Consider the following 67,500-nt stretch of genomic DNA (forward strand, 5'->3'; position numbering starts at 1 on the left):
GGGAAAAAAAAAGCAGTTGCATCCCAGGTTTTTGCCCAAATGCAACAACAACAACAACATACACACACACACAAAAAAAAGTTTCACATTTCCGCTGATCTGACCACACACAAAAAAAATCCCCAGGTTTTTTTTTCTGGGGGGAGGGGGGTGGTGGGGGGGAGGGGGGTGGTGGGGGGGGAGGGGGGTGGTGGGGGGGGAGGGGGTGGTGGGGGGGGAAGAAGTACACACACGATTGCACACTTCGTAGCTGTTTTTTTCCCCCCCGCAGGACTTGTGCAAATTGGCTACCGGGTTCGACTGCTGTAAACGCAGTCACTACACTTTGCAGCGCGATCCGTGCAGACCCTTTTTTTTTTGAGACACCTCCACCTCACAACGTCGCTCTGTTTAAAGTGTGGGATTATTTTATTGCTCACCCACCTTCGCGTCTGTGGCTGTTAAATTTAAATGAAGTGTTTCATTCGGTGGGAAGATTACACAACTTAATAATAATAATATAATCATAATAATCCTCGCATTTGATAAGAGCGCTTTTCATCGTCGGGAGGACGTCCCAAAGCGCTTCACAGAACACACTGTAAAGTGAATTGACTGTATATTTGTGGGCGAACGCGGCGGCCGATTGCGCACAGCAATGTCCCACAGACAGTCGTGGATCGAAAATGACCAATTTATTATTGTTTTGGGGTTTTTGGAGGGATTATGGTTAGGGCTCTGTGTGGAGTAAGGAAACTTGCCCGAGGTTTGGCCCTCTGCCTGGGATTGAACTCAGGTCTCTCACTGCGCAAAGCGAGTGCTCTAACCACTGAGTTACAGGACTCCACTCCGTAACTTGCATTTATGCAGCACTCAGGATAACACCTCTAAGCGCTTTATACATTATAAATGTATGTTTTGTGGTCAGCCTCACCTATGGAGACACCTACATCTCAAGGCCACCCAAAAAGGCATCCGCCACGCTCAGCACATGCGTGAAACCATGTAAAACTTTTGATTTGTAAAAAAAAAAATACTTTTTATTAATTTTAACCGGAAAAGTTCTCTTAATAAGAGCTGCTGCTCTGTGTATTGGATGTGAACTCTTTGGCTTCAAATTGTACACCAGGCATTGTAAGGCAGAGGTTACACATGTGAGGTGGACAATTATAGCCACAGACAAAAAGGTTGGGGGTGGGTGGGGGGGTGTAGAGAGAGCAGAAAATGCAACTTTATTGCAGATGTGCAGTGAAGTAACACATAGTAAATTTCAGATGCGGTTCCCATTTTTTAGAAGGGTGGAAAGAGTGGGTCACTGCGCTTCACAGTAAACTCTGTGAAGCCTTTCGAGACATCTCCACGCGATAACGTCACAGAACGTCAATCCAATTACATTGCTCACCTTTGAATCAAGTCATTTGTCGGCCGAGATCGTTTGAGCTTGCAAAAAGCTTTGACGAGCGTTGGCTTGAGTGGTATAAAAACATTAAAAGCATGAGTACAGAAACCTTACTGAAACGCCCAAATATCCCGGGTGGGTCCCGTCAGATCAGGTATAGGGGGTTGGTTAGATGGTGAAGGTCCCATTGAGCAGTCTTGGATCGAGTGTAGCCCGTTAGCAGCAGAAAAAAAGGTTCCCTCGTTACTGCTTCTTAGGTTAGTTACAGATTAGATGCAGGGTTCGCCTCGGCTTTAACAATGTGCTTCATTTCCAGCATTAGACAAGCCCCCCCTACTGCATCATTTTGACATTTCTTGCACCTGCTTCTCTGGGAAATACAGCTACTTTAGTAATGTACAAACGAGTGCTCAATTATAGCCAATTCTGTGATGTGCCCGTGCGCTCTCTTGTAATTGGATTGAAGGATTGAGACTCGCTTAATCTCGGGACCCTTACAGCTGGATCCCACCGACCAGCTCTTCATCTGTGCCTTCCTTTTTGGGCTCTTTCACCTGTCTGGTGAAAGTTCAAGTCATTATTTTTTTTGACTGATTTAGGAAAGCAGAAAATGTATCCTTGGAACGGAGGTATTGAGAGCGCTCTCAAATGAACATAGCCTTTGCTCATCTGACAACTGCATTACACTCAGCAGTTACATTCATCTGAAAGCCATCAGATGTGATTCTCTAAAGCCAATGGTGATCACTATTGGAGTGTAAAGAAGCTGGGTCTGTTTTCCTGCTGATATTCTTGCCTGAATCTCTCAAATCCAGCTCCAAGGTATGGACTGGGAAAAGGCCATTCAGCCCCTGAAGATTCCACACATTCTCTATAGAAAGGATTACACAATTCCCTTTTCTCTGCAAAGGCAAAGCCTCTCGACAAGGTAGGTTTCTGGTTTCAGCAACTCACGAATTATGCTCCAGACCCCATTTCGTCATCTTTTTATTTATCTCGATACCATCACAATACTCTTCCTAAACAGGTAGGCCAAAAAATAAGCATTTTCTTAAAATAAAAATGAAGAGATACATTTTTCCTCACAAGATTTTATTTTAATGCATCAGTCTTCTTATCGTACATTAAATAATTAACAATCAGTTATGAGATTATCCTTCATTTCTCCAAAATAGCATTCTGTTCAGTCTTAATTTGTGGAACTGCTACTAGAAAATAAAGCTTCAGGCAGATTTCTACTCAAAACAATGGGGTGGGGAGATCACATGAAATTCATTCAATGTCATTACCCGTAGTGGCTAGTGTGAAATTGTTTGCAAGAACCATAGGGATCATCTTTTCGATGTGTTATATTGCTAACATTATTTTCATTAAAGAAACAGCAAATAGCTTTATGAAATTGTAAATTAGACTCAAACGGTTTTGTTCTCAAGTAGTGAATTATAATAATCTCTGCAGTTGATATAACAACAAATTACATTTGTATAGCGCCTTATCACGTCTTCGAGACATCTCAAAGCACTTCACAGAATATATTGTAAAGTGAATGGACTGTATATTTGTGGGCGAAACGCGGCAGCCAATTACACACAGCAGCGTCTTACAAACAGTCGTGGATTGAGTGTCCGAATTATTTTATTATTTTTTTTTGAAGGAATTATAATGAATGTGAACAGAATGATATTACAGAATCTTCCATGTGGCTCTAGATTCACTTAAAACTATGCAGATTACTGGCTACAACGGCAGTTTGATAGTTATGCAGAGAAATGGAAAGACAACATACATGATGGCCTTTGAGTTAACAATAGAACGTTAGGAACTCTTGAAGATACTGATGCCGGCTAAATCGTAAATGTTACAATCCGGAGAAATTTCACATACAGCTGTAACTGTCACAACATACAATGTATTACATTATTTGCAACAGTATTGGAAGATAATACAATTTTCTTAACCTTGAAATAAAACTAAATTATCCAAATAGAACTCCAGGTTCTCGCTAAAGTCAATTAGACTAGTTTACACAAATTATTCTAAAGTTTGCAAAAAAAATTAAAAAACAAATAATCACATCGACTATTAGTACTCATTATAGGGTTTAGTAATTTGCAAATTAAAGCTGATAAATAAGATTTGAGATCTTGATCATCACAGCAGCAATTAATGGGATACAACTGTAGAGCAACAATGGTACAATAAACCAAACCTACAAAATAAATCTTTGAAATTTGTTATCGTTCATTGTAATGCAACATTCTTATATAGGTAACACATCAGTTACAGTATTTCTACAGGTCACAAGTAGGCAGAGAGAAAGGCAAAGAACACAAATTGCACGAGGCAACATGTTACAATCTACAATGTTATTCACATTTTGTTTTAAATGGAAGATTTCCAAATCTTACATATGCATATTCAAGATGCTGTGAATACCAAGTACCGCACTAAGCATTAGAACGCGGTAAAGATGAACAATACATTCTGAAAACAAATGGGACATTTTTGGTTGTCTTACCTCACTGTACAAGAGCAATTTTTTTTTAAGCAAAGAGCACAATTTAACACAATTTCACTGATCACAAGCTGAGGTGTTAAATATTAACAGAGTATCAGAATGTTGTATAGGTCCTTAAGCAGTGTGCAATCGTTTCAGTATTCCCAGAAAGCACTTCAGTGGGTAAAAGGTTACAAAAAGATATTTTGAGCAGAACCGTGTCTAGCTTTTCATTGATACCATAATTGCAAACTTGCCTGTTCTTTTGTTTAAAAAAATCACTTTGTATACTATTCACTTGAGAATTAAGTTAATACGTCAGTCGGAGGACCAACTTGTATAACCACAGCAGCAAGAATGGACAATGGACACTGATGGTTATGTTTCAGTGGCATTCTCACATAATTTAAAATATTCAATCTGTTTGTTCCAAAACTGCTTTCAGTTTTATAAAACTAATTGTAGGAAATAAGCAGTCAACATAACAGCTCCTGGAGTGTGCAGTGCTTAAGTATTTTGCAATGACATCTTAAAATGTGATACATGGCAATACTTTTATAATTCTGTTCCCTTAACAAGAGACTTTCAATAATAGTACCATTTTGAATTTAATTACAAAACAATTATTTTTCTTTTCTCGATTTTCCTATCAACTCCTATTATTTTGTGAATATTTTGTATTAAGACCTCAGTGCTGGAGTCACCTGGAAAGGGAGACCCTGTTTAGAAGATGAGAGCTTGAGTGTGTATGAGCCCTAAAGTAACATGTACAGTACACTTGATCTCTGATGCACCCCTTTTGAGTGAATGATTATATTGTAACTACTGAAATGAATTCAAGCTACCTCACACAGCTGGGCTCAGCAACTCTTCAAAGCCAATGCTTCTAATCATACCACCAGTTATCACGGAAAAATATTCACAAAATTAATACAAGTATAACAATTACCTTAAAAGTAGTTTGTTTCAAACAGTTTTTATCTGAAAGTTAGGCGCTGATGTTGATTTCCGCCCCCACTTCATCCGCAGACTGAAATGTTAATTTTATTTTAGGTGTAGTTTTAATTGATGTCCAGCATTCCTCTTGCTGCTAAATGTAAACGTTGACAATGTATGCATATTGTAAAGTCACACCAGCATGGTCACTACACTTAGCAATGGGAAGAATTTCACCGCCCATCGGTTAAAACATCATGTTATTTCACACATCTCCCCAAGTTATTGAAATAACTGCAGAACTGTTTCAGTGTCAAATTATTAACCATTATTCAATATGACTCACTCATCAACCTTCTATTTGGAGTTACACAACTGGAGTTTGCAGGAGGCTGGCACTTTCTGGATGACCTCTGAAATAGAACCCTTGTCATTCGAATACAATCAAACTAGCTGGGACCTTACTGAAATAGCAAATCAGATTTGTTGGATAATCTATATCTGCGAATGTAAGTTTTGTAGTGCCAATCAAGCAAGTATTAATTCTAGCCTGTTTATGGGCCACATGAACTGATAGTGGGATCTAAATCTGTCTTGTAGATGAGCTCTCCAATTGACAGAACAAGGCATCTAAACCAACTCTCAAACGTACATAAGGTTTTCTACAATTATATTGTGCATGATCAAAATACAGTTAAGTAAATAAATAAAATAAATTAAGGAACTAAAAGCTTAAACTATAATGCAACCGAAGAAAATGAAATCCAAGGAATAATGAACTTTTGTGTGAAAAAATGAATCTTGTACACATGTATCAACTAAAGGACACCTTATGACGTGATATGCAAAACAATTTAGCAGAATCAGTGAGCAATGGGAACATTTTTCAAAATTTAACTCAAAAATGGTTTCATTTGGTAATCTTATAACAATTGTACATGCATATGGAACCAGTGGGCAAATAAGGTAAGAGTTGCTGACGCATTTCTGCAAATTATTGAAATATTCTTCATACGCTGTCATCTGCCAGTTATTCCCAAAATTGTAAAGGTAAGTGAACGTTGCAGACACTGCAATAACATTGGTTTCTACAGAGTTTGAAAATAACATTCGATTGCAGAAAAGGTAGTGGCAGTGGGTTCTGAGTAAGGCCTAAATATCAGTGTTTAAATAAGGGGATGGTGGTAGGTTCTGTGTAAGGCCTAAACTTCAGTTTGTAGGTAACGTACCTGTGTGTTCAAAGTAAGGCTAAAGCTTAGATTTCTACCTGTAACATCCAAAGTATATTAGCAGTCTATGAGACTTCCTGTAAAATGCAAGTCAAATTATAAAGGGACTCATTGAATATAATGTAGTCCATGACATGAACACATTTTCAATCCAACTTGCTTATCTGCCGAAGTTAAAAGCACACTTAATTCTTACAATGTAACACTATTTAAAAATGCTTATCATATTTATATTTGTTACACGTACATTTAAATACATTTCTGAATGTTATGCAGCATCATTAATATTGTTATTGATGAAATTCTAAAATATGGGGGTAGGAGAGTGAGTGGGGGGGTCCAATTACTCCAAATTTGTGTAGAACTTGGCAGAAAGAGCAAGGCATGATTGAAAAGGTGTAGATACTTCTATCCTATTCAGTTTATATTATATAATATAGATATTATATATAATATATATATATTTATATATGCGTTTCAACACTGTTGGTTGTTTACAACTATACATCTTTCAAATGGAACAGAAAAAAGGTCATTTCAAAACCTGTGCAAATATACCAAATACAAATAGCTGTAAAACAAGCTTCAAAACTAATGCAGCATAAAAGCTAACTCTACTCAATATTTTAAAGAGACATGTATGAGGTAGTTCTGTTGTTTCGGAGAAACATGAAAGTACAGCACTATAAACGCTATTCTAAATCACATCCGTCTTACTTTATAAAATTAAATAAGCCCTCCCAAAAATAAAGACACTGTTCCATCACAGAGGAGCATGCACCTAAAACATTAGGCACAGAAACCTGGTAACAGGGCTCAGGCTCAATATGTGACCCAGTAGCTGTAAAGGGATCTGTGGTAGTCGTAGTAACAGGCACTCGCAGAGTGTGTAATTGCAAGCTTCACCTCAGTATTTGAGAATCTAAGTGTGTTCACGTGGATCATGGACACAAGTCTTTCTCAGATGCTGAGGTAGTACTGACATCAGAAGCATTGAAATGCTGGGCAGGAACTTCATTGTCTATTAACAAAGGGTGGCACTTGGCAGAGAAAATACCTGCACTGTTTACATCTGATAATTGCAAGTTTCTGCTTTCTGAATCAAACCCACTATGTGAGCTTTGCTGATCATTGCTGCCTTGAAAGCCATTGGTAAGCCAATGGGCTTCAGGTGTCTTCATTTCATTACCCTTAGGTGACAGGGAGTTAGTCTGTGGGTCAGTAATTTCCTTGCATCTTTCTGTATCATTACAACTGGTCACTTCATTAGTAATAGAGGACAGTGAATTCTGAAATATATCAGCAGGGTGACTCTCTTCATCATGTAATGGTGGGAAACACTTGCTCTGAGGATCTTTCAAATCTTCCACTGGTAGAGCAGTAATGCACTCATTCGGGAGCTCCCCCTTACTCTCTGAATCCTCACCAGGTGAACTGAGGATATCCTCACTCTGAAGATCCTCCGTGGATAAAGTAGTAACACATTCACTCTGAAGATCATCTTTATCCTCACAAGTAGAGTTTTTTTCTGATGCTTCAGAATGAACAATAACTTCGGCTTCTACTTGATTTAAACCCAAAGTGTTTTCCTTCTTTGTCACAGTAATAAAAAATACTTTTTATTAATTTTAACCGGAAAAGTTCTCTTAATAAGAGCTGCTGCTCTGTGTATTGGATGTGAACTCTTTGGCTTCAAAATTGTACACCAGGCATTGTAAGGCAGAGGTTACACATGTGAGGTGGACAATTATAGCCACAGACAAAAAGGTTGGGGGGTGGGGGGGGGGGGGGGGTGTAGAGAGAGCAGAAAATGCAACTTTATTGCAGATGTGCAGTGAAGTAACACATAGTAAATTTCAGATGCGGTTCCCATTTTTTAGAAGGGTGGAAAGAGTGGGTCACTGCGCTTCACAGTAAACTCTGTGAAGCCTTTCGAGACATCTCCACGCGATAACGTCACAGAGCGTCAATCCAATTACATTGCTCACCTTTGAATCAAGTCATTTGTCGGCCGAGATGGTTTGAGCTTGCAAAAAGCTTTGACGAGCGTTGGCTTGAGTGGTATAAAAACATTAAAAGCATGAGTACAGAAACCTTACTGAAACGCCCAAATATCCCGGGTGGGTCCCGTCAGATCAGGTATAGGGGGTTGGTTAGATGGTGAAGGTCCCATTGAGCAGTCTTGGATCGAGTGTAGCCCGTTAGCAGCAGAAAAAAAGGTTCCCTCGATACTGCTTCTTAGGTTAGTTACAGATTAGATGCAGGGTTCGCCTCGGCTTTAACAATGTGCTTCATTTCCAGCATTAGACAAGCCCCCCCTACTGCATCATTTTGACATTTCTTGCACCTGCTTCTCTGGGAAATACAGCTACTTTAGTAATGTACAAACGAGTGCTAAATTATAGCCAATTCTGTGATGTGCCCGTGCGCTCTCTTGTAATTGGATTGAAGGATTGAGACTCGCTTAATCTCGGGACCCTTACAGCTGGATCCCACCGACCAGCTCTTCATCTGTGCCTTCCTTTTTGGGCTCTTTCACCTGTCTGGTGAAAGTTCAAGTCATTATTTTTTTTGACTGATTTAGGAAAGCAGAAAATGTATCCTTGGAACGGAGGTATTGAGAGCGCTCTCAAATGAACATAGCCTTTGCTCATCTGACAACTGCATTACACTCAGCAGTTACATTCATCTGAAAGCCATCAGATGTGATTCTCTAAAGCCAATGGTGATCACTATTGGAGTGTAAAGAAGCTGGGTCTGTTTTCCTGCTGATATTCTTGCCTGAATCTCTCAAATCCAGCTCCAAGGTATGGACTGGGAAAAGGCCATTCAGCCCCTGAAGATTCCACACATTCTCTATAGAAAGGATTACACAATTCCCTTTTCTCTGCAAAGGCAAAGCCTCTCGACAAGGTAGGTTTCTGGTTTCAGCAACTCACGAATTATGCTCCAGACCCCATTTCGTCATCTTTTTATTTATCTCGATACCATCACAATACTCTTCCTAAACAGGTAGGCCAAAAAATAAGCATTTTCTTAAAATAAAAATGAAGAGATACATTTTTCCTCACAAGATTTTATTTTAATGCATCAGTCTTCTTATCGTACATTAAATAATTAACAATCAGTTATGAGATTATCCTTCATTTCTCCAAAATAGCATTCTGTTCAGTCTTAATTTGTGGAACTGCTACTAGAAAATAAAGCTTCAGGCAGATTTCTACTCAAAACAATGGGGTGGGGAGATCACATGAAATTCATTCAATGTCATTACCCGTAGTGGCTAGTGTGAAATTGTTTGCAAGAACCATAGGGATCATCTTTTCGATGTGTTATATTGCTAACATTATTTCATTAAAGAAACAGCAAATAGCTTTATGAAATTGTAAATTAGACTCAAACGGTTTTGTTCTCAAGTAGTGAATTATAATAATCTCTGCAGTTGATATAACAACAAATTACATTTGTATAGCGCCTTATCACGTCTTCGAGACATCTCAAAGCACTTCACAGAATATATTGTAAAGTGAATGGACTGTATATTTTGTGGGCGAAACGCGGCAGCCAATTACACACAGCAGCGTCTTACAAACAGTCGTGGATTGAGTGTCCGAATTATTTTTATTATTTTTTTTTGAAGGAATTATAATGAATGTGAACAGAATGATATTACAGAATCTTCCATGTGGCTCTAGATTCACTTAAAACTATGCAGATTACTGGCTACAACGGCAGTTTGATAGTTATGCAGAGAAATGGAAAGACAACATACATGATGGCCTTTGAGTTAACAATAGAACGTTAGGAACTCTTGAAGATACTGATGCCGGCTAAATCGTAAATGTTACAATCCGGAGAAATTTCACATACAGCTGTAACTGTCACAACATACAATGTATTACATTATTTGCAACAGTATTGGAAGATAATACAATTTTCTTAACCTTGAAATAAAACTAAATTATCCAAATAGAACTCCAGGTTCTCGCTAAAGTCAATTAGACTAGTTTACACAAATTATTCTAAAGTTTGCAAAAAAAATTAAAAAACAAATAATCACATCGACTATTAGTACTCATTATAGGGTTTAGTAATTTGCAAATTAAAGCTGATAAATAAGATTTGAGATCTTGATCATCACAGCAGCAATTAATGGGATACAACTGTAGAGCAACAATGGTACAATAAACCAAACCTACAAAATAAATCTTTGAAATTTGTTATCGTTCATTGTAATGCAACATTCTTATATAGGTAACACATCAGTTACAGTATTTCTACAGGTCACAAGTAGGCAGAGAGAAAGGCAAAGAACACAAATTGCACGAGGCAACATGTTACAATCTACAATGTTATTCACATTTTGTTTTAAATGGAAGATTTCCAAATCTTACATATGCATATTCAAGATGCTGTGAATACCAAGTACCGCACTAAGCATTAGAACGCGGTAAAGATGAACAATACATTCTGAAAACAAATGGGACATTTTTGGTTGTCTTACCTCACTGTACAAGAGCAATTTTTTTTAAGCAAAGAGCACAATTTAACACAATTTCACTGATCACAAGCTGAGGTGTTAAATATTAACAGAGTATCAGAATGTTGTATAGGTCCTTAAGCAGTGTGCAATCGTTTCAGTATTCCCAGAAAGCACTTCAGTGGGTAAAAGGTTACAAAAAGATATTTTGAGCAGAACCGTGTCTAGCTTTTCATTGATACCATAATTGCAAACTTGCCTGTTCTTTTTGTTTAAAAAAATCACTTTGTATACTATTCACTTGAGAATTAAGTTAATACGTCAGTCGGAGGACCAACTTGTATAACCACAGCAGCAAGAATGGACAATGGACACTGATGGTTATGTTTCAGTGGCATTCTCACATAATTTAAAATATTCAATCTGTTTGTTCCAAAACTGCTTTCAGTTTTATAAAACTAATTGTAGGAAATAAGCAGTCAACATAACAGCTCCTGGAGTGTGCAGTGCTTAAGTATTTTGCAATGACATCTTAAAATGTGATACATGGCAATACTTTTATAATTCTGTTCCCTTAACAAGAGACTTTCAATAATAGTACCATTTTGAATTTAATTACAAAACAATTATTTTTCTTTTCTCGATTTTCCTATCAACTCCTATTATTTTGTGAATATTTTGTATTAAGACCTCAGTGCTGGAGTCACCTGGAAAGGGAGACCCTGTTTAGAAGATTGAGAGCTTGAGTGTGTATGAGCCCTAAAGTAACATGTACAGTACACTTGATCTCTGATGCACCCCTTTTGAGTGAATGATTATATTGTAACTACTGAAATGAATTCAAGCTACCTCACACAGCTGGGCTCAGCAACTCTTCAAAGCCAATGCTTCTAATCATACCACCAGTTATCACGGAAAAATATTCACAAAATTAATACAAGTATAACAATTACCTTAAAAGTAGTTTGTTTCAAACAGTTTTTATCTGAAAGTTAGGCGCTGATGTTGATTTCCGCCCCCACTTCATCCGCAGACTGAAATGTTAATTTTATTTTAGGTGTAGTTTTAATTGATGTCCAGCATTCCTCTTGCTGCTAAATGTAAACGTTGACAATGTATGCATATTGTAAAGTCACACCAGCATGGTCACTACACTTAGCAATGGGAAGAATTTCACCGCCCATCGGTTAAAACATCATGTTATTTCACACATCTCCCCAAGTTATTGAAATAACTGCAGAACTGTTTCAGTGTCAAATTATTAACCATTATTCAATATGACTCACTCATCAACCTTCTATTTGGAGTTACACAACTGGAGTTTGCAGGAGGCTGGCACTTTCTGGATGACCTCTGAAATAGAACCCTTGTCATTCGAATACAATCAAACTAGCTGGGACCTTACTGAAATAGCAAATCAGATTTGTTGGATAATCTATATCTGCGAATGTAAGTTTTGTAGTGCCAATCAAGCAAGTATTAATTCTAGCCTGTTTATGGGCCACATGAACTGATAGTGGGATCTAAATCTGTCTTGTAGATGAGCTCTCCAATTGACAGAACAAGGCATCTAAACCAACTCTCAAACGTACATAAGGTTTTCTACAATTATATTGTGCATGATCAAAATACAGTTAAGTAAATAAATAAAATAAATTAAGGAACTAAAAGCTTAAACTATAATGCAACCGAAGAAAATGAAATCCAAGGAATAATGAACTTTTGTGTGAAAAAATGAATCTTGTACACATGTATCAACTAAAGGACACCTTATGACGTGATATGCAAAACAATTTAGCAGAATCAGTGAGCAATGGGAACATTTTTCAAAATTTAACTCAAAAATGGTTTCATTTGGTAATCTTATAACAATTGTACATGCATATGGAACCAGTGGGCAAATAAGGTAAGAGTTGCTGACGCATTTCTGCAAATTATTGAAATATTCTTCATACGCTGTCATCTGCCAGTTATTCCCAAAATTGTAAAGGTAAGTGAACGTTGCAGACACTGCAATAACATTGGTTTCTACAGAGTTTGAAAATAACATTCGATTGCAGAAAAGGTAGTGGCAGTGGGTTCTGAGTAAGGCCTAAATATCAGTGTTTAAATAAGGGGATGGTGGTAGGTTCTGTGTAAGGCCTAAACTTCAGTTTGTAGGTAACGTACCTGTGTGTTCAAAGTAAGGCTAAAGCTTAGATTTCTACCTGTAACATCCAAAGTATATTAGCAGTCTATGAGACTTCCTGTAAAATGCAAGTCAAATTATAAAGGGACTCATTGAATATAATGTAGTCCATGACATGAACACATTTTCAATCCAACTTGCTTATCTGCCGAAGTTAAAAGCACACTTAATTCTTACAATGTAACACTATTTAAAAATGCTTATCATATTTATATTTGTTACACGTACATTTAAATACATTTCTGAATGTTATGCAGCATCATTAATATTGTTATTGATGAAATTCTAAAATATGGGGGTAGGAGAGTGAGTGGGGGGGGTCCAATTACTCCAAATTTGTGTAGAACTTGGCAGAAAGAGCAAGGCATGATTGAAAAGGTGTAGATACTTCTATCCTATTCAGTTTATATTATATAATATAGATATTATATATAATATATATATATTTATATATGCGTTTCAACACTGTTGGTTGTTTACAACTATACATCTTTCAAATGGAACAGAAAAAAGGTCATTTCAAAACCTGTGCAAATATACCAAATACAAATAGCTGTAAAACAAGCTTCAAAACTAATGCAGCATAAAAGCTAACTCTACTCAATATTTTAAAGAGACATGTATGAGGTAGTTCTGTTGTTTCGGAGAAACATGAAAGTACAGCACTATAAACGCTATTCTAAATCACATCCGTCTTACTTTATAAAATTAAATAAGCCCTCCCAAAAATAAAGACACTGTTCCATCACAGAGGAGCATGCACCTAAAACATTAGGCACAGAAACCTGGTAACAGGGCTCAGGCTCAATATGTGACCCAGTAGCTGTAAAGGGATCTGTGGTAGTCGTAGTAACAGGCACTCGCAGAGTGTGTAATTGCAAGCTTCACCTCAGTATTTGAGAATCTAAGTGTGTTCACGTGGATCATGGACACAAGTCTTTCTCAGATGCTGAGGTAGTACTGACATCAGAAGCATTGAAATGCTGGGCAGGAACTTCATTGTCTATTAACAAAGGGTGGCACTTGGCAGAGAAAATACCTGCACTGTTTACATCTGATAATTGCAAGTTTCTGCTTTCTGAATCAAACCCACTATGTGAGCTTTGCTGATCATTGCTGCCTTGAAAGCCATTGGTAAGCCAATGGGCTTCAGGTGTCTTCATTTCATTACCCTTAGGTGACAGGGAGTTAGTCTGTGGGTCAGTAATTTCCTTGCATCTTTCTGTATCATTACAACTGGTCACTTCATTAGTAATAGAGGACAGTGAATTCTGAAATATATCAGCAGGGTGACTCTCTTCATCATGTAATGGTGGGAAACACTTGCTCTGAGGATCTTTCAAATCTTCCACTGGTAGAGCAGTAATGCACTCATTCGGGAGCTCCCCCTTACTCTCTGAATCCTCACCAGGTGAACTGAGGATATCCTCACTCTGAAGATCCTCCGTGGATAAAGTAGTAACACATTCACTCTGAAGATCATCTTTATCCTCACAAGTAGAGTTTTTTTCTGATGCTTCAGAATGAACAATAACTTCGGCTTCTACTTGATTTAAACCCAAAGTGTTTTCCTTCTTTGTCACAGCCTGTTAGGGAATTAATACAAAGTTTATTATTCAGATTTTTGTGATGCCCACAATGAAAGCCTTAATGGGTAACATGGTTCACTTGTAAATTACTATCAATAAGATAAGGCTAATTTGATTTCTACGGGATATAGATCACTTGAATAATCATCCAGTTCGTTTAAAAGTAACATGTCAGTTTAAAGCACAGGAATTTTGCATTTCAAGGGCAACAAAAAAGGCAATTATTCCCATGTCCCCCCCCAAATTGAAAATTAGTCAGACGATATCACCAATGAAATGTTTTATACATTAAAATACTCAGTTTTTCCTACTTAAAGAGTGGTCACAAGTAGCTGAAGAAGTGGAGTCTATGGTGACTTAAAGGAAGGTTGGAGACATTGCAGTAAATTGAGTATTTATACCAATATCTTCTGTGCTCTATTTAACACAAGTATCTATGGGCTGGGCTGCAATAAATATCCAGCGTGTTCTGGTTTTAACACATTTCCCAATGTTTAATCTCCAGGGTCATTAATCCAAAATCAGATTGTCAGACTAATTGGATTTTGAAGTGAATGCTCCCAGTATTCTCCATGATGCTAATTACATCCTGTTCAGCATTGATTTCTGTAGCAGAGTCTTCACCCTATTACCACTGCTGGATAGCAGATGCCAGTCTCCATAGAAAGGCCTATGCAAATTTTCTAAAATTCTCTTAAGTGAGTTATAAATGCTTATTTCTCTAAACACAATATATACAGTACAATTAAGATAATTTTATGTTCCTATTAATTTTTCTCCCCAGATTCTCTCTGCTTCTTATAAACAGATATGATCCATACATCTATACAGTCTCTTTTGTTTGTATTAACAGTAGAAAAGGTTCAAACTATCCATGGTTTTCCAATCAACAAATTTGTCAAAATATATAATAATATTTGCAATTGATATAGCGCCTTATCACATCTTTCAGATGTGTCAAAGCGCTTCCCAAAATATACTGTAAAATGAATTGACTATATTTTGTGGGCAAAATCAACAAAGATTACAAAAACGTGTCGTATTCAACCTTTAAGTTGGGGATAGTGGGGATCACAAAAATAACACGAGTAAAAACAGAAAATGTGGTAGTCACACAGCAGGTCAATCAATATCTAAAAGGCAGGATAACATTACATTTGCACACTACATCAGAATTCTTTTGGATGACAAGATAGCTCCACTTACATTTTCTAGATTTCTTTATCTATGGCAATTGAAATAATGGTATCCTGAATGTACCATGAAAGCAAAACTGGACCACAGTTTGGGTGGGTGGAGGACAGCTAACCACACTTCAATTACAAAGCACATTTGCAGCTTCAAGACACCAAAGCAGAGCATGAGAGCAGGGGCAACAACAGACTTTTCACTGGTTTTAAACTGGGGAAGTCCTTAATGAGCTATAAGAGCAATTACACCTCTCTTTTGCTGATGCCTGAGTGGAGAAACGTACCACATGATTTAGTATTGAACTACAAAGATCAGGAAAGTCTCAGGTTTCATGCATTGTCTGTCCTGAGTTAGTGGATCTCAGGTAGGTGCTAATACTGGTTTGAAGAGTCCTTTGGATAGAGGGGAAAATCTGTCTAGATCACTGCTAACCATTATCCAGGAACTCTTGCTGGAAAAAGCTCTTTTTAAAACAAAGTTTATGACTAAATATCAAGCAAGGACAGGAATAGAATTGACCGTAATGCCTCCCAGGGGTTGAATAGACTGCTGACATTTTCTGCCCAGTCATGCATGAAGAATGGTTATTATAAGGTAAGGCAGGATTGCTGGGGCCCATTGAATTTTATTCCAAAATGCCTTATTATCTTCAGAAGAGTACAAAATTGGAAAGTAAAAAATCTTCTGGAGCTAGAAAACACGAAGGAAAGGCATTTCACTAGACTGTATGAACTGCATGTTCTGATTAACAAGTCCCCCAACTTCATTCTCACCTTAAATCATTTAAAACCACAAGCTGAAATTCCTGTGTGCACATAGACTAGAAATCTGTGTATTACAGATAATAAATAAAGTACCTTAGTACTGCCAAAATCAAAGTTTGCTTGAGGGTGATCTTTACTGGTTTCAGATTTAAGCTTCAATGTTCCATTCATTATGCAAGGTGAATCTGCGATGATTCCATTGTTATAGCCAATTGAATTATTTGTCCACTGGTGATGAACTGACCCATTCCAAGCAGGCTTTTGAGGAAGCAGAAGAAAAAAAACACATTTGAAATTAGATTACAAAATGAACAGTCCAGGTGTATTTTTGACCCCCATCTCCAGCTAGTGCCAGCTCTTTTTAACTAGAGCATAATGATGTTTAAACATTAAGCTGAATGATGTAGGGCACTAAATGTTGACACAACTTCACCAGGTGTTTGGAATGACATTATTTCAGTTTCAATGTACAGCTCTCCCCAAATAGTCTCACTTCTCATGAGGTGAAAAGCGTATTGGGACTATTTAGCCACCAGGCCATCAGGTGAGCTTTAAGTTTTGAATTCAAACACAAATGACAAAGTTAACAGTAAAATCATGTACTATTTAGTATTCACCAAAGAATTGCAAGTTGATCCTTAGCATCACCTTAATCTTGAAACCCTCTGAACAGATGAAAAAGTGCGTTACTCCAGTCTGAATGTGCCTATTATTTCAGCCTAGTTCCCCTACTTTCCCTGATCTCAGGAATTAATTTAGGCCTTAAGTAATATATAGGAGATCACCTCCTCCCCTTCTCAAGACAAATTTGTTTTCAGAAATAAGACCAAATATGAGATAGGTGCAATGCAAGATTGGAAAGCACTATTTGATCAATATTTACACTCGGAGATATCACCACTAGCAAATACACTTCCACTTATCTATGGATAGCCTTTGTGACAACTGTGGAGTTTTCATTAATAGAAGTAACAGCTAATGTGATTACCAACAGTTGATCAATGAACTGGTTAATATATTAGTTTTAGTTCGATGCTCACGTGTGAAACCTGTTGACACGAGTTGTTCTTGTGTACTTAATAGATGAGGTAGTGCCAGCACTTTATCAAGGAACATGCTGACAGATATATGGGCATTCTCGTCAGCATCATGAGAAGGATTCACTGTGCTTTTCTGTACTAATAAAGCATCAGTGCCAAATAGGATGTGCCAATTAGGGACCGATGGAGAATTGACATCTCAGTAACAGACAAGATGAAAGAGGTCTTACATTGAAATATTAAAAGTATATTAATGATACTAGTCTCTTGGTTCTCCCAGTGTTTACCTCTGTTTCCTTCTACTAATTTGTGGATAACCTGATAAAATAAGTACAAGTAATAATATAATAATAATCCTTGCATTTGATACAGCACCTTATCACATCTTCAAAACGTCTCAAAGTGCTTCACAGGATATACAGTAAAGTGGAAAATAAAATAATTCATGTAATAATCCTCCTTTAAGATACCTATAAATCAAGATCACCTACAATTACCCAATCACTATATTTTACAGAAAACACTTTGGGTGAGATATTGACATAAGGCACTATATCAAAAGCAAGGATGATTTTAAAATGCACACAACCTGGTTGTATCACTGACAACACTATCCACTGCCCCAATTGGATCCCACACAAGCCCATGTCCTGTCACATAAATAAAAGATTGAGAAGATCAAATAAGCAATAAAATACCTTTGGTTTCACCTGAACATCACCATCTGGAAGGTTGGTATTCATGAGAGTTTGCACCTCAGTAAGCTCAGTTATTTCAGCAAGTGGCAAGGAGACATCTTCAGTTGGAGTGGACATTAGCGTTTCAAGCTCATGGGCATGGGGAAGTGAAATATTGGGAGTAGGAGACGCTTTTCTTGCCCTACGGTAGTGAGAATGACCAGTAGTCAGGTGGGAATCGGGGCCTGAATTGCTTTCTCTGTCATTGAAAAGAAAGATTATTAGCCATTTTAAGGAGAAACCCCATCATTAATGCTTTACTACGTTTGTATCAGCAGAATAATGAAAGTCATTTCAGCAGGGTTATTTATTAACATTTGTGCCCAGAGCAGTCTTCTCTCTGACACAAATATATATATATATAATTAGCTTTGCACATTCTAATCAAATGTAACTGCTTTCAGCGAGTCTCAGTTTCAGAAAAACAAAATAAAGTAGCTTACAAAGCTCTCTTTTACCTCGAGTACATGGGGTCAAAGCCAACCAGACTGATGAATAAAAATATGCGGTTTGGTACTCATAAGGGTTCTAATTGGGACAGTCTTAAGTTGTGAAAAGTTCACCATCACTACTCTTTTTAAACTATTGTTATTTAGAAGGTGCAAACATAGCAAATGCAAGAAATTGAGAAATGCAGTACAGCAAGAGATGTTATTCTGAGGTGTATTGTTGGAAGAGCAGAGAAAGTACCAAAACTGAATGACTCCCGACTTGTGAATGCTTAATACTGACTCGGGTGCAGAAAGCAAGTGATCATTCCTTTCCATTTCCCAGCACTGACATCCCTCATCTTGATGAGCACAAGATTCCTTTCAAATGAAAAACGATTGTCTGCCATTTCACATTCTTCAAAATTAAAAAGTATTTAACCTTCTGCACCTATATAATAGTCTATCAAATAGCTTATCCAAAACACACTAAAGATTGTATTCAAACACATTACTATAGAATGACTCTTCAAAATGTACTAATAACACAATAGAAATTCATGATTCTGGATTGATCCCCTTACCTCCACTTATTGTTGCAGAAACTGGCACAAATGCAGAAGAGAATACAGAGCAACCCTAGGCAAACACCCACAATGATGCCAGTCACAGAATGTACATCCAGAAGATCATGTAGTCCTGATATCAGAAACAACAAGTTACTAATTGGTCGCTTCTGTAATTTAGTACAATGTTTGCTGATACAAAGTTATTTCTCCCAGTTACTTGGTCAATGATCCCCAGATATAATTCGTCATTCACTTCATGACCGTGTGTGGGGAAAATGTCATGCACAAATAGGTTGCCATGTTCCCCTTGAAAATAGTCACTAAATCCTATTAAGCTCCTGTTGATACATCATTACTTCTCTTCGGACAAGAAAGAAAATTGTTTTGTAAGCACCTAGTGTCTGACACTCTGGATGCCTACTTGGATGATGTACATTAATGGTCCAAGGAGCTATTCCACAGTGGTTCCATTCCCTATAATAGATACCAGGACTTAAGAGCAATCTGGGAGCTGTTTGATTGTAACCAGATACTGGAAAAACACTTTCCCACTAGCTACACACGTAGTTAAGAATGCTATAATTGTTCCAGATTGGCTCCCACATTAATCTAAAATGCCAGCTCCATTGGGTTAAATGGAACAGTTCAAGTATATATGCAGCTTAATTTCTACCATAACACAGTAAATCTGTGACTTATGCCATATATTTAATATTGAATGCTTGTTTAATAACATCAATTGATATTTTATAGTTGTGTTTTAAATCTCATGTAAATGTGGTATAGAATCTGGCAATCAAAAAAAATCACCTAATGGTCGCTCAGGTAGGGTCTGCACGTCTTTTGCCACAGAATATGGTCCGGTTCCTACAATGGTCTTTGCTCCCATCTTAACGAAGTAGCGAGTACCACTCTGCAGTCCTAGCACTTCGGTGCTGAAGATGTGCCCTGAATACCACAAACACAAATGATCATTCAAGTCACTTTCATCTCAACTGGTCAACATCCCAGAAGGAGGTCTGTTAGATTGCAGTCAATATCCTGGGATGTCTCTTTGATCATGCTCTTTGACGAAGGTCATGATCCTTTACATGGAGAGAAGACACATGCATCATTCATAGATGCATGTAAACTAAATGTTCTACAATCCTTTTGCCTTATCCCTTTATATTTACCAGCATTTGTCAGCCACTGAAAAAAGCAAGTGGCGAAAAAAGCTGACAAATGCCAGTACCGGCATTGTAATTACACTCAGGGGTTAATTCCGGCTCACCAGACCGGATCTTCCATATAACATTGGCTGTGTACTGGTGATTCATAATAAGGATTCAATCAGTCAGTTTGATCTATGATCCTAACGTACCTTCCTTAGACAGTGAACTCCACAAATCATCAGGTTGTGTTCGGTTTGTGTTATATAGAATAACATATTCAACTATGATGCCATTTGGCTCGGTTGGAAGCTGCCATTGAACTCTTACTGAGTATGTGGTAATCGGATTCAATTTAATGTCTGATGGAGGAGTGGAAGGTTCTGAAAAGAAAAATGGAATTGCTGAGAAATGAATGTTCACATCACAGTTGATTATAATTGCATAAAATGACAGGCATCCATTAGGATTCCTGACGGATTTCTTGTGCCTGGCATATGAATGATAATAAAAAAAACTAATGGCAGTTTGGTGGTACATCACATTGGCGTTTCAATGTATTGTTCCACTGAGCAGTAAGAAAGATTTATATCTAATCTCAGATGGGCTGTTAGTGAAAGCACAGGGAAGACAAGAATAATCTGATTAGAGGATGAATTACTGTGAGCTGTTCTCATGAGTCTTGCAATAGCTGGCTACAGAGCAACATTGAGGTCTGGGAGAAAGTCAACTACTGAGCCAGAGAATGAAAAGGAATGCAAGAAAGCGGGGGTGGGGGGGGCAGAGAGAAAGAGGGCAGGAGAGATCAAAAGAATATTTTGCCTATGAAAACACAGACTCCTGCCCCTCCCAAATCCAGTACCCATCTTGGGTGTAAACCCTTGACTGTCCAGCACCTTGAGACGTCCTCCTGATGCAAGGGATACTATATAAATTTTATTTCTTTGTTGTTCTCATCACTACACTGGAGGTGACCATACCATTACCAATGGCGATGGCAATTTACATTTATACAGCATTAATCATGTAAAAGAACTTCTCAATTATGGGAGACAATAAGGCAATATCCATTTTACAAAAAAAGCTTGGTACTCACTATCAGGCAAAGTAGATTCCTCCACAATGCCACTAAATGGTCCATCAATACTAATTCCATTTGACTGCACTGCAAACTCATATCTAGTGTATGGTTTCAAGTTGCTGATGAAAATTTCTTCTTCAGAGCTGGAACAAAAGCAGGCAAACTCAGGTGGTGTTTATATTCTAAACATAAACCTAAACAGAGATGTCAAACATGAGGTTATTGCACCTTTGCTTTTGCAATAATTCAGCCATGCTTTAGAATCTTGAAAATTCTGTGAAATTTGTCACACTATCTACAATAGCAGCTTACATTTATATAGTGCCCCTCATGCTGGGTAGTGTTCCAGAGCATCATTGGTCAAAACTGAAGTGGCCAGGTATAAATCAAGCCTACACTCTCTCTACAACTGCTGTATTTACATTTCTGCGTCAAAAATGGCCAATTTCCAGGTCACCAGATCACTAGCAACATGACCACCAGCCAGTGATATTAGCCTAGTATTCTGATTGAATCACTGCTGAATTTAAGCAAAAGAAAAGCTCTGCATCTTCTAGAATACACAGGTTATGCTTCGACACTTCACCTTAGAAATGGGTGAAGAGGTACGGCTTAAGCAAACCCTGTGCCACTTCAGAGTCCTGCAAATCCAAAGCCGTAAAAAAGGTCACCGTTTTCTATACAAGCTAATTAGTTGCACAATCTCACCTTGTGAAGTAAGTCACCAGAGAAGCATTTTTCAATCCCCAAGGACTGCAACGCACAGTGTAATTCATAATCCAGGCTGTGGTAAAGGGAGGTCGAGTCCAGCGTAACCAGATTGCTCGGGAGTGATTGGATTTTGCTTGTAATTGGGTTGGAGGTGGCAGCATTACTGGGGGATCTGGAAAAAGAGACAGATATAATTCATATTTATACATTTCCATGATTTTCTTTAGTCAGTTCACTATTCAATTAGTTTGTATAACTAGTGTAAGTGCCAGTGGTTGATCCACAAATACTTTTAAATAAATTGAATAACTCTTACGTGACATTCTCATCCTACAGCAATAATAAAACAGTCAATTCATTTTGCAGTATATTCTGTGAAGTGCTTTGAAATGTCTCGAAGATGTCATAAGGCACCGTATCAAATACAGGATTATTATTATAAAGTGTCAAGTATTTTAGCTGTGACTAGGATTCACGATCATGTTTTAGTTTATTTGAATTCCCTAAAGCGTAGCTTTGAAGCTCTCTCAATTGTGTCATTTACCTATGGTTAGGGCAGGTGCTTTTTCAGTTTTTCCTTTCCATACCACTGCATAGCCATCATCTTGTTTGTTGAAGGCAATCAATTTTACTTCATATAATTTGTCAGACACTGCATAAAGAAACAGATAAATTATTTTGCTGTAATTTTGAGACAAACGAGGACATTTCTTCAGCAAAACAAAGTTATTTAATGCAACAGAAAAATTCTTCTTTCAAACATACAGGAACAGGCCAAACCACATCAGGGTATCTCGAGTACACGATTTAATGATGGCAAGTCCTCCAATCAGTTCCTAAACTGCATGCTGAGGTTTTGTTCTGAGCAAGTCAGGGTTCAAAAGATCATGCAGACATGGTTTAAAAGATTAAAAAATCTCAATATTGTTCTCTGAAAAACAATAGTTTTGCCCGTGAGTAAATGGTTTCTGGTCCAAGTCCTTCCAAAGCACAGTTGGAATGATTTTATGAATTGCTGTGGCAATTTCATGGAGTAGGATAATTAGGATTATCTCTATTCATTTATGATAATAATTCTGTCTTCATTCATCCAGTGTTGTAGTACAGAGTAGAATTATTGTTGCTTCAATAGCGCAAGTAGAAATTGCACATCTTGCTACAGATACTAAATAGGCATCAATAAGGATTTGCATTCTAGAGCCCAGAATATATAATTTGCATTTCATTGCTGAATACAGTATTAAACTTATGAAGTACAGTTGTATTTTTGTTGCAGTCACACATCCCAGGTACTGTGCTCTGATCACAGCAGGTTGGATAACATTTATTTGTGCTCTCTAGAGCCAATAAAGATCTATTCAAGTGCACTGAAGCAGGAGCACATGCATTGTTAGAACACTTAACATTCATGTGATATAATTACTTATGCGAGCTGCAGTATATTCCAGCTCAATGGTTTCATATTACAATTAGGAAAGTAATCTCAATTCAAATAATAATAATTACACAGTTTGCTTACATCATTAACCCTCCGAGGAGCATGGCAGCACTTCAAAAGGTGAAGCATGCAGACTCTTTCAGGCAATGTATGAGAGCACAGAAATATAGAAAAGCAAATGCTCTCTCCATCAATTTGTTCAATAGCAATATCAAATTCTCACAGCATTCATTCAAGTCCTGCCGATGTGAAGATTAGAAACTAAGATTTTACAAATCATCAGTAAATATTCTGAAAAGCATTGAAGAACTGAAATTACCCCAAACCTCAGCAATGGGTTTGAACAGCATACGACTCAAATTACGCATTGATTATTTTACTATTTCTTTAAATCAGTCAGAGTACTGAACAGTGTGCCACACAAGCATATTGAGCACAAACCATTAAGTCTACCTTCGGCTGTAACACAAAGTAAAAGTCTCTTTGATACAGATATTGAGTGACAGATTGGTCCATTACAAGCATATACTTTGGCATTTCCTACTTAGTTCTATTTTGGAATGAAGTCCACTAGTTTAACTCATTGATATCATGGCTTCAGAAAACTACTGTAAACATGATTTGAATCTATCATTATAAATAGAAAAAACAATTCTGTCAACACCATATACAGGAGCGTCAAACACTGATGCAAGGAACCCATCATGATCGAATGTGAATTGGCCACATCCAATGCTTCAATCGCACAGAATGCACTTCTATCTGACATTGCACAATTTGTTAATAAATTATACAGTTCAACAAGATAATGTTGCTTTGAAACAGAACATTTGGGCCTAGCTAACAATAAGTATCTTAGTTTCACTAACCTAACCCTGTAATCTCATATTGTTTTACTTTTCTTCTAAGGCGTATAGGTCCTTTTGTCCAGTGTTCATCTCCATTAGTGTCATTTAACCCTTCTTTATCTGAATCTTCCACATCTGCTTCTCTGTAGTGAAGCTTGTAACCCTGGATCTGGACTGGATTAGAGGGTGCTTGCCAAGTGACCAGCAAAGAGTCTACTTTTGCCTTGACCTTCATTTCAGTGGGAGCAAATGGAACTGGAACAAAGCAGAACAGGTCATTATCCGAAACATTTAAAAGTGATAACTGTAATTAGAAGGAATGGGACAATGTTTTAAACCTTTGAAGCTACATTTCAAAATTCCTTTTAAAAAGACACTGTGGTAAACTTTGGTGAGATCCCCGATGCTAGCTGCAAATTGTTTTAATGCTTCACTTTTGCACTTGTGATGATGCACCTCGGGTGAAGTTCACTCCTCCTACGTAGGTTCCACAATTTTGATACCAGTTTCATTAGTAGTGAACTCACTACCACACAACAAACATTCAGATCTATTTTAGTAACAGACAAATAGATTAAAAAAATTCAGAAAAATCTATTTTGGGAGCTAGCTGACAAAAACATCTATCTTTCATTTCATTTTTCCATCTACGAATGGATGGTCTGTTCTAGAATCTGGGTTGTAGATGACAATGGGTTTTCCCCAACTTCAGGATTGAACTAGCTAGTTAATTAGAACAATTCCTATTTTTACAACACACTGCTCTCCCAGCAGGATACAGTGATGTGCCTCAGGATCCAGTTCTCTATCATATGCAAATGTCAGAGCACTCTAAAACATTACTGTGGAAAGACTAATGAAAAGCACCGAGGGTCTTTGTTGCAAGAAAAATAGAAAATTAGAATATAATTCATGACATGAATGTTTGCAGCTAAATCTAAGAAATGTATTGTTTAAACTTATCCTTAGCGTTCATTCAAGATTCATTGCCAACCAAGTGTGACAAGAATATTATCTGTTAAACTCCTTAATTTCTGTTTGTATGTAATTCATTTAAAACACAAGGGGGCGGGTGGGGGGAAGAGAGGAAGGAACGTCTCTAGTGACAACCAACAAAGTACAAGATTTATAGTGTATAATTGAATACATTTGATTAACGCACATTAACAACAGAAAATGCATAACATCTACAACATTAGCTAAAAAAAATTCACATTTTGCAATGCATTGAGAAATAACTTGCAAACCTGCTCATTCGGGAATGTGCTGATTTAATGAGATTATTCCTACCCATTATTAGCTTAGTTCTGTCAGGTGTTAGGTGCTGGGTCCATTCTGATGGTACACCATACCCCACAGTTGTGCCCGCTGTAATCCGTACTTTGTAAATTTTCTTTGATTGCACAGGGGGAAGAGTGACTTGCGTCTCATTTCCAGCAACTTCGATTGAATAAACTTGATCTGTTTACAAAGAAGAAGTGGGTCTCAGCATTCTGTGACTGAAAGAATCTAAATTACAATCAATTTATAGCACGTTCAAGAATAGGAAAAAAAATACAAAATAAAACTACTTTGCATACATATATTCAGCCAGCCCAGCTTCTAGTCTGTGTTCTAAAAGTTTGAACTGAACGCCAAACATGTCCCAAATTAAGCTTCCTGTCTGTTGAGTTGAACTTCAGGTTCAGATTTTTGATAATATTGACAGGAATTTGAACGTTTGACACATCGGAATTCTTCACACATCAACTTCTCAATGAACCACCTGAAGAATGAACAATTAGCAGACAAGTCAATTCAAGAATGCTCACATCACCACCTGGTGGAGAGTCACAGAGCGTGCAGCTGCCAGGACCCGGGAGCATACTGCCCGTGACCGCTTACCAACGTGGTGGGTTAGCGCGTGAGAGGCAGGACTTAAGAGCAAAAGGAAATCTAAAAATAATACTGTATTTTGCCAACTTGATTTGGTACTTCCCATCATTGACCCCCAAACTTTCAAGCTAAAACAATGTCTACTCAAAATATAATAAACAGCGTAGTACACAGCTGGAAACAACTCCGACCCACAACTACACAGTTCATATAAATTTAATTCAAAGAACCTTTACCCCCTTTTCTCCCCCAAGTGTGTCTAAAGTTGTAAGTATACAGAGGACCAGAAGCACAGAGATTTCAAACTGTGTATATATAAAAATCAATCCAGCAGTATGGAGCAGGAATTATGAGCACAAGCAAAGCATAAAACATGTACAATCTGCTTTTGCTAATATACACCCTAAAATAACAGAACCTAAGGGTCAGGGACAATGTTGCTACTGGTTTTCCTATTTTCTTGAAAGATCAAAATGATCACAAGAAGATATTCAGCATTGATGCTGCATATCTGACAGAAAGGGCCAGGTTCATTTTCAAAAAAATTAGAAATTATTTCAAAAGTTAGGGCACTGTTGAGAAACATAAGGAAGATAGAGACATCAGCATTCTCTTTAACATAAATATAAATTTGAACACTTATACATAGCAAAATTTGGGAAAAATCTGAAGTCAAGCTTCACTACTGTTAGCGCTCCAAGAAGCTACCCCATGTGAAAGGCACTATATAAATGCAAGTTGTTGTTGTTAACATGCAGATTCAACATACCTGCTTTCAATGTACAGTAATCAATGCGGTACTTTGTTACTTTCCCATGGCTCAGCTCTGGAGAAAGGGGAAGCCATGTTACATGAATGTCAGTAAGGGCAGTGATTGACAGAGACAGCTGAGGAGCAGTACTTGGGACTGTAGGCAAATAAAGCATTAAAATAATTTCAGTGAGGGAAAACATTTACACATACAAATACCCACAAACACAAGAAATCAAAATCAATTTGACTTGAAGTATTGACTTAAAATGTGGTATTATTAGACCCAGTAATACTCCCGAGCAAAACATTTCTTTTTACAAAAAGCTGATCATTCACGTATTTTGAACATTTGACAAATACACAGAAGTTACGTACGTTGACTAAACAAATCCTATGTCCTTACCATCTTCCACAGTTTGTACTACAACAGAATCTGAGGTCCTGCTGGCACCAAGTTGGGAGTAGGCCACAACGTAGAAAGTGTAATTGGTGTTTGGTTGCAAATCTTTTACTTGAAGTTCCGTGGTTTCATTGTTCACTGCAAACTGGTACTCAACATTGTTTGTACCTGAAAAATAAATTGATCCAAGTAATTGACAACTGAACCAGTGCTGCGAATACCTGGTCTATTCAATGTCCCAATTAGGACATTATTCTGTTCAGAAATGGTGAGGCCATATAGCTAATCTTCTAAGTCTTGATCACTTTTGCACTCCCCATTCTCCCCGACCCACCAGCACAAAAAAATTCTCATCAGACTTGTGAGTTAAACCATGAGCAGAATAAAATTACCAAGGCAATCTAAAAAAAATTGAACAGTACACTGAATTCAACACATACAAGATTACACTTTACTTCAGCAATTTGCATGCATATCAGCATCCTTTAAAATCATTTACAAGAGATATTTTGGAAGCACTGCCTGGTTGCCTGTCCCCACGACCAAAGCCAATATGCAGTTATTGATGGAAGTTTATCAGAAAATTTATCTCCATCCTATTTACTATATTTCATGTGCAAAGAGATAAAGCAACCCAAACACAAGACAGATTTTCAACACCTACCCACTGCTTTTTGATAATGAAGGGAAAACCCAATAATCTTCTCACTGTTGTACTCTGGACGCTCCCAGGACAGTAATACCGCAGTACTGGACAAAGGGAAAGCAGTCACACTTTTAGGAGCACTGGGCAAACCCTCTCGAACAGTAACGGAAAGCTTTGCTGTAGCACATGCCATTCCAAGAGTGTTCTCTGCAATACACTGGTAGTAAGCAGCATCTTGTAGTCCAATCTGATTGATCACTAAACTGCCGCTGTTTTGGATTTTCACACGTCCATTGGATTGGATGCCTTCTCCATTTTTTAGCCAGTGAATTAAAGGGGTGGGTTCACCTTCAGCTTTACATACAAACCTGGCCGTGCTAGCTCGAATCCGGGAGATTGTCTCGGGAAACTGCGTGATCATAGGTGGAGCTGATGGAGAAAGGGGAATCGAACGTGAATATCCCAGGTAGAGCTAACCTAAATATTCAAAACTGATGCTTAAAATTGTTAGTTTAAAAAATTATGAAGCATAACTGCAGAAATATACCATTTCCTAAAGCAAACTTTGGAACATAACATTTTGATGCCTTTCTTTTGCAACAGGACAATGACTGCAGATTTCAGTCAACACTTACTGGAGCATTCAGTTAGAATATTTATTGGTTTCATTATTTTCTTTTCCAGCACAGATATAGCCCATCTGAAAAATAAACTTTCTTTAAATAAAGAAAAACACTCCACTGAGACATACAAGAATACAGATTTTCTGTTGCTTTCATAGTTGTATAATTCAAATTGTACAGCGGAATAGAAATTCCAACATTGAGCTCTAATTTGGTCACTCAGTCCACGACTGTTTGTGGTTCGTTGCTGTGCGAAATGGCTGCTGCGTTCCGCCCACAAAATATACCGTCAATTCACTTCACAGTATATTCTGTGAAGCGCTTTGATACATCTCAAAGACTTCATAAGGCGCCATATCAAATGAAAGGATAATTATTATAAACATATACAATACATACCCAACACTCGTAGCTCAGCAGCAGCTGTTGCAAACTGCCGTGTCTGAGGTTTGTTGGCACGGCAGACGTATACTCCACTGTGGTACCGTTGCGCCCGAGTGATCATAAGGTTTGTCCTTCCAACCACTATGACATCTGTAGCAATAGGTTTACCATCTGTTCACATAGACAGAAAGAGAGGGCAAAGTCCCTATATATTAAAATACCATAATCATTCCAACAAAGAACAGACTCCAATATTTTCCATGAACATACTTAAAATATATTTGCTATTCCTGTGCTCTAAAAGTTAACAATTAAGAATATTAGACTTGCTTTGAAAATGGAACAGACCTGTGGAACAAGTTAGCTAGAAGCCATTGTAGCAAATGGACGAGGGGAGTTTTGAGAGAAGAAGATAGAAGTGCTGTTGTGAGGAGGTGGGTTGGTGAACTGAGATTAATGAGTGCGGGAGAGAATTACTTGGATGTATGGGCTTTTTCTGCTCCTAATCATTCTTATGCTCCTAAATATGTTAGTTACCTGCACTTCTGAAGAGTGAACATCAAGATAACAAGGTAGTTGACACAAGCAACCTCACATAAATTGGTGTGGGAAGTACTGTACTACAATTCAAATTGTCAAAGACCTCAGATAAAATCAACCAATTTAAAATTCAGTTAATTTCATTACCGATTCACAGTTAATCAACAAGCTCCTTCAGAGAGTTCAAACCACATGGATGGAAATTTCTCTCGCTCGAGGCAAATTCACTTCTGAACCTGACAAAAATCAAATTTCGCCATTCAAAGCAAAAAAGAAAATCTGTTCAGATCTACAATATCTACTTTCTGCCACTAGAGGTTCCAAGAGCACTATTGCTCTGGTACTCCTGGAAGAAGAGAACCACAATATTATAAATAATTTATCATTCACTGCTGAATATTTCAAAGTGACTATCTAGTTTCATCTTGCGTTCGTCCATTATTTCACGAGAGTTACTGTTTTGATCACATACATCTACATTTTGTCATACATTAATTAAAACACAAGAACATTTAACTGTATTAGAATGATCACATATTCCTAAACAATATAAAATATATATTTTTCCTTAACACTCACTGGTTCCATTAAGTCCCCGCCTTTTCCTGTGCTTTATGTCTTCAAACTTCTGGCCAGAAGACTTGAAGAAAACAATTCAAAATCGTCTCCCACGTCCCTCTGTATTGCAAAGTTATGTGCAGTAGTACCTCAAGTAGGTTCCCAAGGTACTCATGTCACGTTGAGAGATTGTTTTATTCAAACTCACCTTGCCGAATCCAAGAAACAAAGGGTGTCGGATCAGCATACGCCATGCACTCCATAATGGCTATCTGTCCAGCTACAACAGTTGCATTCTTTGGCTGTGCAACGATGACCACATCTGAAGGTACAGATTTAGCCCCTAAAAAAAGACAGTCAGATGACAAAATTGTAAGCAAAATTCTCTTAATAGGGTTTGCTTTCTATAATCTAAAGTGAATTAGATTAACAAAATTAATCAAATGACTAGTAAGCAAGGTTATTGAATACCTAAACCTGTGTTGCGCTCCTTGAAAACCACTCAAACACTTAAAGCTATTGTGCATCATCACAAGCATCACTTGCAAATATTTAAACACTGTGGCAGTGCAAGTACCACTCCAAATGCTTAAACTTGTCTTGTTATCATAGGCACTGCTTGCTTGCATTAAGTACTGACATTTGCTCTGTACTTTTGAAGCATCAACTAAATACTTAAATCTGCAATGTGTCCAAGCATCAGTCACAACAAATAATCATTCTTACTAATAATCCTTGCATTTGATATAGCACCTTATCACGTCTTCTAGAAGTCGCAAAGCACTTCAAGGAAGCGAATTAACTGTATATTTTGTGTGCAAAATGCAGCAGCCAATTGTGCACAGAAGTGTTCCACAAACAGTCGTGGATTGAGTGACTAAATAATTATTACATTTTTTTCTTTTGAATGGATTATTACCCCCTGATAAATGATCCATGAATCGACTAACAACCAGGTTTTTCCTTACTCCTAGGTGAAGAGGCACTTGAAGTAAGGAAACTTGCCCAACGTTTCACCCTGCCTGGGAATCAAACCCAGGTCCTCTCGCTCGTGAGGTAAGTACTCTGACCATTAAGCTGATTCCATTCTTGGCATCATCGCAGAACCACTCCCAAACTAAGTAGATATTGTTCCCATTCAAAGCATAGGCGAATAAGCTACTAAATCTTCTTGCTCTTTTTTCCACATACCATTGTATTTTTCTAAAGATTGCATTATTTTTACTTTTGGCAGTTAACCAAAGAGATGACCAGTACTTGCTAGTTTCTGCTTAGCTTCACCTGACTTCTAATGAGCATTACCACTTTGATTCTAGATTTTTCTGAAGAATAAATTCAAATAGTTTTAGGATTTAGTGATTTTTTTATTCAATATCAGCATTATTTGTAACATTCCCTGCGTTGAACAATAGTTGTAATTTAGCATCTTTATATCAAACCTCTATAGTTCACCTAAAAATGTTTCCCGAGTAATTACAATTACAAAATTTGGTGCTTTTCTGAACCATCCCAGCGCGTTGCCAACTTAGCCTCAACAGATATTATTCTTTATGTTCATTCCCTTTGAGCTAACTTTCCTAAAAAGATATAATTAGATCTACTGCAGAGAGATGTTGGCTTTATTCCCAACTGAGTCCACAAAATTATCCAGATAATGTAACGTATTGATCAATGACAATTTTTAAGACTGTATTCAATTACATGTTGGTTCTACTGTCTGTTCAAGGTGGTTTAGCAAAAAGAGTCCAGCATTTAAAATAATACTCAAGAATAAACCTCACACAAATATCTACATTTATATAGAATACAATAATGTAAATCTGAAAAGTCACTAATGGTTTTGAAAATTCAAAAGTTAACTTGTGGACTTCAACAACAATTTATACTTAAAATCACCCTTCCTATTGGGAGAGTCTCAAAGCACTTTACAGAGACTAAGTGGGAGCATGAGGTTGGAGGTGAGGTGGCAAAAACCAAATAGGAAGGTGGTGAGGCAGGATGTGAAAGTAGAGAGGGAAGGAAAGCTTTTTTTAAAAAAAGAGAAATGAATGCTCGTAAAATCAAAGTTTTAAATGAGATCCCTCTATAAGTATTACATTACCTTCCATCATAGTGAGAGTAGCATCCTGGCTGTAGAGATTCCCAACTGCATTTGCTGCTACACAGCGATATACCCCAGCATCACTTTCTTGCACATCTACAATTTGTAGAATTCCATTTGGGAGGACAATGAACCTGAAAGCAAATCCAACTTAGCTAATAACTTTATGCTCTGAAAGCGACCGAAATTTAGCAGTGTAAATTACCCAGCACATAAGAATAAAAGTACAATCTAGTTTCTAAGTATAAGCATTTGCATCAATCGAGTTTTACTAACATTAATCAGCTTTGACCAACAAGACCATTGAAAAAAATACTGTTACTCAAACAAACTACCCAATGTTTTTGATTGCTGGGAGTGATGTGCTATAGAGATCAAGATGTTCCTTTATTTACAGATAAATTGAACAATTAAGGCTATTCTAGTTTTCTTCATTGGAAGCATATTTACATAAAGAATGAGAAATGTACTTTAGCTGGTGATCTCAGTAGCTGGTATACATGATTGATATTCCTCGGTGTTGGGTTGCAACCACTGCCAGCACGCACTAGTAATTGGCACCTGGCATCTGAATCCAGAAAAATAATGTGGCCTTCTACTTTGGCAAAGTGAAAATCATGCACCATTTATGGGAGGCAGGAACCAAATTACGCACGATTCAGGTCTGCTGCTCAAATAGTGCAATGCAAAGACTTGAAGAAAACCCAAATTTTGTGGTACCAAATCTGTCTTTGCTTTCCTGTGATAAAATAACTACGGTGGCAGCAAAAATCATGGGCTACACAAACAATGTTGGCCCCAAGCCTTCCCACTCCTCTTCCCTTCTGGCTAAGCTGCCTCTACCTACAGCCAACATCATCAATCAGTGCAAACGCATCAGTTATCCGCTGGACAGCTGGCAATTTACAAGACATACACAACTAAAATAATGACTATGTGGCATTTTTATACATGTTAGCAAATACCTTGGAATATTTTTGTCAGCTGATTTCACCTCTTGCAATTTCCAACTTCCTTGCTGTGAATGCATAAGGGAAAACCTAATGCACAATGCAATGACCTGCTTTCACTTCGTATTTGTTCCCCAATCTACTGAATGAGCCAGCTGGCCACATATTTTGAAGAACTTTGGCAGATGTAACATTCATTGTTAATGCAGAACACCTGCAGCTGTATTTGAGTCTCCAAATGTGAGGCATAAGATAACTAATGCAGAACGAAGTAGGTTATTACAAAGGTTAAAACAAAAGCTAAAGGATTTAAAATGTTACAATATCCTCCTCTGCTACCTACCAACACCAATCCTCCAAAAAAAATCATTTTGTTTAAAGCTCTATTTGAATGTGCTCCTGAAAAGTATGAATTAAATATACTGAGTTCACAAGATCAATTTAGGTAAATACAGAAAAACCTAGCCAGAGGCAAAGCACTGGATTTTCTCTATTTTCAGTAAGGTTACGAGTGCTACAATCAATGCTCAGGATTCATGTGCCTATCAAATGCAGACAACTGGGAAAAATTGGTGTTGATATTAGCCTTATTTATTTTTAAAAAAGCACCTATGCTTGTCTTTTGAAACTGAACATGATTTTCATCCGGTTTTCAGTCACTACACTAAATTTCATTATAATATTATAGGAACAACATATTTTAGTTGTGTTCTTAATGGCACTAGTGATTGATCAGACTGCTCATTCGCTGTTTATGAACATTAAGAGACGCGTTTCCTTGCTTACAAAGGATTCTGACTGCATATTTCATTAGGTTTTCTTCATTCTGGGGTGGGGGTGGGGAGAGGAAAAGATGGAGGGAGAAAAAGAATCGGACGGAGCGCTTCAATCAATCAGTTTGCATGCCTCCTTGTAGATGACTGAGCATTTGAAGCGCTTGAGAACAGACTAATGCTACTCGCACACAATGGCTATAATCTCAAGGAGAAACCACAAGAGAGGCACCACTTTCAGCATAGGGAAATTACATGAAATATTCTTCAAATGCTGAGCTTCTATGCAGTTTCCAGGTGCTCACCTGAAAGCCCTTGTAACAAATTCCTAAGGCTGAAAACCCTCTATGTGCAGTAATGGTTTCTAAAAATATTATGTGATGGGATTGCAATAGTAGACAAGAAAAGTACCAAAATTTGAAAGACTGGGGCGGTGTTTAGTTTTGTATTTCTAGACCACTGCAGTGCATACATTCACTGTATTCATTCAAACAACTGACCTCATGTCAGCAGGAATAGCTGACTGGTTCTTCTCCCATGTAATAACTGGGAGTGGGAGCCCATCAATTCCACACTCAAATCGAACAATTCCATTCGCCGCTACTATTTGTGACTCTGGCTGCTGATGAAATTGTAACAAGGCTGTCAAAACAGAAACATCCTTTAAATGCAATTGCAAAATAGAATAAAACAAAACTACAGGAGGACTGACTTTGTAAACATAGGCTACAAGATATTCACATTTTAAAAGTGAATTACTCCATTAAAATCGTAGAAGTGATAGCATTGTCCATAAATCGTGAAAATTACAACAAAAGATTATGAAGCTTAATTTATCTACACTTGCATCACAAAGTCAATTACAAGCTTTAGATAGATGTTGTGCTGGAGCATTAGATTTCTGCACTGAAGGACATTCTTATACTGCAACCACATAGATTACAGGGACATTTTAACAACGATAATCCTGGGGAATAGAAACCCTCTTCAGGTTTGAAGAGTGAACTGTTAATTGGTGTGTCTCTTCATACAATACAATGTTTTTGCATATCATTTGAGATTTAATAAGAGAAAGCAGCAGGTTCCAACCCCCACATGAACTGAATTGGATACAAATTGATTCTAAAGCTGTAAGTAAGTACACAGTAGATTAAGAACATGTTAGTCAAACTCAAACAGTTAATAAAATCACCTTGAAAACACTTACTGGAGAATTTGACCAATGCAGTCCTACTGGTTATGGCTCCAAATGAATTCTTGGTCATACAGGTATAGCTCCCCTCACTGCTCCCATTTGCTTTCCTCATATCCCATTCTACTTGGGAAATGTAAAGTGATCCATTGGGAAGCATGTAGTGCTGCTCCTGATCCACAGTCGGAATGCCCTCTTTCTTCCACGTTATGTTAGCAGGCTGATCAACAGCCGCCAGGGTGCAATCCAACACCACAGCTTGGTTAGGTTGGAGTACTGCAAGAACAGGACCTATACTGCAGCTCAGCTCCAAAGAATTCACTTTGTCTAGATCCAAAACAAAAACACACAAGAACAAGTATTTTAGAGTTTATAAGAACAGTTGCTGCAAGAATAGACAAGATGATTGTTGTTAGTTGCTGTTAACAACCCCCCAATCGTAGAAAAAAAGGTTACGCTGGGCACCTAGCCTGAAAAACAAGTACAATAATAATAATAATCCTTGCATTTGATGTAGCGCCTTATCAAGTCGTTGAAACATCTCAAAGTGCTTTACAGAATATACTGTAAAGTGAATGGACTGTACATTTTGTGGGCGAAACATATGGAGCGTAAGAAAAAAAATCTAACCACTCTACAACTAAGATAAAAGTACAAGTGTTACCAATTAACCATTCATGTATAATCCTTTGTTTCTTCAAAAGTCTAATACCATATACAAATATATTTACGTATTCAGTTAAGTCACTGCACAGTTTTTTTCCAAATCGTCTTTCCTCTAGAATTTTTAAATTCTGTAATCACATTCCGGAAAGAGAAAAGATTTCATTTCAATCTATTTAATAGCAGTGTACCTGGCTGGGTAGATCTGCAATGAGGTGGGAAAGGGAAAGATTGAAGAGAGGTTCAAATTTGAAAACAAAAAGTACTGCAGTCCTGAAGGAAAAGCAAACTGCAAATCTACAGTGGACGGCCACAGTCCCAACAGAAAGCAAAGGTCAATGAGCAACTGGATACTTAAATGAACAGTATATTTAACACAAAAAGTCCATCTGTATGAAAAACAAAGTGGTGAAATAAGTCAAAACGTGGCTAAGTTAAACATTTTCATTCTGTAAATTAAGCCACTTCAGGTCTGAACTCTGCTCTTTTTTTCCTTATTTATTACATGGAGAGGGAAGCAATTACATTAATTAGAGCATGTTGCCAAATAAACCATATAAAGCACACAGTGCAATTCAACCTATAAAAGACAAGCACTATAAAATTTAACTGCTATTGGTTACAGAACTCAGCTTCAAGAAATCTATATTGCTACCAGTACTGAAATGGACATTTTCAATTTCTAATACACTGAGAACATCAAACATGTTTTACTAACTCGATACCAAATGTTTCTGCCTGTGTTCCAAAATAAAATCCTTTCAATCACTGGGCTGCATTTAACAATTCTATGGATGCCATAAGATTTGACTTTGAAAGGATCCATTGAACACCTTTCTAGGAATTTCAAAAAGGTTTGAATAAAAACTGATCACTACCCACCTTCTCCATACCTCTCTACCTATGCATATTCCATTTCAATTTAAGTTATTTATCCTCAAACTTGTACCCTTTAAGGTTCAGTTCATGCTGACCCGATTTCTATCCCAAATGGTGTGAAATCCCAAACTTCCATTTTACTATCATTTGCTTCTTAATGCAGACCAAAACATATCAGAAGTTCTTCACCTACACCTGCTATTTTAAAATAGGTTGAAGCCAGCAATCTGTGTACAGGACTGAAGCCAGCAATCAATAACACTGAGGGACACTGGGTCAGAGACCACTGAATGAAAGATTAGTTGGTGATGGAAGACAAAGACAAGAAAGTTGTGTTACACTCCACAAATTGATGACAATAGTGAAACTACGACAGGGAAAGAGATTTTTTTTTAAAAGAGGAAGAATCTAAATATTCAGTACCCTGACAAGCAGATTGAACACTTTTGTAGATTGTTTCTTTTATTGCAGATAATTTCTGCCTATGCCCAGCTGAATCATTACCTGTGTTTTAACTTTATGGTACTGTGTGGAGCTAGTTTAATGCACATGATCAATCTTCAAATGCAATCCACCATCTCAATCTACACTTTGTGTGAAGGCAGTCATGCATACCCAATCTTTGGTCTGGAGAAATTTTCCTAACAGTGCAGAATTCAACCAGATTAATGAAACCCATCCAAATGCTGTCACATCGCTAAACCCTTCCGACCTCCAACAAAGTATTCATGAGATTTTAACAATTCATTCAGCTTGTCCACCAGAACAGAGCCATCTGTTCATACTTCCATTTAGCTTGTTTTGTGACTGAGACTTGCACATTCTGGATGCAGAACCCTTCATGCAACATATATAAACCACCATGAATTTAGTCAAGTTTTGTTCAACGCTTTAATAATAATTTAAATAGATAAGAGTGAAGACTTTCCATCAGTTTTTAAAATGTTATTCACAAGATATATACCTTTATAAAGTTGTAAATCTTATCAAACGTGTATGGTAACATTTCTTTATGAGAACATTCTTTTTCCTTGTTTGGGCAATTAGCTATTTGTAATCACAAGATCATGGTAGATTACTATGAACAGCGGTCTTCAGGTCATTTAATCTCAACTTTCCAGAATATCAACTTTATCATCTTCCCATTACAATACAGTGTATGCTTTTTTTAAAAAAAATCTAGTATACTGACTTCAACTAGCCTCTCTTGAAATTGTTACAGCTAACAGTTTCCCACTATAGGAAAAAAATACTTCCTGGGTTCTATCCCATTAAACACCTTGTATAGCATTGCAAAGTTCCTTCAGCAACGTCTTTTCGATGCAATTCCAATGTTTGCTGGTAAGTGCACATGCGGCGACGGGTCAAGACGCATTGAATCGCAGGAAATGTAGTCTTTACCTGTCACCGCATGCGCACTTTACTGGCTGCGGTGATGAACTACCCCATGCACACTTACCAGCTGCAATTAATTATGTATGCACAATGATGATTATTGATCAAATTGGATTTTATACAATTTATACTGATCGGACTTTGTGCAAATCATATTAAATGTTATGGTCCTGATGGATACCACTTGTGAGTTTCACTGTATTAAGTTATATCTCTGGGATTCTAAATTTGTTTATATCACAGACACTGATCACGTAGGCCATAAATACTGATATTGTGATACCCATCAAAGTTCACTGATCAATAACAATAATAAATAACTACTGTTCTTTAAAGGGAATCATTCATACAAAATGACGAAAACTATCAACAAATGAAAAATAAGACTCCAGAAATGTTATGGTTAGAAACCACATGGAGTTCATTTACTGCCTCATGAAGGACACCCTTTCTGTTTAGGCCATCAAATCTACAAAGGTTCTATGATTAAACACATATGAGACGACTGGACAAATAAATGCCCAAGTTCTTGTGACATACAAAAACATACCAATTAATTATGGAGCTACTGTATCGCAATTATATCTTCTGATCATTTTATAACTTTGCAGGTAGATTATGTACTCAGAAAAATAGTGCCCTCATTTACCTCACAGTGCCACCACCAAAGCTGGGGCCAAAGTACAATAATAAAATCAATCCAAAGATCAGCATTTTTCCTGGACAGTAAAGATGAAAAGGATTATTTTATTTCTCCCCCATGCACATTTTAATTGCTACCTTGGGATCAATGGGAATTGTAAAAACACAGAACTTCCCATGCTACCATTGCGAATCTAATGTTGCCGTGATACTCTGCTTAACAGCAGAATAGGGAAAACTATTTGCTAATCTTGAAGACAAGTAAGCCCATGGTCAAGCCAATCTGAACAGAATTTTCAGAAGTGTTTTTGAATAAGGCTTTTTAAAAAAAAAACAATTAAACAGAAAACAGCTGTTTAAGAAAAACAAATCCCCACTCTCCACCACAGGAATGTCCATTTCCCAAATAGGCATTTCCTTAATTATATCACCATGGTTCAGTGGCAAGTGTCAGCTTGTCTTAATTGGTAGCACTCTCATCTGAATCAGAAGGTCTGGGTTCAAACCCCACATTGGGACTTTGAACTCAAGTCCAGGCCGACACTCCATTGCAGTGCTGAGAGTGTGCTCCGTTGTTCGACGTGCTGTCCTTCAAATTAGATGTTAAACCAAGGCCCCTTCTGCCTGTTCAGGTGGACATTAAGGATCTCATGGCACTATAACCATTCAACAAGAAAGCAGCTAAACTAAATTGAAACAGTATTGTAAGACAGGAGCACCTCTACAGTAACAATAGTTGGAACTAGATGTGTTCATGCCATTGCAGAATTCTCATGATGTATATTAAGGCTAAAACTACTTATTTTGAAATGTGATCAACAGATGCAAGAGGCTGCCACCTTGTGATACAACCAAGCATGCACAATACACAGCAACCTGGTTACAATGTCCCCATTTTATCACAGCTTCACATAGAGTGCTTGTGTATTGTGGATATGTATTAACTGCAACGGTGGTACATCTGCCTTTTGATGCTGACAAGCTGGCTTCCTACCCTTAACAAACGGCCAACGTTCAGGTTATCAGTCGCTATTGACACTTCCTTTGTGAAGTGACGTCAGTATTCCTGCGCAGCACAGAAATGCCATTAGCTATGTGCAGAAATGCCACTTCCTATGCAATATTCGTGCACTGCTGACATCACTTCACAAAGGAAGCCATGTCAGCAGTGACCTGATAACCTGGAGGTCCATCAATGTTTCATTCTTCACCAACAAAATGGACTCAGATATTGGGACAGATGACCAAGTTATAATAGGGTTGCCAGCCACCAATCCCCCAGCTAAAATTGATCATTCACTTTATGGCTGTTTGTGGGATGCAGCAAATGGTTACACAGTGAAATAGATAATGAAACGTACTGCATAGACCAAAAGGGGAGGGAGGGAGAGAGAGAGAGAGACCAAGACTGCTATTGAAAGGAGTATTGGAGGAGGAGAGCAGTATATTTAGGTGAAACGGCTTCAGGGTTACAATTCATGCATAAGTTTTCTCAATTCAACTATAATGTGGATGAGTTCAAATCTCATATCAAGAGTTGAGGTAGATCCTATTTACACTAAGCCAAGTGAGCAAAATTGTTTTATATACAGCATTTCTATATATAACACACACACTCAGTGCTCACCATAATCTCACCAGCACTCAGTGAATTATTTTTCATAAATCAAAACAATCCAGCATCCAATACTACAACACATATATAGTTATGTACTTTCCTCCCTAAAAGAAACTTCCACTGATCTTCATGCTCAGACTTATCTACACTACTAACTTTAACAATACAGAGACCAAAGGCATTTGATTTATTTTTAAATTGCTATCAAGATTCCTAACATGCAGCCGTGTCTTATACAGAACCAAACCACAGATCTGAGTCAAACAAATTCAGTAAGTGATCATCAACATGTGACTTTAGTGAATCAAGACTGCGATAAATTAGGAATTTAGAGTCTTGTTGCTTCCCAACCAATTAGACAATGCTAATTTTGAAACTATTTGCCCCTAAAATTCATAGAAACTTCTGAGATAACTGTAATAGGTCCAATGTATTACACATTTTATTACAGAAATAAGTTAATGAAATCAGAGATTGCTATAGCTTAATTGAAAAAGCCACACTCAAGGTCCATGGAAACAGTATTAGATACTCACAAAAGCACCATTAAGTAAGTTAACACTACATCAGTTATGCATATATACTGAACTGTTTAATAGCATTGAAGTATTTATCCTGTGACAATAATTGATGTAAACTCCCAAAAGCATGCACATCCAGCTCTTCCAAAACTTAAATAATCTGGTTCAAAGCCTCCAGGACTATGAGAGAAATCTGAAAATAAGATGTCGAGTCTAGGTCAATTTGCAGCTGCTTATTTATACTGCTTGGCTAAAAATTAAATATTTGAAACCAATAGCTCCAGACCTATTTGCCTTAAACTTGGCATATACTGTTAAGGCAAAGCATTAATGCAGGTATTGCGTAAATGCATCACAAATTCGCATGATGCAAACTTTACAGTTGACCCCTCTCAGTTCTTTCATACCACAAACTGTTTTGCTAAGTCATCCAGCGAACCTGATCAAAGCCTCTGACAATGTTGCTCAGCAACCAGTCATAAGGAGGTGCACATGATCAGACCAGGAGCATTCAAAGTTTCTATTCTACGAAAAAAAATCCAAGCCTTCACTGAGCATCTTCACTATGATAATGTGATCCAATTTTAGCTTTGCCACTACAGGATTCTACCAAGAGGGAAAGAAATCACCAACTACTTGTTGGCAAACTGTTTCAATGTCCTGCAGTGAAGTGGAGATTTGAAAGCAGGCAGAACAAATGCTCGAATACTTTCTTCCTAGAAAGCACCTTTTTCCAGTTAGCGTGCCATATCTGAGGACAATGCCACGTTCCACATTATTATTATTAACGAATAAATTGGTTAATGATTTCATTTGTGGCACATTATACTGGAGCTCCATTTCAAGCATCTTGGTTTGGTAAGGCATAAGGTTGCATAACAAGGTGAACTACTTTCCTATCATCCTCACAGTTAAGCAATGGTACATGTCTCAGGAAGGCCCAGCAGGGAGAAGCATAAGTGAATAAATACAATTTTGTTTTTAAACAACAGGTCTTGCAATTGGGTCATATGTACTGCTGCTGCAATTTTGTTTCAAAACCTTTAAATAAAGATTATCTAAATGCACCTACTGGGATTTAAAAAGGACTGGGGATTCAACCTAACGGGATTGCTGTTACCTATTCATCTTCATATTTTGACAGCAGTAACTGCATTTCTGTTAACATATCAGATCTCACATTTTCAGTATTTCTATTTCATATAAAAACAAAATCTTTTCCCAAATTCCCCAATGTGATCAGGATACAGGATGGCGAGTTGTGGGGGGGGGGGGGATCATGATTGAATTGGTAATGCAGATTCCACGAGAAACAGATCAATCACCATGACTTGACAACAGAATACTGAACAAGGGGGAAAGAAACATGTGACAACAGTCCCACATAAATAGCGGTTTCAGAGACATGTGGCTCTGTATTGCAAGATGACAAGAGCCCCGAGATTTTCCTCATGTGATAGCCCAAGAAAAACAAGTCTTTGATCAGCGCAGTTCAGTATTTGCCGTTATTCCCAAACCAGCATCAACTCTGGAATTAAGTTGCCAAAATGGGGGGGGGGTACGTTATCAATGTGAGACGTGATATATGGTAGAACAGCGCGACGCCTTCGAGCATATGGATCCGCGCTCATCGTCCTCCCCCGGAGCATTCGCGACGAAAACAGGTTTTACTAAACCGCAATTTGGCACCTTCACTTCGGAAGAGGGAGGCGACAGATGCGTTCGCAAGTTTACTCCGTCTCCCTCCCTCCCTCCCTCCCGCGCCGCGCCAAAGCGCAGTCACTACACTCTCTGCTGGGCGCGAAAGCGCTTCCGAGGCATCCTTCCCCGAGTGAGGATTATCGATCACCATTACCCTACGGCCTCCGCCCCTACACCTCAGCTTAAATCAAGGCCGTCCATCCCCCCCCCCCCCCCCCTTTCCTCTCCATCACTCCCACACATGGTTTACGCCCCTCGCATCAGTTTCCCACAACAGAACACACGCGCCTCCCGAAGCTAAACAAACACTGGCACATGGGGCAGCAGGTAAGCCCGGCCAGTGGTCCAGTTACCTCCCCTCCTTCACTCACCCCCACCCCACACCGTCTCTCTCTCTACCCCCCCTCCCACATAAACGAACACCGCTTAGGCGGGGGGGGGGGGGAGGGAGGAAGGGTCGAGTGTCCCGAGTGCTGTCGCTCCTCCCGAGTAGGCGAGTCACCGAAGATGCGGACGGGGGTTGGGGGGGGGAGATGGGGGGGGGGGGGGGGTGAGGGGAGATGGGGGGGGGGTGAGGGGAGATGGGGGGGGTGAGGGGAGATGGGTGGGGGGGGGTGAGGGGAGATGGGGGGGGAAGGGAGATGGGGGGGAGGTGAGGGGAGATGGGGGGGGAGGGTGAGGGGAGATGGGGGGGAGGGTGAGGGGAGATGGGGGGGTGAGGGGAGATGGGGGGTGAGGGGAGATGGGGTGAGGGGAGATGGGGGGGTGAGGGGAGATGGGGGGGTGAGGGGAGATGGGGGGGGTGAGGGGGGTGAGGGGAGATGGGGGGGGGGGAAGGAGGGGGTGAACGCAGCCACCCACAAAACTAAACTCCATCCCAGTCCACAGGCTCACCTTCCGAGAGTATGGCGGCGAGGGTCCAAGTGAGAACGCAGTGAAGACACAGCTGTCCGAACGCCATGTAAACACGGTCTTCTGACTTGAGAGCGCGGAGGGGCGGCGGCGGCAGCAGCAACAACGGAGGGAGAGAGAGAGAGAGAGAAAGACAACACCCACTCACACATATATATACACACACACACACACACACACAGAGAGAGAGAGAAAGAGAGAAAAATCTCTTCAAAATAAACCGCTGGACGGAACCAGCCGCTCTCTCTCGTCCATCGCCATCTTACGTGCGCGCGTGTGTGTGTGTGTGAGCGAGCGAGAGAGACGGCGGACCCGCGAGCCCTCTGGCTGCCCTGTACACATGCGCGCGTGCGGACGGCTCCAACTGCCACCCCCGAGCCCCACTGCGCGCGCTGACTCCCAACTGCCACCCGCCCGCCCGCCCGGACCTCCTACCTGCGTGCGCACTCAGCATCCCTCCCTCTCTCGGCCCCGCCCCCCCCCTCGACCCCAGCCCTGGCCCCGCCCCCCCCCAGCCCTGGCCCCGCCCCCGACCCCCGGGCCCCGCCCCGAGCACCGGGGCTGCAGGACCTGCTCCACCGAAGTGACTCTGGTGCGCATGCGTGCACGTCACACGGTCTCCCCCCCCCCCCACCGCCCCCCACCTGCCGCAACGCCGAGCACTTAGATGGGGCAGCGTCCCGGAGCGCTTGCGCGGCCCGATAACGAGCCGGGGTGGGTGGGTGGGTGGGGTGGGGTGCGAGATGGAGAGGGTGAGGGGGGGGGGTGGGGGGGGAGGGGAGAGGAGGGGGAGTGGGAGAGCGGGAGGTGGAGGGGAGAGCGAGGCGGGGGGGGGGCACCGTTAAAGCGCGCGCAGGAGTTCCCGCGGCCGGCACCTCGATCTGCGGCGCTCCTCGGGCAGGGCGGCGACCCGGAGCGCTGACCAGTGCTCGCGGTCACCTCCCCCCCCCACCCTCCCCCGATGTCGTGCCGGGTGGGGGGGATGGGGGGGGGGCGGAGAGGGAGGAGATGTCCGTACGCACGGCCGAATAAGTGCAAACCTGAGTCAGCCCGTTATTAATACACACAGACCAGTTGGCTTGCATCTTTAAGCGTGAATGCCCCCGATCCCCTTATAAATTCCCTTATAAGTCATTATACTTTAATGAAAATAGATTTCAACACGGAGTGAAGACCGTGCTGCAATCCCGCTTGAACGTCAACTGCACCAAAAAAAAAAACAGTTACGTGCGACATAATGATAATGCAACAATCCTTGCGTTTGACATAGCGCTTTATCGTGTCGTCAGACGTCTTGAAGCTCTTCGCAGAATATACTGTGAAGTGAAGTGACTGTAGACTTTGCGGGCGCGCCGGCCAATTGCGCGCAGCAGCAGTGCCCCAAGAACAGTCGTGGAGTGAAGTGACCCATGGAAATCGAACAATTGAAATGTTCCAGCGTATCCGAAGGTATAGATGTAAATCTTCAGTCAAATGGGTCATGCCAAAGATATGGGTATGGTGCTCACCACATCCTGACCCTGTCACACATGCATCTGAATACAACACTTACCACTAACAGTTAAAAACAATATATACATCTGTATACCTTCCTCATTCAATGCGTACACTATCTACATTACACATAAAGAATACTCATCTACTCATCTGGAGATATCACTCCAGACATGCACATTTAATACCCACTTCGTACCGTAAGCCAGTTGTGCGTGCATAGGCATGCCCATACACCCATACAGACAATTCTCACCAAACACATACTATATCTATGTCACAGAACATCCACTTCATATGTGCACAACACGATTATGATCATGATCCAGACAGTAGTAATTTAGTATTAAACCATGGTATCAGTGATATATACAGAAGTACAGGATTGGAAATTGACAGTTGCCGATGTGACCTTTGGAAGTGCAGTACTTTGACATGTTGGATATAAATAACTCAAGCGGTAGAATTGATTGATACTACAACATGTTACAGTGCGTATTCCCTTAAAAAATGCAGTTACTGTAACTGCCGTGAAACATTTTGAAACATCCTCCCGACAAAATGATCAAATGCAAGGATCATTATATTATAGTACTAAAACTTGTCCCTCTTGTACTCCACTTACTATCCATCATCGTCACTGTGCGTCAGGACCATGATACATAGAACAATTAATACTGAATGATGGAGTCAGCCATATGGAAGTATTGGAATATTTTGAAATTGCTGCAGTCAAACTTATCATTGGGGTGGCGCTGGGAATGCAGGAAGAATCATAGACTGGGATAGTGTTAAGCAACAGACAGTGTGACTCAGTACTATTGACCCAAGCTAACCATGCAGTCAGGTTATATCCACAAACACAACAGATCGGAGCTAACTGAGCAACACTAATATTCCTCTCACTGTTTCCTTCCAACAGAGTACAAATTGCAGCCGTAAATCATTACTGATAGTTCCTTCCCACTTGTTGGCTATAAGGAACTGTCCAATGCAATAGTTGCTGAAGGCGAACCAGCAGGTTGTGAGACAGGGAAGGATGGAACTAGCCCAACAAGGGAGGGTGGGTAAGGGAAGAGGGTTGTGGAGCCCAGCAGTAGTCTCAGAGCTGGAACCCTGCCTGCAAAATCAAGGTTGATTTGAAAACGCTGCAGAATAGCTTTGCAATGCAAACACAGTCCGTGCATAGAAGTGAAGATCAAAGTGTTGACTGAGTAGAGCAACAGAGCCACGGAAAGCGAGGGGGAATGGAGGTGGTTCAGAGTTCTTCATGCGATCTCTTCCTAAGAGCTTAATAATAACAACGATAACCCTTCTATTTGATATAGCGCCTTTTCACATCGTTGAGACGTCTCAAATCGTTTCATAAAATATACGGTGAAGTGAATTGACTGTATATTTTGCGGGCGAAACGCGGCAGCCAATTGCGCGCAGCAAAGTTCCCCAAACAGTTACGGTTTGAGCTTACTTTGTGTGTGTTGTTCTTACAGTTGAGAAATTTTTGTCATAACTTCACCACACTCGCGAATGATTATTCCTCCCCTCTAAACCAATTGCATCATTCTATTATACTAATTGCATTATTAATTGCTTTTGCAATCTGACACGGCGATTTTTTTTCAAATGGCTTTCACAAATCTGTGAGCTGCACTGAATGACAGCACTGCAATTTGTTGAGCGGAGCGGAGGCGAATTTGTTTTTCTCGTCTTAAAAAAAGGGAATATTTGACACCGAAGCTGTTATCTGAAAGGGAGGGCACAGGAAAGCATCTTGGAAGAAGGCACTAAATAGTTTGATATTTTATGTCCCATTTGTTATGTAAAGGAATGTATAAAGTGTTGGCTTGAAACCCCGGAACTAGGCCAACAGAAACTCGGAAAGCAATGTGTCAGCTGACAGCTATAACCACTATTGTTTGAGCTTGACTACTCGAATATAATGAAACAATACATGAGGCCTTTTCACTGATGAATGGCCCTCTTCTGTGCCACGGAGATTGGAGTAGATTACAAATGGCGTTTCGCATTTTATTTAATCACAGCGGCCGCTGGGAGAATTTAATCAGAGATTGGGCGCATCTTGTGATTGCATTCTGCGCCAAACACAGCACAGCTGTGGAAGAGAAAGGGAAAGAGTAAAGGAATAATGAGAGTAAATTTTTAAGATTAATAATAATAATGATCCTTGCATTTGATACAACACTTTATCACAGGTTTTGTGGGTAAAATAATAATAATAAGATTAGTCACCAATACACAGGGATCATGAGAATGCTAGCCCAGATATCTTGCAATGCCTTCCACTAAAGGTATTCACAGAGTCTGTATCCTGGCAGTAACAGGGTAATTATTGACAGTGAAATATTCAATTTATAGCCAGTGCAGATCTTCACTGGGATCTGGGGATGGATCGCCTACATTTCCATTGAAGCATTTGGGAGTTTAATGCTGTAAGTTTACAGAGTAAAAATGCCCAGTGTCAGTCATGCCAAGCAACACAAACAGTGACATTACTGATTCAAATATCGATAGCCGTATTTCTCCTCTAACTTTTCAGACACGCAACTCACCTCTAACCTTTCAAACACAACGTTTTCCTCACAAAATACACAGTCAATTCACTTTACAGTATATTCTGTGAAGCACTTTGAGATGTCTCAAAGGTACAATAAGGCACTATATCAAATGCAAGGATTATTATTATTATAATACAATTCCTGGCTACAGTTTTCCAGCTAGTGTCACTTCTCTCATTCGTACTGTACACTGGCTTGCAGGGAGCACAGTACTTCATCACTAGTCCCACATTAACACTGCAAAATCTCTTGCTGTAACCCGACCATGAAAAGGATTAGATACTTTGGGATAAAGATTTTCAAATCAGTAATAAATTTAATTTCAACCCTTGATCCATATGAGAGTTGAGAGTTGACTGGAATGGCGCCAGATGGAAGTAATTTTATTAATGAAAACAAAATCCTACCCCTTAAATAGAGTCCAAAGGACTGGTCTCTCTGGAGTGCCTCACCAGCTCATGGAATGGTATCTGAAGTGCACTAAAAATAGAATTTAGCTATATATACACAGAAACAGCTGAATTCTTGCTGTTTGAACAGACACATGGTGGCAGCTTGATTCAGTTGGTAACACTCTAGTCTATGGGTTAGAAAGCTGTGGGTTCAACCCCCCACGTCAGGGACTTGAATTTACAATCCAGGCTAATGCTCCAGTGCAGTATTGGGGGGTGGGGAACAATGCATTTCTGGAGGTACCATCTTTTAGTTGAAATGTTAAAATGAGTTCCTGTCTGACCATTCAGGCATATGTTAAAAATGTCCTTGATAGACTGTTGGTAGCTCAGGGTATTAAGGGATATGGGAGAAAGCGGGAAATTGGAATTGAAAGGATTAGCTGAGGTACAGATCAGCCATGATCTAATTAAATGGCGGAACTGGCTTGAAGGGCTGAACGGCCTCCTCCTGTTCCTATGTTCCTATGTCCTGTTTACCTACAAATATACATTCATTACACATGACAGCAATTTTTTGTGAAGCATTTGGAGACAATTCAAAGTTATGCGTCACATCAAATGCAAACATTATTATATGCAGAGAGGGATATGCAGAGAGCCAGCAATTTCCTTGCCCTGTGTGCTTACCAAACAATCTTACTAACTGCATTGCTGTAGATGTGATGCATTTACAACCAAGTTCATAAAGATAACTGTAGCAAATATACGTACGTTAAAAAAGTACACTAACTTGTCCTTAAGAAAAAAAATGCAAATGGGTATTAAAGGTACATTGGAAGAGGTTGTTGTAACAGCTGGAAAGTACGACTAAGTACACAATAAACTTCTTATACACACTTCAAAGGCAGTCAGATAGCATTAGTGCGAAAACAGAGCATTCCAAGGACGCTTGCACTCTATGAAACTGTCTTAACTTTGCAGGATCTTAACATAAAAAGAAGATTTATTACACGTTGTGAACTATCCTCCTATAGCTGTACAGGCTGAAACAAATGTTGTTAGTATTGCCACATGGTGACCAGATTGTATTGACTCCACTGCATAAATCCTATCAACTTGCAGCTCAGCCCTTGTTCTTGTGTTCTCAGTGCTCGGGCATCAGTGCCAACGTTCCATGCCAAGAAAAGGATCTGATTTGATTCAATTGAACTATTGATGTGAAACAATGACTCACAGTACACTAATGATCATGTGTTGCCATCTTTTCATTCACATAAACTAGATATTCTATTAAAAGTTTATAATTCTCTATTGGGCCCAATATCAAAAGGTAAAAACAGAAGCTTGAGAGTTAAGTTGATTCTTTCAAAAGATTGTCTCAGAAACACAAACCATCAGTTGATCATTTCTTTCTCCACTTAGGGGTTCAGCACTGTCATAAATAAGTAAAGGTGATCATAGAGGCATTGAATCCTACAGCACAGAAGGAAGTCATTCAGCTCATCGTGCCTGTGCTGGTTCTTTCAAATAGCTACCCGACTTGTCCCACTCCCCCAGCTCTTTCCCCATAGCCTTCATTTTTTTCCCCTTTCAAATACATATCCAATTCCCTTTGGAAAGTTATTATTGAATCTGCTTCCAACGCCCTTTCAGACAATGCATTCCAGATCATAACTCTCTACATAAAAAAGTGTCTCCTCGTCTCCCCTCTGTTTCTTTTGCCAATAGGGTACATGGTGTCGGGGTACACGGTGAGAGTATGGGCAATTAGACAATGGAACTGAAGTGGCAGCCTAAGGACTGAGAATTGGACAGGCAGATGACAAGCGTTTGTAGAAGATACGAACCCTTCTAACATTAAGAGACTAGGACATATTTTGGGCAACATAACAGCTTTGTCCCAAACAGATCTCACAGGAGAGGGAAGTTTTGTTATCTCTGGGGCTAGTGTCTACTCAAACTCCACTGGAAATGAGTCACCTGACAGTTGACAGTGGCAAGAACAACTTGCATTTATATAGCGCCATTCACACGGGATAGTGTCCCATAGCGCACGCCATATAACCACACGGACTTGGCACGATATCTCCAAGAGCTGATTGTAAAGTCATCATTGTGCTGCACTCGGAGCTGTTGGGGGAATCTATTCAGAGCTTTTAGTTCTGCAGCAAGAAACTGCATTGTAAAAATGCCTCTTACTTTGTCTCAAAAGCAAAGCAGAGCTGCCCTCCAGCATTAGCAACCCTCTGTGTGTGTGTGTGTGTGTGAGAGAGAGTAAATGTGCTCTGCAGAACCTTCTGCATCAACAGAGCAATTTGCATTGCTTCTCTTTTATTAGTTGCATACACCAGTGTCAAAATGTAACCAGTATACCTGTCAACCATCAGTAAAGAAGTAAAACCATCAGACATTAAACTGTGCAGTTATTTATTGATGTCTTTATGTGCCTTTGACTGGAGCATGTTCTTTCTCTGAAGAAGTGCACCTATTATTTAATGTACTCTAACAGTACAGCTGTATTGTAAAATTAAATAGCAACAATGATAGTATATCCTCTTAACCACATTGATGAAGGCTATTCCCCCCCCCCAGGATGTTTAGCTTGCTGCATTTATATCACTTTCCAGTCCTCGGGCGCCCTCCTTTGGGTATGACTGTCTGTTTCAGCCACACAGCTCTGCAATCGACTTCACCAGATGGGGGTAGGCTGAGGCAGTGCACCCTTTTGCAGATTCCTTACTTCTTTAGGTTGTTCCTTATTTAGGAATCGTATCAAGAAATCCCGTAAGTTACATGACACTGTCACGGTACTTAGGTACATAACACATATCAGAGAAAACCTTTATTCTTCAAGCTTGATAAAGTTTAGATTTTTTTTCGCAAGGTAGGCGTGGATAAGGGACGCTGCTGTGCGCAATCGGCTGCCGCATTTCGCCCACGAATATACAGTCAATCCACTTTACAGCATATTCTGTGAAGCGCCTTGAGATGTCTAGAAGACGTGAAAAGCGCTATATCAAATGCAAGGATTATTATTATCATTATTATTTAAGGAGAAAAAACTTCTGCCCTTTTCATCTCAATCTCCCAGAATACTCTCTGTATGTCTTCCGATTGCAGAATCAAGCCATTTGCTTTTACTTGAGTTGACCATCCTAGCCTCCTCCACCATTTCACTTCGCCCACAAAATACACAGTCACTCCACTTAACAGTATAGCCTGTGAAGTGCTTTGAGATGTCTCGACGACACGATAAGGCGCCATATCAAATGCAAGGATTATTATTAGATTTCTTGTAAGCTCAGCCCTCAACAATTTTCCCCTGCAATGGGAACATAAATTGTTGAAAGAATAGCTACTCTGCTAACCCCGTCACTTTATTTCCTTATTAAGCCTTTACAGTTAAAAGCTTGGCTGCATTAACATTCATTTATCATCTTGTAGCAGCAAGCTGCACCCTTGGATTAATTCTCTATTTAGATTTAGAAGTAGACCAATGGTTCAATGTCCAACGATAGCAGATGCAGCTGACAAACATTTTGTGATACACTTAGCATTATTAAAGGCTGTGTAATTACCGTGCTTCAGTGGTTTGATGTTAAAAGGTGTTCAAAATCACGTTCATTTTCCCTCGCTGAAGAATGGCCTTAAAAGGTACTAATGGACGGCTGTAAATGTGACAAATAAGGAATAGATCACAACCAATGTTCCCCGAAACCATATAATGCAACACGCTTAATTGAACAATAAATCAGCTCTTGATATATAAGCAGTTTATCAATGGTGAGTTGTATTGCCCCTAAAGCTTGTTTTCGAATCAATTGCATTGAAAACCATTGCCATCAAGATGTAACATCGCACTTGTTTAAAGACTATGCTTTTTTGGGAGAGGGCTGGCTGCATGTTGATCCCATTTTTTTCCGTAATGTATCAGCGACTTGTTGGTTTAGCCAGAACTTGTGGGATCTGGATCATTAATTTGTTGGTTAATAGAAAACAGAGGAGTTATCAATTACAATCACTTGAGTTGAGCAGCTGTGACCAGTGAAGTCTGCCTGGAATTAATACTGAGGGTTCCAGCTGTTCATTAAATCCATTAACCTCGCCAAAGGTACTTTGCACTGAGTTTGAGGATGATCGAAAATTGCTTGAGGATATTAGCAACATTGAGAGTGACCGGTAGTCACGTAGTAACTGAGTAGATGAACAGCAAATTGGGTAAAATATTGAGAAATAATATAGAATCTTGAGCTGTGGATCTGTAGCTAGTGATTGGGATGAAACAACACCCTTTGCAGCCATTGATAAGTCACACTGAAATTCTCCAGTAACACTAATTGGTATCATTATCCAGTGTGTGGTTTGCCAATCACACTGCAGTGTCATCAATACAGAACGTTCCCTTTATATATTCATAATAATCCTTACATTTGATATAGCGCCTTTTCATATCGTTGCAGCATCTCAAAGCGCTTCAGAATATACTGTAAAGTGAATTGACTGTATTTTGTGGGCGAAATAGGGCAATGAGAGCCAAAGGATCAAACATTTTACGGTCAATGACATATTTCCCAAGCTATCACTAACATTGGAAGCTGCTGAGACTGGTCTTAGGTGGGTTTATAATCCTTTTCAAATTGTTTCTTTCGGGAAGGATCTAAACTGTTTGGTTAACTTGAACAGATAGTGTCAAGTGGTGGGTTCAGCATGAAACTGGACTAGAAAGGGGTCATTACCAGGGCCAACACTAACCTCATGAAGCTGTTCACTTCATCACTTTCCTCTTGCATTGAAGGATTCCAGACTGATGTCCTTATCTAAATGGTATTCCGCTGGCAGGTCATTTTGGTTTGGTTAATTTCAACAGGTTTTGACAAAGATTAACCCTTAGAGCTTCGAACAGCATTAACCCACCAAAAAGAAAATGGGAAAAAAAAGCAGTTTAAATCGTTGTTTATTTTAAGAATTGTGAGAATGGTACAAACGTTCCTTCAATAGTGTGTGCTTTGCCAGAGATACCTGAACTTATGTATCTCAGACAACATCAGCCAATATTTATTGAAATAAAAAGAAACAAAAATAATTGCAACTGCTGAAAATCTACAGTTCAAATCAATAAAGATCTGAAAGTGGAAAAAAAACATTTAATGCTTTGGATTTAAACTCAACATCAGAACTCAATATACATGACTTCTGATGGAAGCTGCAAGCATCACTACACATTTTTTTTCTTTCAGGTTCTTACTGTCTGTCCTGTTGTGAATTTCATGTGTTCCTGTTTATAAAATTAAGAATCCTTAAACTTGATTTAGCGCCTTTCGTCGTTGAAACATCTCAAAGCGCTTCACAGGATTTCCATTGAAGTGTGGTGACTTTTCTTTGTAGGCACAGCACAGCGATGTCCCACAAACACAGCCAGGAAGTGTTAACTGATAGAACTGCACCAAAAATACAAAAGAGCTTCATTTTGAGAATACTGGTCTTGCTGTCCAAACTGAAGTCTGTGCCCATCTAGCAATGTCTCACTGAGGAGGTAGGCGAACTGGATGCAGTATGCAATGATGCTTGCCTGTGTCTGCTGGACACTCGGTGTCTCTCGGATAATCTCACAGAGTTTTCATAGGATTATAGATTGATCCTTGCTTTCTCTGCACATGCAAGGTCCCTCTTACTGAGCATTAATTCAAATCTCTGGGGCAAATGTACCATCACACCATCAGTTGCTGATCTTATCACTCGGACAGTGCTACTTGACCCCTCTCCCCCCCCCGCCCCCACCAAAAAAATCATCCTTCATATTACATGTATTACAAGTGACTGAAAGCACGACAGTAACCAAGGTGTTGATTTAGTATTATTTACATTCAGTACATTTTCCAACAAATTCTTTCATGTAACACGCAAGCTAATTGAAGCTATCATAAATCCATCAACGTGGTCAGAGCGCCGCAGAAACATGAGTCTTTTCAAGCCTCACTAAAGAGGTTGAACTGCATGGTTCTTGTATAAAGACCTACAACTGATCAGACATTTATGGTACTTGGCAGTACGGCTCCTCTTGACTCACTGAAGAGCAGGAGAAACAGATCTGTCCACCAGGATGCAATGTCCCCTTGGCTTTTAAGTGCAGAAAGCTGCTCCTTTTTAATGAACCAGTGAGGATGCAACCAAACCTATCATCAAGTGGATACTTAAAAACACAAACCACAATTTCAGTTATTATTGGACTTGCTACAAAATGCCTTCCCTAGAATGCCATGATAATATTAAAAAGGCAGCGTGGTCTACTGATTTGTCACCTATGTTCCTATCTTTAAAGAGTTGTGTGATCAAATACACTTCCTTTGAACTGAGATCTAGTTCTACAACCTTACTCATTCACTTCCGGCTCATCTAACCTGCCCTTGATCCATCTCCCTGGCTAATGATACAGAAGGAAAGATGGAGATGATGATAAATGCAGTGCATCGGACAGAATCACAGTGAAGGAGAACTACACTGGCAGGCCCATCTCATTATTAATGCTCAGATAATAGTATGAAGAGCGTTTTGACAGTGACGTTGAAGAAATCACTGTTCCCAAGCAGCATCTCCGTGAACATCCTCCCACATTAAAGTAACAATCCCCAGTATCTGCCATGACTGTTATTGTCACAGCGGAGTGCTGCATCAGAACCTAAGTCAGCAAAGACGTTTCTTTAAACATCCGCTAGGTTTCTTTAAACCTTCCACTGCAAATACCAGTTGTAAAGAAAAAGTGTTTGGCACTTTGGAAGCTGAGAAGATCAGTCATTAATCAAAAGAAAGGCTTTCACTTCTAGTTCATGAAGAGAGTAAATAGTCTACAAAAGATGTTTTGTGTGACGTCAATTCAACAACCATTTTAAATGCTCAGAAGTTTATAGAAACATCTGCACTTCACCTTGGTTGAGGAATCCACGGAATATTCATGGGTAGGTTGTGCTTGCGTCAATTTAGGAGATGAAGAACAGGGTCGGAAAGAGAGAGAGAGAGAGTGAGCTGTTATTGTGACAGAAATAGATAGCAGTAGGACTGAGCACTGAAAGCAGATGATCAAATGACACCCTCTCTGAGGATCCCATATGGAGTCACTCAAGAGGGAATAAAAGAATTGGGCAACCTGGGAATTTTAATTATCTGTTACTTAGTAAAGATTAGGGTTGGGCTGACACACACACACACACACAAATCCACTCATGTGCTTTCTTCAAAAACGCTCTGCCTTAATGCCGACACTCTTGTTGAATGCAGAGGATTGTGCGACCATAGATTGAATATGGATTGGATCCATTTAGATTCTTGGCAAAAGTCATCGTCAGGCACTATTAGCAAGATGGAGGGACACCACTTTTTGAGGAGGGGAGTGGGGAGCGGGATGTCACAATTTGTGAGATATAGCGATGCTACGATGAAGTGGTGGAGGAATGTTGCTATTCATGACAGTAGGAGAAAGTACGGCTATCTGTGAGAAATGGGTTGCTGTCACTCTCCTGCTTCTTATCCTGTTGAGTTACTGGCTGAGATGGGAAATGTAGAGAAAAAAATCACACAGCGTCTTCTATTTCATAGCAGCGAGCCGGGAAGCCAAGTTCTCCTGAAGGTAGTGGAGCAGGTACAGTTCATAATGTTCCGCAGACTCTGGGACACGAATGCTGTGCCGCTCCTGAGGGTACATCTGAAAGGGGAGGAAAACGGTGATAAAAATGGGAAAGGGACACGCGTATCTGCTAACGTTTATAACTCCACTGGAATATATTATAATTTGTATTTGAAATATCAAATACAAGGATTATTACTATAATAACAGGCTCTCAGCTCCATCCGCCACAAAAACTCCATACCAAATGATCAACAGTCTGAAGAGGTTGAACTTTTCTGAGACAATGATCTGTGGAGCAGTATGCATGGCATCTGACCCAAAGTCACAATGCCAATCAGCCAGCCTTTGTGATCATGGCCAAAATAACTGGGGCTGGCAAACTAATTCCATTGAGAGGTACATCGGTCTAGTGTCCACAGAGACCAGTCTGGGCTGCACTATTCTCTCCTCCTCCCAAATATAGACAGAAAGGGAAGGGAGAACTCCCATTTCACACCCTGGCAAACAGCTTCCTGGGTGATACACACAGGCCAATACATTACCTGCAAGTCGTAGGGTTTGCCCGCTCGGACGAGGAAGCTGAGAAATAGAGTGGTATGAGCAAAGTGAACGTTTTCATCCAGGAATCCATGTAGGAGCAGTAGTCGATTTGGTCTGTAGGTGAGAGAACAATTTTGGTTGTTATGCCTTGGCACAGTTTGCTCCTTAATACCTGTTCGGCGCAAAGTGGAGAGTGCAGCAAAACGGTCGCGAGTTCCACAGATCTTAGGGTCGATAACAGTCACCAGAGCCTGTAGCAAATAATGCACTAAACAGGATACAAGTCGCACCTGGCTGAGAACTGTCAGACACAACAGAGACCAACAACTGGTGATTACTTACTCGAGAGGCAAGTGATCAACTTGCATTGCTACTGATCCAAGATCATAATCGTGTTCGTTTTGGTCTGGCAGGCCCATGTAGCGTTCTGTGTAACCAGTATCATAAAACATCCACAGTGTGACTGGGGCTCCAGCTATTGCAACCTGCAATGGAACAAGTTCCAGTTCAAGGGCATTTAATAATTATACTAATAATAAATATAATATAATAATGTAGCACTTTATCATGTCGTTGAGACTTCTCAAAAAAGGGATAAGCAGAATACATTGTAAAGTGAATTGACTGGGTATTTTGTGGGCGAAACGCACAAAGTACACCTTCCTGACCATCTTCGACCACTATAACCCCACCCTCCAGTAATCTATCCACCAACAGCCTCCTGAAAACCTACCTGAAAAGCTGCCTGTGGTCATTTCATTCTCTCCCACACCCCTCCGCTGTCCCTGTTGGTATCTGGTACCATCTCTGTAAGGTGCTGCAATAGCGCAAGTTGTTGTTGTTACTGGTGAATGAATGCTAGGATAGATATCGCGTGAATCGGAACAAGTGAACACACGCACCTTAAATATTTCTGGTCTGCGCACCAGTGCCATGAGGGACAGGTAGCCTCCATACGACCAGCCGTGAATTGCAATGCGATCCTTGTCGATGAACCTGTACTTTGCTGCCAGATACTGCAGTCCCTCCGCCTGATCTTCCACCTCTACCTGACCCTGCCAAGGAAAGTCACAATCACAAACTTTACTTCCAACTCCACATACTCCCCAGTAAAAGAAAGACAGAGTTAAACTGCACATCTACATATTATTTATCGGACTGTGGGTGAACCCCCACCTCCTCCACCCTGACGCCTACCTTGCCAATCCCTCACCCCTCCCTCTCCACCTCAACCCCCCAAACCCACTCGGTTACCAATAGATCTGACACCGTGTTGCTCCCACCTACCATGCTGCACTTCAAGGCACCTTCAAACTTAAGGCCTCTGTGACAGGAGCCCCTGGAGTCGATGACAACGACCACATAGCCAAGCTCCGCCAGTGTGTTCAGACGCAGGTACTTGACTCCTTTAAAGCGATTGTTCACCAACTGCACCTGTGGGTGGAGAATGAGGTACAGTTAGAGTTTCAATCAGCAACAGATTGAAACCTACAAACAGAGGGACTAACTAACTCAGTGATGCCAACACCCGATCGCAACAATAGCATCGAGCTTGATGTTCGCACATCCAATCTCACACTACGCGTGGAACTAACAATGGCTGCCCCACTGCCTTCCCTGACAGTGGGAGGTGGGTACGGTTGAGAAATCAAAAAGAACGAGTGAGGAAAACTGTTTCACAAAGGTAAAGGCGGGAGGAAAGGAGGCACAAGTGACAACTAACTAACAACAAGTTGTGTTCATATAGCACTCCTCACGCAGGATAGCGTCCCAGAGCACAAACCTACCTGGGGCCCACCGTACGTGTAGAGGAGAGTGGCATATTTCTTGCCCGGCTGCAGGTCATGAGGCTTGAACATCATCCCATGTAACGTGTACCCTGACGTGCTGTCAAAGCTGAACATTACTGGAGGAATGTAATCCGGAGGGCAACCTGTAATAACAAGCAGAGGAGAAAGGGAAGAGGTTCATGGGCGAGGCTTTGGGCCACATGTTTTATTAGGGTTGGAGGTCAGAGAGAGGCAGGTAACAGAGAGTATGTGCATTTCACTGTGGCAACGCTTGCCCCCATTTCCCTCCGTGTCAGAATTTCACACGCTAACTTCTGCCCCCGTGTTCTTTTCGCACAACTATATCACTGTGTTACCTCGTGTGGATTCAGAGAACAAAATGCTTAGCGCTGACCATCGACTGCAGAATGACTGTACCTGGTGATTCCAACATTGTGGCCCAAAATTCCCTCTGCTTGTGGAGAGGGTTTTCCTCTGGTCCCGTGAGCCGGAAAACATGGACGCTGTGTGGTTCCTCCTGGCTGCTGAACTTGCTTACGAACATGTCAAAATTCTGCAAATAATAGAGACGTCCATTGTCACTCCGCTGCATGCACCGTCGACACAATACAAAATTCCACGTTGGGAGGATGTCCCAAGGCGCATCAACTAACTGGACAGGGTGGAAATCGGCGTGACCGTATCTGTGAAGCGGGACGTTTCGATATCCTGCTGCGCTGTCTCAATGGTAGAATTATTCTCGTTTACAGTAAATATGTTGTCGAATCTTGTAGCTGCATTTTATTTTGGTCAGCTAGGCACCATGCTTATGAGTATCCAAACCAAACTGAGAATTCCATGCATCCCACCTATATTGTTAATAATCACGGGTTTGCCAACAGAGAAAGTTGTTACCTGGCTGACAGTACAGGTGTGAGAGTAGCCTAGCTGTGTCAATCGCACAACCTCGCCAGGGGTTTGACAGCTCACCACGTACAGATGGTGCTCTAAAGGAGTGTCCTTTGTGCCTTGAAAATAAACAAGTTGCGAAGCTTCATTGACCCAAATCTGTCAAGACAAACAAACAAAGCGCGTGGCTTGTGAAAGAACAAAAGTGCCTCCTTTTCCGAAACGAGGAAAAATTAAGAGAGAATTTTGCTGGGTGGTGCGATACGTACATTAGACCCATGTCTCCCCAGCACCTCCCACTCGCCACTGGTCAGGGGTAGTTCTTCTTTAATTCGACACTTAAAATCATCTGGGAAAAAGGACATGTCAATAAATCAGCTTCCGCTCTGCGAAGGCAAACACAAGGAGCGCTTTAGCCGAAAATAGTCAAGTATCAACAACACTCAAGTGCGTAAAGAGCACACAGGCCATTTGTCACATGGGAGACAGGGCATGGGGAGCTGGAGGAGTCGAACAACTCCTGTACGTGCATTTGTGTGTGGGTGGATGGGTACATGGAATTTGAGAGAAGTCGTATCTTTTCTTTAGCTGGAGCTCAGTCGGGGATTTTACCTGGAGAGGGCGTCCTGCCGCTCGATCGCTTGTACTTGCTCTCCTCCAAGGCAGCTGTGATTCTGTAAAGATGTCGGAAGCCAGTTTTACATTCAGAGGCAAAAATGAACTGGATCTCATCCTCTTTTGTCTGAGGAAATATGTGAAGTATATCGTGTATCTGCAGGGAGAGGAGGAGTGTGAATTCAGAATTAGTCACCAGATCGCACCTTGCTTCATAATGATGTACTCGGGAGGAGACTCGCTTAAAAGGCACGAACCTTAAATTACTGACACAGCACTGAAAGCGTTGGCAGGATCCAAATAGACTGAGATGCAACTCAATGACACGAGTGTGTCAAAGTAAGGCAACTGAGCATCTCTCCACTGCTGGCAACCTGAGACAGCACTTGTCAGGCCAACAATAGCATCGCCAGATTTCCCTGCCTGGTTCTTACTAATTGCCTTAACGCCAGCACTCAAACGAGCACAGCGGCAACAAACACAAGCTTCTTCAAACAAATGCCTCACCACCCTGAAGTCGGTTCACCTCCAGTGTATCACCTCCCCCACAAGAAGATACGTGGCATATCGTACTTATTTTTACAATCTCCTGAAAGGCTAGTGCATCCACCAGGAATCAAACCCAGAATCTTCTGGTCCAAAGTCCAGTGTTTGGCTGACTGTAGTTACCCGGGATGTTTTTTTTTCCCACGTGAATATTTACTGGAGCATGTGTCCACATCCCACGCAAAAATAACACTGGAGTGAAAACTTGCAATCACAATGCTCGGCGGGTTGGGTTAACAGGCGTGGACATAATATAGCCGCTACGTACATTTATCCAAATGTCTGTTGTTTCTTGAAGCACAATCAATGGTGTCACGCTGTCAGGCACAGACTCCACCAGTTTCTGCTGCTCTGTTGCATCATCCACTACGGGGATGAATAAAGCAGGGGAAATCAGGACAATCTGGAGTCTGGTTTGGGGTCGATCGAGCATGATGGCCCAGGCACTGCGAGGAAATCAATATTTCATAGATTCAGACACATGAACACTCGGTTCATTTTTGCAGAGCGCAATAGTACAATGCCGCTCCTCTGGACGCTGATGAGAATTTCAGCTCGTGAATGATTCGGGGATGAATGACATAGCTTTGCGCCTGGAATTGCGGGCTACAAGATGTGAGCGATATTTGTGGCATACGCACTATTTCCCTTCTCGAGTCCACCCGACCCGTGCAATGTATTCCGTCCCTTGAAAAAGGTCCTCAAAGGGTTGGACCAGCTCCTTGTCGACGACGCTCACGATCTAGAGAGGAGAAACAACAGCGCCGCGGTTATTGTCAAGAGAAACCCCTCGCGCTGGAAATTTGGTGACTATGACTAGGTGCTCACCCTTCCGTCAGCATTTATTGTTACTTCGGACATCTTGAAAGTTATCTTTGGATTTGGAGTCCCTACAATATCAAAAAAAACACTGAGACATAAATTCAGCTTTCAACGTGCAATATCGTCTTCACGTACATCCTTTTCATCTTACACACAAGTCAGTCAAAGGAGGAAAATGTATAGCTTGCCACTGATATTGCTTTCCCGCAAGCTTTCCCGCTGCTTATAATCTCAAGATGTTACCACTACACTTCTGAACATCGGGGTGCGTCAAAACAACGTTAACACTACTTTCTTTCTGTGCAGTATAATAATGCATCGCATTTCTTGTTGCTCTGATGGGAGAGAAGAATTCTGTCCTAACCGTACAGCTTCACTCAAAATAAACCCTAAAGATTTCAAACAAATATATTTTTGTTGCCAGGTGTCTGACTGCATTTTCCAGAGCTCACTGTTCCTAAGGCGTATTCCACTGAAGGGAAGTACTGACAGAACCACGACACCCTTAAGATTAGTCACAGTGAAACTCGGAGCTTAATGATAAAAAAATAAAAATAAAATGTAAAAAAATAACAATTTGGTCACCCAACACACGACTGTTTGTGGGACGCTGTTGTGCACAATTGGCTGCCGCATTTCGCCCACAAATATACAGCCACTGCACTTTTCATTATATTCTTTGAAGCACTTTGAGCTATCTGAACGACGTGCTAAGGGGCTATATCAAATGCAAAGATTATTAAATTAATATAAAATAATAATTCTAGAATTTGATATAGTGCCTTATCACGTCATTGAGACGTTTCAAAGCACTTCACAGAATATACAGTAAAGTACATTCTATATATATATAACAATTAAAATATATATAGTGTCACTTATTTAATATAAAATAATGAGTTTGGAGCCATGTTCACATATTGTAAATTAAACACAAACGGGAGCTCTGCTCCGTTTGATATAAGTTGTTAAAATATCGGCTCTTTTTGTATAAAAAGGCAGCCTTGTGGGAGATACGATCGGGTATTTAAAATCTATCATGTGTGGAATTATTTATCTCAAGGGAGAATGTGGCACAGCATTGCGAGAGGCCTCGGAACTCGGCGAGGGTTAGCCTTCAGCCCATCCGTGAGGAGAAACGCAGGTGGAAGCCTTTCTGACAACTTTCCCGCTCGAAGTCAGTGGGGCAGTCAGCAACAGGTCCCGTCTCAAAACGACAGCTGCCGCAATGTCGGTGCGTACTGAGGCAACACGGAATTATTTATTGGTGCCCCCAAATGTGGCGAAAAAAATGAAAAGAAAATATTTTGAAAAGTTTTTCGAAAACAAACGGAAGCGCCACTGGAGCGATTAGACGACTTATAAAGGTAGGACCTATGGCAGCTTTACGGTAACCCCACGTACGGTCGAATAATAATAAAAAAAAAGAGAGGTGAAATCTTAAAAATGTGATTAAAATTTGTGCCAAATCGCTTGACAGGACAGTATTGCGTGAAGCGCTTTCAGGCGTCTCGAGGGCGCGATATCAAACGCGAGGGTTGCTGTTACGTTCCTATTGAAATCGAGTGGCTTTCAGACGCCCTTCAGAGTGGCCGAGCGGAGAAAAGCCCCGTTGACGCCTTTCTCACAACTTTCCCGCTCAAAGTCGGAGGGCCAATCGGAAACAGGTCGCGCCGCTGTCCAATCGGACGCCTCCCGCCGGACCGCCAATCGGCCGGCGAGCGGAGTCGCCGACCAATGGGTCGTGTGCGTTTTTTCCATCCTCGCCAATCGGCTGAGGGCTGGTCAACGCCGAGGTGCATAAAGGTGGGTCCGTCGGCTCTGAAAGTCAGACCCCCCCCCCGGAGCGACGCCCGAGAGGAGGAGACGAGAAGAAGAGGGGACGAGAAGAGGAGGAGACGGGAAGAGGAGACGGGAAGAGGAGACGGGAAGAGGAGACGGGAAGAGGAGACGAGAAGAGGAGGAGACGGGAAGAGGAGATGAGAAGAGGAGACGGGAAGAGGAGACGAGAAGAGGAGACGGGAAGAGGAGACGGGAAGAGGAGACGAGAAGAAGAGGAGATGAGGAGACGAGAAGAAGAGCTACAACTGCGGGGAGTGTCTGTAACCCAGACAGGCAGATGAGAAGAGAAGGGAATAAAGAGCTATAACCTGGGGGGGGGGGGGGGGAGAGGTACAAAAGAGCTATAACCAGACGCGCGTTCCCGAGAAGACGAGAAGACCGGCAGAAGCTACAACTTGAGAGTGAATGATAAAAGAGCAATAAAGCAGGGTAACGTGTCAGGCACGCCGCCCTATATGTTGGGCGCTAAAGCGACGCAAGTTGCTGTTGCTGCTGTTGTTTTGGAAAAGAAGAGAAAATCAGAGAAGGGACGAAAATCTCCAGGGACAGAGTCAGGTAGGATATATATAGTGGGGAGGCAATCCGGGATGGAGTTGCGCAGTGGGAAGGCACTCCGGGATGGAGTTGCGCAGTGGGAAGGCACTCCGGGATGGAGTTGCGCAGTGGGAAGGCACTCCGGGATGGAGTTGCGCAGTGGGAAGGCACTCCGGGATGGAGTTGCGCAGTGGAAGGCCTCCGGATGGAGTTGCGCAGTGGGAAGGCACTCCGGGATGGAGTTGCGCAGTGGGAAGGCACTCCGGGATGGAGTTGCGCAGTGGGAAGGCACTCCGGGATGGAGTTGCGCAGTGGGAAGGCACTCCGGGATGGAGTTGCGCAGTGGGAAGGCACCCGGGATGGAGTTGCGCAGTGGAAAGGGTCTCCGGGACGGAATTGCGCAGTGGAAAGGGTCTCTGGGATAGAGTTGCACAGTGGGAAGGCAACCAGGGATGGAGTTGCAGTGGGAAGGCACTCCAGGATGGAGTTGCGCAGTGGAAAGGGCCTCCGGGATGGAGTTGCGCAGTGGGAAGGCACTCCGGGATGGAGTTGCGCAGTGGGAAGGCACTCCGGGATGGAGTTGCGCAGTGGGAAGGCACTCCGGGATGGAGTTGCGCAGTGGGAAGGCACTCCAGGATGGAGTTGCGCAGTGGAAAGGGTCTCCGGGATGGAGTTGCGCAGTGGGAAAGGTCTCCGGGATGGAGTTACTCAGTGGGAAAGGTCTCCGGGATGGAGTTACGCAAGTGCTAGTTTAGTGTAGCTCCCAAGAGTCAGATGCTGAGAGTCAGTGCCCTTCAGGACGGGTTCAGTTTCTGCCAGGGCCGGGTTAGTGTGGATACTGTGTCAGTGAGTGCCAGGCCTGGTCAGTCTGGCTGGACAATTAAGTGTCTGTCAGGCCCGGTTCAGTGACGGCTGCCGAGTTAGTGTGTGCCGGGGCTGAGAGCAGTGCGTGCCACAGCTGGTTCAATGTGGCTGCGCAATCAGTATGTAGCTGCCAAGAGTCAGTGCCTTCGACCACGCATTCGGCCACCCTCCTACCCCTGCCCTCCACCACCCCCGATCCCAACCCCCTGCGCGGGGCCAAATCCCTGACTGTCCAGTGCCTTGGGATGTCCTCCCGACGTGAAAGACGCGAAACAAACGTAGGTTGTGGGGAAAAAGGCTGCGTCGCCAAGTACAGGTAATCATGTTACAGTAAATTCTGTGAAGCTCTTTGAGACGTCTCTGAGACGTGATAAGGTACTGTATCAAATGCAAGGGTTATTATTATTATTATTATTATTAAGTGTTGTACACCCAGATTCCTGAACATTGCTCTTTCACGTAATCACACCTTTCGACACGCAGGGAAATGGAATCGAGGTGATTTAAGGTACAAAATTAAGACAATTAGAGAATGCAGAGGAGGACTGACTGAAGTGAGCGCCACACAACCATTCCCCTCGCCTACCTGTTCGTGGGTATCTGTACGAATCAGACCTCCGTGTGTCAAGCATGGGCGACATTACATGGATAATTTCAACTTCTGATTCATCATTCTCTTCATAAAGGATCCTGAAAACCTTCCCTCCATCTGGAGCTGAAACAGAAATGACATTTATTTCAATACGTTAAGCATAATCTTCTACCTACTTTACCTGAGGCTGTTCATCTGATTCGGGAAAACTCCATGAGCTTGAGAGTCTATTGGGAAAGGACTGGGCTCAATGGGTCCAAATGGCCTTTTCTGGGTCCATATAGTCTTATAATAATCCTTGCATTTAATATAACTCCCTATCAAGTCTTTGAAACGTCTCAAAGCGCTTCACAAAATATACTGAAAAGTGAATTGACTGTATATTTTGTGGGCGAAATGCGGCAGCCAATTGCGCACAGCAACGTCCCACAAACAGTCATGGATTAAGTGACCAATATTTATTTATTTTTTTGAAGGGATGATTACCACCCAGAAAAGCGACCCGCAAATCGACCTACTACCGGGTTCCTACGTTACTGCTGGGTAAACAGAGGCGGTTGGAGTAAGGAAACTTGCCCAACGTTTCGCTTCGCAAGGGAATCGAATCCGGGTCCTCTCGCTGGCGAGGCGCGTGCTCTAACCTCTAAACTACAGGGTTCCTAGTTATGAGGAACAGCAGCAACAACTTGCATTTATATAGCACCCTTTACGCAGGATAGCTTCTCGGAGTGCTCGGAAACAGAAGGATGGGAAATCCTTTTTAGCACCATGATGGGTAAGATTTATGAACATATTGTGTGAAGTAAACTTGCTCGAGTGGTTCATAAGTCAAACCCATCTGCTTGCAATGTGATGGACACCAGCTCATTTCAGTTAGCATTGCGAGAAGAGAGACACTTACTGCGCTCGGCCACAGGACACCACCAGTAGCCTGTATACCGGTCAAACTCTTCCTGGAGCACGAACGTGGCGATGCCTGCGGATTTGGGATCGTCCTCCAGATTCGGCAAATCTTGACGGCAAGACAAGGGAGACTGTCATCCCATAGAATACTGGAAAGATGGGTGCATTCTCTCGCTCATCTGACCACCTTTCATTAATAACAACAATCCTTGCCTTCGATATAGCGCCTTATCACGCGTTCAAGACACCTCAAAGCGCTTCACGGATTATACTACCAAGTGAATTGACTGTATCGTTTGTGGGTGAAACGCGGCAGCCAATTGGGCACAGCAATGTCCCACAAACAGTGGTGAATTTGTTTTTTAATGTTTTGGACAGTATTTGGTACCGGAATAGGTTATACAGCCAGCTTCATTATCAAGTCTATGACAACTCTTTAATTCCATTCCCCTCATTTACTTACTTATGAAGCATATCTATCTTTCTTGGTCTGGACTCTATCCGAATGTAGCCGGTCTGAGACACTCATCACTACCTTTATGTGCGAAGGTGAGCCTCTTTTCTTCCCCCGTTTCAATGTTACAAATCCACAAGTCATTGCAGTGGATAAATGAAACCCAATCCGGATCAGCTGGGCATATTTTGGGATCCATCCGGATTTTGGGACAGTCAGTCTTGATCGTCAAAGGGTTTAGGGGTTGTTTCTGCAATTAAAACAACGATTACCTATTATTATTGTTAATAATAATAACAACAAAGAACACAAATGAAACCGATACCAATTTAACAGTTTATCGCCGGTCCTCGCCCGGTGGAAAGGGGTGGGGTTGGGCACTGTGTCTCAACGGTGAGTGTTAGCGAGTGGGGAAGCAGCAAAACTAGACCCAGATCCCTCCTCACCCAATGTGCACACACAAGCGCCCTTTTCCAGCAAGGAGGAGGCAAAAAAAATGTGCCCATTGGAGAGCGACCAAGAGGAAGGATGGATAAGGATCTAAAAGAAAAAAAAGTTACGGTCAAGCCTTTGGTAAGTGGGAATAAAATAGGAGAGACTCACAGTGAAGCCGCTTTGACCACCGTCCTTCACGTAATAGATGATGTTACTGGCCTGGAACAGCAACATTCCACTTTCCTTGTGGAAATCATACGAGGCAATTCCAATGGTTCCGATGCGCTTCCTTTCTCTCAGCAATTCCTCTTCGCGGCAGTAAATCCCGTAGTCAGGAGTGGCCTGGGAGAGGAGAGACAGCAAAGAGTAACGAGGTGCCAGCCCGGCTCAATTGTGTTAATAATTAGGTAAGAGTATCGTGTTTATTCTATTTAAAAAAAAGTAAAGCTCACTACCTATAATTAACTTGGTGACATACAACACAATAATACAACACAGATGTACGAAACAAACACGTATCCAGACACTGTTCCGTACTCCAGACCAAACTGTAGTACTGACGATAGAGGGACAACAACACGTATCCGGGCACTGTTTCGTACTCCCGACTAAACAGTAGACCCAGGATCACACCTTGACATACACCGGAGAGATCAGTCCCCGGAAATACCCCTCAGAGACAACTGACTCATAATACCAACACTAAACAGAGACTGGCGTCCAGTAAACCCTCGGACCCAACCAGTCATACACAACAATATTCAATCGACAGTGGTAACATCAAATCACAGAGAGTGGCTCCGGTAAACTCAACAGACACAACCGGCTATTAGTCCAGCATCTAACTTGTACTGCCTAACCTGACTTCTGGGTTTCACTGGACCAACAACCACTACCACTGTTATTGCTTCTCTGTCTAGCAAACAGAACCAAAACCATATCACCCACTACACCTCCTCTTTCGCTTTTAATGGTCACTTTCTTACTCAAGGTAAATTCCCTCATCCCTGTACATACACATAGATGCAATAGAATCGATATCGATTCCACTTGGGAAGTGCGCTGATCCTCTACGCAACGTTCAAGCTCCACGCGGAGTGTTTAAGCTCACAGTCCAGGCTGTGGATACATAGCAACAACAATAATAATCCTTGCATTTGATACAGCGCCTTGTTATGCATGAAAGAGTTTCACAGAATATACTGTTA

At 40.7% G+C, this 67,500-nt stretch overlaps 2 protein-coding genes across 2 annotated transcripts in view; both read right to left on the reverse strand.

The window, feature by feature from the left end:
• Positions 1–13,181: 13,181 nt before the first annotated feature.
• igdcc4 (immunoglobulin superfamily, DCC subclass, member 4) lies at positions 13,182–43,430 on the reverse strand. The gene is made up of 20 exons (XM_042344016.1): positions 43,364–43,430; positions 35,066–35,377; positions 34,359–34,500; positions 32,136–32,269; positions 30,243–30,377; positions 28,952–29,107; positions 27,948–28,358; positions 27,287–27,451; positions 26,900–27,037; positions 25,546–25,716; positions 24,277–24,510; positions 22,514–22,621; positions 21,967–22,141; positions 21,274–21,401; positions 20,390–20,560; positions 19,837–19,974; positions 19,042–19,156; positions 17,991–18,228; positions 16,346–16,510; positions 13,182–14,294 (listed from the first exon to the last, which is right to left on the reverse strand). The coding sequence occupies exons 1-20, from the start codon at positions 43,428–43,430 to the stop codon at positions 13,632–13,634; spliced, it is 3,966 nt and encodes a 1,321-aa protein (XP_042199950.1). The 3' UTR covers positions 13,182–13,631.
• A 9,352-nt stretch (positions 43,431–52,782) lies between these two features.
• LOC103186702 (dipeptidyl peptidase 8) overlaps positions 52,783–67,500 on the reverse strand; it is an 18,240-nt gene continuing 3,522 nt past the window's right edge. Inside the window, 17 exon segments of the mRNA XM_042344075.1 lie at positions 52,783–55,542; positions 56,010–56,121; positions 56,350–56,492; positions 56,910–57,062; positions 57,295–57,441; positions 57,795–57,940; positions 58,215–58,350; positions 58,692–58,844; positions 58,955–59,034; positions 59,298–59,457; positions 60,115–60,292; positions 60,488–60,588; positions 60,675–60,736; positions 64,495–64,623; positions 65,402–65,512; positions 65,939–66,107; positions 66,461–66,634. Coding sequence (XP_042200009.1) covers positions 55,426–55,542; positions 56,010–56,121; positions 56,350–56,492; positions 56,910–57,062; positions 57,295–57,441; positions 57,795–57,940; positions 58,215–58,350; positions 58,692–58,844; positions 58,955–59,034; positions 59,298–59,457; positions 60,115–60,292; positions 60,488–60,588; positions 60,675–60,736; positions 64,495–64,623; positions 65,402–65,512; positions 65,939–66,107; positions 66,461–66,634 — 2,271 coding nt within the window. The 3' untranslated portion in view covers positions 52,783–55,425.

Source organism: Callorhinchus milii, unplaced genomic scaffold (assembly GCF_018977255.1).
Source record: "Callorhinchus milii isolate IMCB2004 unplaced genomic scaffold, IMCB_Cmil_1.0 Scaffold26, whole genome shotgun sequence".
In the NCBI taxonomy this organism is placed as follows: domain Eukaryota; kingdom Metazoa; phylum Chordata; class Chondrichthyes; order Chimaeriformes; family Callorhinchidae; genus Callorhinchus; species Callorhinchus milii.

Bases quoted from the DNA above. Each gene is read 5' to 3' on its own strand.
- igdcc4 (XM_042344016.1), bottom strand. From the start codon at position 43,430: ATGGCGTTCGGACAGCTGTGTCTTCACTGCGTTCTCACTTGGACCCTC. The intron at 22,142-22,513 runs GTAAATGACACA...CTCTTTTTCCAG, and splicing joins AGCACCTGCCCTAACCATAG to ATCCCCCAGTAATGCTGCCA. The intron at 21,402-21,966 runs GTGAGATTGTGC...CTTTTGTTCCAG, and splicing joins CTGGTGACTTACTTCACAAG to CTCTGAAGAAGAAATTTTCA.